The sequence below is a fragment of the Pecten maximus genome, chromosome 4, assembly GCF_902652985.1.
Source record: "Pecten maximus chromosome 4, xPecMax1.1, whole genome shotgun sequence".
Classification (NCBI taxonomy): Eukaryota; Metazoa; Mollusca; class Bivalvia; order Pectinida; family Pectinidae; genus Pecten; species Pecten maximus.
In genome coordinates, this window is record NC_047018.1 from 20,743,556 (window position 1) to 20,815,644 (window position 72,089).

The window sequence follows — 72,089 nt, forward strand, 5'->3', positions numbered from 1 at the left end:
ATGAAGCGGGCAGACATATGACACGAGAATCACTGTTTATGTCAGCGTTTCTTTACTTCCATCCACCATTCAGTTATCGTGGTATATTGAATACCGTATAATTGTATAATGCGTGGAAATTAATGCAAATATTATGATCCAAATGCGGTGTACAATCCATATTGACATGCTATTTAGGAAATTTAAGTACTTGATTATTAGAATAGACCAGACGTCACTGTGACCTATTTTTTGTGTTTTTTTTACCTATATTTTCAACAGAATACATATTTTGCAGTAAGTAAAAAAACCCTCCTCCTCTTTCCCCACATTTTCTATGAGGCCCAGACATCTAAAGTTTTCAATAAATTTCTGTGTCCAAATGACCGGGGCATCACAAAATGTGCCCACCTGGCATCGCTCCTTTACCATGTAACAAAATTGGCGTACTATATATTGTTCCCTTATAAATATATTTATTTTTCTCAAAAATAAAATAGTAATAGTTTTAATATAAGTGTAAAATAGACAAAAATAGACACTCAGTTGTAAATATTACCGATGCTATAAGATATTTCAATGACGGGTTTCAAGTACGGAGCCTCATTCCACCGAACACACTATGCCTTTCAATATTCAATGTTTTTGTGAACACATTATCTAAGTCTACTTACAGTCAGGTGTCAGCTGATATCCATCGAGATTCGGATTTCCAATGCCAGGAGGACAACCGGCTCTTCCCACACTGTTCATGATCAACAATCCAAGTAGCAGGCATGTTATCTGCGTTCTAGTCAACACGAATACTGCATGTTTTGCGAAATAGTATTAATTCAACAATTCTAGAAGCATGTAACTTGCTTGTTATTTCTACTTTTACATTATGAGTATTATGGAAGGTTTCTTAATAACAAAAATAAAATGAAATTAAATATTTTCCTCAACATCGTTTTGCACATAGAAAAAGAATGGGTAACTCAATCTTTCCTTAACTAGTTTGATATCGGGAATTTATAACTGAGTAAACAAATGTGTTATTTTTAGCTTGTTGCATGCGTTTTTGTTTGAAAGTCTCATTTCCAGTGATTTTGGGTTTTGCATGATTAACAGTATATCAAAATCTTTTTCATTCCATAATAAAAAAAAACAAAACTTTAAACCTGCTGCTTTGTGTCAAAAAGAATGATTTATATATTTCACAACGTAGGCACAACTACCGACTTTTGCCTAGACCTCTTATTGTAGTATTGCCGAAAATATTTGTCCATTTGACAATCATCTCGTACACATCTTACCTCTATTCACATTTAATAAATATGTTTCTATAATTAATTCCAATGTATAGTAACGACTTAGATGGACTACGTTTGATGCCCAGTTCTATTGAAAGGAGTTGGTATAAAAAGGAGACAAAAACAATGTATTCTATAATATTGATAACATTCTCTCTATCAGTGAAATAATTTACTGCAGCTTAGAGTGGTATGGTTTCGATTTCCTCCTACAGGACGATCCATCCCGCAGTTCCATCCGGGCAAACCAGAGCGATTATTAAAAATTGATATATGTGTTTCGCAAATGTTGTAAAATTAATAGCTTGATTACTGTAGTTACTCCTATTTCATATTATATATGAGTGATTGTTTATTACATTATTAACCGCCCTGTCGTATATTTTGTACAACCATTTTGCTTACATTATTTTTTCTTGATCTGATAATTTTATTCTTTTTCGAAAAATTCGTATGCTATTTTTTTGTACGATACAAGTAGGGTTTTATCAACTGCCCTGCATACAAATCATCGGCATACATCTACATAACCCCTGATTGAATTTATTGTCATTTTTACAAAAGAAAAAAGAAAGAAAAAAGTAAAATAAGGAAAATAATTTGAATTGTTCCGAAATATAGGTTGAAATATCCCAAATATTTGCTACAAAGGTTTCTGAATATTTGATACATAACCTACCTCCCTGCGTATGTGGCACTTAAGTTCATATACACGGACCTCTTATAAATCTAAATTGACTATACATATATCCCTAAAGGAAACATGAAGGTCGGACTTTCATCATTGATATCGGATACAGAGAGTCATATTTTGCATGCAAACATTTTTGCATAGCCGTAAGCGTTTCCATGAAAGATGATAGATGTTTTTTCGTAATCCGTTAATGTTGGAGTGGCAAGGATGATTTATGAACGATGTCGGATAAATTTGTAATGCAAGCATAGGCATCAACCCTTACATAATATCAAAATATGTGTAAATCCTTGAAATTTAAAATAAGCACCGATGTAAATGTAAGTGACATTGTCCTGTCTATACTGTCGTCGTCGTAAATTACCCGCGTGTAACTTTCAACAATCTGATGTGGACAGACACATTTTGCAACTGGTAAAACAATGGATTTTATCTGTCTTATATAGGAAGTCACCTTTTAAAACAATGGATTTTATCTGTCTGATGTCAGCAGACGAATTTTCACCTGGTAAAACAATGGATATTATCTATCTGAGGTTGGCAGTCCCCAACTAAACAATGGATAGTATCTATCTGAGGATGGCAGTCCCCAACTAAACAATGGATATTATCTCTCTGAGGTTGGCAGTGTCCAACTAAACAATGGATATTATCTCTCTGAGGTTGGCAGTCCCCAACTAAACAATGGATAATATCTATCTGAGGTGGCAGTCCCCAACTAAACAATGGATATTATCTCTCTGAGGTGGCAGTCCCCAACTAAACAATGGATAGTATCTATCTGAGGATGGCAGTCCCCAACTAAACAATGGATAGTATCTATCTGAGGATGGCAGTCCCCAACTAAACAATGGATATTATCTCTCTGAGGTTGGCAGTCCCCAACTAAACAATGGATATTATCTCTCTGAGGTTGGCAGTCCCCAACTAAACAATGGATAGTATCTATCTGAGGATGGCAGTCCCCAACTAAACAATGGATATTATCTATCTGAGGTGGCAGTCCCCAACTAAACAATGAATATTATCTCTCTGAGGTTGGCAGTCCCCAACTAAACAATGGATAGTATCTATCTGAGGATGGCAGTCCCCAACTAAACAATGGATATTATCTCTCTGAGGTTGGCAGTCCCCAACTAAACAATGGATAGTATCTATCTGAGGTTGGCAGTCCCCAACTAAACAATGGATATTATCTATCTGAGGTTGGCAGTCCCCAACTAAACAATGGATATTATCTATCTGAGGTTGGCAGTCCCCAACTAAACAATGGATATTATCTATCTGAGGTTGGCAGTCCCCAACTAAACAATGGATATTATCTATCTGAGGTGGCAGTCACCAACTAAACAATGGATATTATCTGAGGTTGGCAGTCCCCAACTAAACAATGGATATTATCTCTCTGAGGTTGGCAGTCCCCAACTAAACAATGGATATTATCTGAGGTTGGCAGTCCCCAACTAAACAATGGATATTATCTCTCTGAGGATGGCAGTCCCCAACTAAAAAATGGATATTATGTGAGGCTGCAGTCACTTGGTAAAACAATGGATATTATCTGAGGTTGGCAGTCCCCAACTAAAAAATGGATATTAAGTGAGGTTGCCGTCACTTGGTAAAACAATGGATATTATCTGAGGTTGGCAGTCCCCAACTAAACAATTGATAGTATCTCTCTGAGGTTGGCAGTCCCCAACTAAACAATGGATATTATCTATCTGAGGTGGCAGTCACCTGGTAAAACAATGGATATTATCTATCTGAGGTGGCAGTCCCCAACTAAACAATGAATATTATCTCTCTGACGTTGGCAGTCCCCAACTAAACAATGGATAGTATCTATCTGAGGTTGGCAGTCCCCAACTAAACAATGGATATTATCTGAGGTTGCAGTCACTTGGTAAAACAAAGGATATTATCTCTCTGAGGTTGGCAGTCTCAAACTAAACAATGGATATTATCTATCTGAGGTTGGCAGTCCCCAACTAAACAATGGATATTATCTATCTGAAGTTGGCAGTCCCCAACTAAACAATGGATATTATCTATCTGAGGTGGCAGTCACCAACTAAACAATAGATATTATCTGAGGTTGGCAGTCCCCAACTAAACAATGGATATTATCTCTCTGAGGTTGGCAGTCCCCAACTAAACAATGGATATTATCTGAGGTTGGCAGTCCCCAACTAAACAATGGATATTATCTCTCTGAGGATGGCAGTCCCCAACTAAAAAATGGATATTATGTGAGGTTGCAGTCACTTGGTAAAACAATGGATATTATCTGAGGTTGGCAGTCCCCAACTAAAAAATGGATATTAAGTGAGGTTGCAGTCACTTGGTAAAACAATGGATATTATCTGAGGTTGGCAGTCCCAAACTAAACAATTGATAGTATCTCTCTGAGGTTGGCAGTCCCCAACTAAACAATGGATATTATCTATCTGAGGTGGCAGTCACCTGGTAAAACAATGGATATTATCTATCTGAGGTGGCAGTCCCCAACTAAACAATGAATATTATCTCTCTGAGGTTGGCAGTCCCCAACTAAACAATGGATAGTATCTATCTGAGGTTGGCAGTCCCCAACTAAACAATGGATATTATCTGAGGTTGCAGTCACTTGGTAAAACAAAGGATATTATCTCTCTGAGGTTGGCAGTCTCCAACTAAACAATGGATATTATCTGAGGTTGGCAGTCCCCAACTAAACAATGGATATTATCTCTCTGAGGTTGGCAGTCCCCAACTAAACAATGGATATTATCTGAGGTTGCAGTCACTCGGTAAAACAAAGGATATTATCTCTCTGAGGTTGGCAGTCTCCAACTAAACAATGGATATTATCTGAGGTTGGCAGTCCCCAACTGAACAATGGATATTATCTCTCTGAGGTTGGCAGTCCCCAACTAAGCCATGGATATTATCTGAGGTGGCAGTCACTTGGTAAAACAATGGATATTATCTGAGGTTGGCAGTCCCCAACTAAACAATGGATATTATCTATGTGAGGTGGCAGTCCCCAACTAAACAATGGATATTATCTCTCTGAAGTTGGCAGTCCCCAACTAAACAATGGATAGTATCTATCTGAGGTGGCAGTCACCTGGTAAAGCAATGGATATTATCTATCTGAGGTGGCAGTCCCCAACTAAACAATGAATATCATCTCTCTGAGGTTGGAAGTCCCCAACTAAACAATGGATATTATCTCTCTGAGGTTGGCAGTCCCCAACTAAACAATGGATATTATCTCTCTGAGGTTGGCAGTCCCCAACTAAACAATGGATAGTATCTATCTGAGGTTGGCAGTCCCCAACTAAACAATGGATATTATCTCTCTGAGGTTGGAAGTCCCCAACTAAACAATGGATATTATCTCTCTGAGGTTGGCAGTCCCCAACTAAACAATGGATAGTATCTATCTGAGGTGGCAGTCACCTGGTAAAACAATGGATATTATCTATCTGAGGTGGCAGTCCCCAACTAAACAATGAATATTATCTCTCTGAGGTTGACAGTTCCCAACTAAACAATGGATATTATCTGAGGTGGCAGTCAATTGGAAAAACAATGGATATTATCTGAGGTTGGCAGTCCCCAGCTAAACAATGGATATTATCTATCTGAGGTTGGCAGTCCCCAACTAAACAATGGATATTATCTGAGGTTGGCAGTCCCCAGCTAAATAATGAATAGTATCTGAGGTGGCGGTCACTTGGTAAAACAATGGATATTATCTGAGGTTGGCAGTCCCCAACTAAACAATGGATAGTATCTCTCTGAGGTTGGCAGTCCCCAACTAAACAATGGATATTATCTGAGGTGGCAGTCCCCAACTAAACAATGGATATTATCTCTCTGAGGTTGGCAGTCCCAACTAACAATGGATATTATCTCTCTGAGGTGGCAAGTCCCCAACTAAATAATGGATAGTATCTCTCTGAGGTTGGCAGTCCCCAACTAAACAATGGATATTATCTCTCTGAGGTTGGCAGTCCCCAACTAAACAATGGATATTATCTCTCTGAGGTTGGCAGTCCCCAACTAAACAATGGATAGTATCTATCTGAGGATGGCAGTCCCCAACTAAATAATGGATAGTATCTGAGGTGGCGGTCACTTGGTAAAACAATGGATATTATCTGAGGTTGGCAGTCCCCAGCTAAACAATGGATAGTATCTCTCTGAGGTTGGCAGTCCCCAACTAAACAATGGATATTATCTGAGGTTGGCAGTCCCCAACTAAACAATGGATATTATCTGAGGTGGCAGTCCCCAACTAAACAATGGATATTATCTGAGGTTGGCAGTCCCCAACTAAACAATGGATAGTATCTCTCTGAGGTTGGCAGTCCCCAACTAAGCAATGGATATTATCTCTCTGAGGTTGGCAGTCCCCAACTAAACAATGGATATTATCTCTCTGAGGTTGGCAGTCCCCAACTAAATAATGGATATTATTTGAGGTGGCAGTCACCTGGTAAAACAATGGATATTATCTGTCTGAAGTGGGCAATCAATTGATTAAACAATAGATAGTATATTTTTGATATTGAAGAAGTAGTACGTGTAAATAACAAATGTAGGATGATTTAATATCATACATTGATTTTTTTTTCTAATAAAATGTACTCTTAACACGCGTTGAGGTTTTTTTTGTATATATGAATGGCCGGATTGACAATATTTGTGAACTTTTAACTTTTCACTGTTTGATTGTTTCTTATGTAAGACAAATAAAACATCAGGAAAGGCTCGTGCCGTCATCTGTTACATTGTGACCTCAGTCCAGCAGTCTCAGAGGTGTTACAAGGTAGAGTTGGCGCCATGTGGCCAGTATCCCTCAAGGTGTATGCTCATCAAGCAGTGTACAGTAAAAAATGCCTAATTCTGAAAAATATGGCACATGTTTTAGATATGTGAACATTGCCAGTTAACCCTACATATTACCTCTAATAAAGTACATATATTTGTAATCTTTACAACATTTGCAAGTTTAATAACGACTCTAAAGGATAAGTACACTTATTTTTTTGTGATTTTTAGAGCTGTGAATACCACGGTAACAGCTTAAAAAGTGCTCAAAAATTGCAAAATATTATGATATTTGACCCAAAATGACACAATTCTCTACACAATGTTTTTCTGAAACCTATTTGAAATTAAATATCTCTATCCCAAAGACAGAATTAATCTTGTTTTGACATATGTTGTGAATTAAGTTTTCCTTACCTTTTCTGTGGGCTTCCATTTTTCGCTGTAGGCAAAACTAAATTTTCTGTGTAAACACACTTTCAGAAAATCCGGAAATTTAAAATCCGGAACCAATTCATCAGTTTTTGTTTTAACAAATGTGAAAGCCTGTATGTACTACTTCATACTAAATCTATCAATAATAGTGTACATTTATTTTTCTATTTGTTATGCATATCATAATACAAGAGTTATTTGCTTAACAAAAAAAATCGCCATGGCCAGGCTGTCCTACTGTAGTGTGCTACCCAAGGTGTTAACCGTCGTATATAAAATTAGATTAAAAGAATATATAAGCGATAAAATCACATCAGCAATGGAATAAGATGACTAAGCAGACAGAATGGCAAACGTTTGTACCCCGTTGACGACACAGGCGGCTACTAAATGCTGAAAACCAGATGGCTAACGATGAAATATTGTTGAGGAACATGGATAAACGATTCAAGAGTCTCTACGTCAAAACAAGTGGTTGAAGGGTATCCCAGTAAATTCAAAAAGTGGATAAAGGAAATTGATAAATAGTCTAAACTCGTAGGGCTAGACAATAACTCCATCCCTAAAATAGTCTTCCGAACTAATGTTTGGCCGTAGGGGATTTTATAAAGATATATAAAGAATCAATTGAGGGAGATCTTTATTAGAATGATCTTAAGAAACTTATGAAGCCGATATTTGCGGAGATAAAGGTCCTCTAACAGGCAATGGCCTGAAAGGTTGCTACAAGTAGCCGAAGACGCTTACCGAGACCACAAGACTCTGATAGGTCTCTAATACAACAGCATTTAGTCCATGCGTAACAGTGTGAACATTTGGCAATTTATTGGTTTTTATCATGTTTGATATATTTTAGCCTAGGTACGCGCCGCTCGCTGTTTTCGTCAACGTTTTCGCGGTGCGCGTACGATTGTGTTGTTAACCTGTGTACGTTACCTGTCTCGTCTCGTTTTGGGTTTTGGCGGTCAATTTGGTGTCTTTGTCTTGTATAGTTTTATCAGACATAGAGCCGCCGAGGTGAAAGGATGTGCGTTTGAGTTTGTCCGTTAAAGGTTAGTTCTTTTAAACTCTAGAAGTCATTTGGTTATTTGGTATTTATTGGACGCGGTCGATTTCGTTTTGGTGGTCATTATCTAATATATTATTAATTTGAGACATTATTATTTGTTCTAGCAGAATACCGACCGGCACTGGCCGAGAGTTTTCTCTTGAAATATCTGACACCCAAAACCCATTGTTCGGGTACGTATGTACATGTATTATGTAAAATTTATAGATATGTATCATCGATGGAACTATATTTACCATAGATATATTAGAGAATATTTTATTTGTGTAAATTATTCTATAAGCTAAGTACATGCACGCCAACTGGCGGGAAAACTTAAATAATTAAAGTTTATAAGTTTCACCGTGTAGCATGTCCGATAATGGCGATAATATATATACATTGTTTTACTATTTCTATTGTAGGGTTATTTTATATGAATAATAAAAGCATGGAAATTTCAACTCGGCTTGGATGATTTTGTTCGGATTTACAAAGGCGCCCACGTTTCCCGGATTTCAGACTCCGAATATGTGTGTGCGGCTCTTCATATGTGTAACTAAAATATTTGTGCATATTGCTGTGATATCGTATGTGATATAAGTGCAATTTTTTTTCCAATATGGGATTTACTGGAAGTTTTCATTGGGAATGACAAAGGAACAAAATCTACAGAGGTATGAACTATTCTTTTCTTATCCTGTCTCAGTAACATTACAATTTGTGATCAGTGATCATGAACTATTCGTATTAGCGATGTCACGCGTTCGGTCATGCGTGGAGTCATCGTCGCTGGCGAACCAACAGTATCGACCAACCCAGGTAAATCTGATGATTGAACTGTAATTTTCTACTTGATTGAACTGAACGATATATTCTGTGCTGCTGCTGAATTGACTTTATAAAATTAGATTTATATTTGTAATTAAGTTTAAGAGTATAGACTTCATCGTTTCTTTTCAGGTTAATCGCATTGCGTATTTTGATGTGTGTAGTATTATATTCGGGGCCGTCCAGACGCTTGTAATGCAAACATGTGTGTGGTGATGTAACTTTCGGTGTAAACTAGTACTGTACACATCCGGTCACGTGCGACCTAGTTGGATAATTCTGCTTTTTTTTCACACTCTGATTTTTCAGATTATTACAAAAAAAATTTTCCATTAGAGATAGGAGATTGTAATACGTATTCATTTTCATTTCATACAGATTTATGTAATGTACTTTGGCCATTTGTGGAATCTTGTGTTTGTAGGAAGCTGTATTGTTTTCTTAATAACTAGTGGCATTTGATAATATTATTGGTCGGAATTTGTTCTTGTTGTACAATTTTACCATGGATAGAGATCATAAAGTGCAACTCATCAAGGTGCTGGATGAGATGGGACTTGCACCCAAGTGTAAGGATCCTGGGGAATTCAAGGAGTGGATGTCATCATACCTACAAGAGCAAGGAGTTAGTGCTGATGTTAAGCCCAGGACAGAATCCAAATAACACCATATTGTTACTCAATAAGCTCGACTTCGGCCATTCAGTGGTGATCCATCTGCGAAGCAGGAGCCCTCATATGACTTGTGGCGATAGGAAGTGGAGCGCTTAGGTCGTGATTCTACAGTCACCGAGGAGATGTTGGCTCAGATCATACATAGATCACTGCAGTTGGACAGCAATTATGGTGTGGTAGAGAATCAGGCGGCTTTAATGGGTAAGTTTTATAATGCCAGGCAAGGAGATTCTGAAGATGTTACCTCCTGTGGTCGAAATTAGAAGATATGTTAGTGAAAGCCACGAGGGCTGAATCACTGCCAATGACAAAGCGGGACAATATGCTGCACAGCAGGATATGGAAGGGATTAAGACCTGCACTAAAGGAAAGATCTGCAGCAAAGTTTGAGTTATGTCCATGATATGAGGATATTAAGGTGGAGTTGCGCAAGATGGAATCAGAGATGGCTATTGAACAGAAGTCAACTACTAAGACAGCTACATCTAAGCTGGCATGCAGTGATACCTCTAATGAAGATCCAAGGTATGATAAATTGGAAGGGATGATCAAGCAGCTGACAGCAGAAGTGAGGAACATGAAGTCAAGAGACGGCAAAGTGAAAAATTCTGGTTTTGGCAACCAACACATCACCAAACGACAATATGATGGTGGGAGACAAGAGTATGAGGATTATCAGGGACATACATGTTATCGCTGTGGACAGGTTGGTCATTTTCAGATCATTTACGTCACTTGGAGATTCAACCACTGGATTGCTTACTTAATATTGAGTGCGCAGACGGGGAGTCTCTGCCATATTTTGGTTACATTGAGGCTGACATGGAGATGATAGGGTTGGCTTCTGGACAACAGACACATGGATCATTTTACTAGTTGATCCGGACAGTCATTACAATAGTAAAGTGCCATTTTTGATTGGAACTAATATCTTAGCTGTACTTATGGAGGATTGCAAGGAGACTCATGGAGTAAGGTTTTTACAAGCAGCAAACTTACACACTCCTTGGCTTTTATCATTTAGATGTCTATCGCTTAGAGAGAAGGAACTTGCTAAGTGTAAGAATAGACTAGGAATTGTGAAGTGTGCTGAGTGTAGTAACATTACACTGCAGCCAAACAGTCTGGTGACCGTAGCAGCATACTTCGACAAGCAGTTACCATATCATAGAACATGTACCATACTACAACCGACAGGAGAGGCCGTAACAGCTTGTGATGACCTTGACCTGACACCAGGGATAATCAACTATACTTATGGTGAGAAGATGCAGCTGAAAGTACAAGTTACCAATGTATGAAAACGATGGTTATTCGTCCAAGAGCAATTCTTGCAGAAATTCAGCCTGTGACTCTTGAGGATAAGCATTCTTCTTTTGAGGAGGAGGATATGCTTGATCAGTTCACAGCCTTACTAGAGAAGATTGACATAGACACAGATGGTCCGTCGGAAGAGGAAGTCAAGCAAGGGCAAGATTAAACAAAGCAGTTTGACGATATTTTCTCAAAAGGCTATGATGATATAGGATTTTCTGCAGCTGTACGTCACCAGATACAGTTATCCAAACAGGAACCGTTGAAGCAAAGGCACAGGAGAGTTCCACCATCTATGTATAAGGAAGTACAGGATCATTTGCATCAACTACTTAACACTGGAATCATCAGACCATCGCATAGTCCATGGGCATCGCCCATTGTACTGGTTAGGAAGAAAGACGGCTCGTTACGGATGTGCATCGATAAGAAGACTATTAAGGATTCCTATGCCCTTCCTAGAATAGAGGAGATATTAGATTGTTTGTCCAGTTCTAAATTCTTTACAGTATTATATATGAAGTCTGGTTATCATCAGGTTGGAATAGAAGAGGATCACAAGGCAAGAACAGTGTTTACTGTAGGCCCACTTGGGTTTTACGAGTTTAATCGAATGCCGTTTGGTCTTTCGAATGCGCCCGCAACTTATCAGAGATTGATGGAGGAATGTCAGGCCATTTAATGACTTACTGCCAGCCTGTGCAAAGAAGAAGGTGAAGCGAACGTCGGGGGTAAAGCAACAATGGAGTTGGGGAGAAAAAGAAGAGAAAGATTTTCATCACCTGAAGAATATTCTTTCTACACCACCAGTTTTAGCTTATGCTAGATACAACGAACCATTTGAGCTGCACATCGACGCCTGTGGATATGGCCTCGGTGCTGTGTTGTATCAACGTCAGGATTGAGAACTACGGCCTATCAGTTATGCCAGTAGAGGACTTAGCAAATCGGAACGTAACTACCCAGCACACAATCTGGAGTTTTTAGCTCTCAAATGGGCAATTACGGAAAAGTTTCAAGATTACTTGTACATGAATAGGTTCGCCGTGTTGTCGGATAATAATCCTTTAACGTACGTTCTTACTTCGGCAAAACTGGACGAAACTTGTCATCGCTGGGTCTCAGCTTTAGCAGCATTCGACTTTGAGATCTTATACAGACCTGGGAAGCAGAATAAGAATGCAGATGCCTTGTCAAGATTACCACAGGAGAAGATCATTGATCAGCGTCAAAGCAGTTTGTCAGTAGCTAGCTGACCCTGGCTATGTTAGTTGTTTATCCATGTCGACTACAGCTGTGGATGTATTACTGGACCCAGAGGGCGGTAACTTGGATGGTATATCTAAAAGACATTGGAGGAGAGAGCAATCTCAAGATCCAGTTCTGAAACCTTGGATGGATGCTGCTGTGGAACATAAGCGACCAAGACGCCAGAGTTTACCCATGACACGTTACAATACTATGTACTACCGCAACTTTGACAGCTTAAGGCTGAAGAGAGGTGTGTTATATCGAGATGCCATTATAGATGGGAAACCACGGGAGCAATTGGTGTTGCCAGCTCGGTATATTAAAGATGTATTACAAGGACAACATGATGACCTAGGCCATCCTGGCCGTTATAAAGTTTTGTCTCTGTGCAAGGACAGATTTTATTGGGCGAGCGTCACAACTGATGTGGATGATTGGATAAAGAAATGTCCAAGATGTCTTAGAGCGAAGACCCTAGCCAACATAAGAGCTCCACTAGTGAGTATACACACGAGTCAACCGATGGAATTGCTGTGCCTTGACTATCTGTCGTTGGAACCATCCAAGGGAGGAATTTGTAACATATTGGTTATAACAGATCATTTTACCAACTACGCACAAGCCATCCCTACCAGAAATCAGACAGCAAAGACAACGACAGAAGCACGTTTTAACCATTTCATAGTTCACTACGGAATACCAGATCAGGGTGCAAATTTTGAGAGTGACCTCATGAAGGAGTTGTGCAAAGTGCTAGGAGTGTCAAGATCTAGGACTACGCATTATCATCCGATGGGAAATGGCACCACGGAACGCTTTAACAGAACGTTGCTCAATATGCTCAGAACACTGGAGGAAGGTGAGAAACGTGACTGGTCTCACCATATTGCACCATTGGTCCATGCCTATAATTGCACGCGTCACGACAACACGGGATTTTCCCCTTTCCAGTTGATGTTTGGGAGAGAACCACGGTTATCTATTGACATTGCGTTTGGCATTGAGCAGAACAGTGAATCTACACCACTTCCAGAATATGTGGATAGCCTAAAACAACGTTTGAAGGATTCATATCAGTTAGCATCATCATTACCTAAAAAGGCCAAGAACCGACAAAATATACAATATGACAAGAAGCAGATAGGAGCTACGGTACAAGTTAACGATAGCGTACTTGTCATTTGAGGATATTCCGGGTATTCCCGTTTTCGTAGTCCAGCTGGAGTCCGGAAGTGGAAAGAAGCGGAAATTGCATAGGAACAACCTCCTTCCCATAGGAACACTACTGTCGGAGACGGAGAAGCCTGTTCCAGCAAAACGCACATGCAAACCGACAGTACGCGTGGTATCGGAACACACTCCTGTAGACACATGCGATGAGAACGATGAAGAAGACGATGTATATCATGTTATCGACAGTGGGAATTCACATGATTCGGAGGGCAGATTACCTTCCGATGTACATGTTGAAGGCGCGACGTCTCAGGACCCGGATGACGATTTTGGTGTACCTGAGGATGTCGATCATGTTGTTCTTCTTGGTGACGACCATATCTCCGGAGGAGAAGATTCTTCAGGAGGGGGAGAACAACAGCGAGAGCCGGAGATAGAGGAGGCTGGAAGTGGTCCAAGAAGGAGCGCTAGAACCAGAAGGCAGCCTCAGTGGCAGAGATCAAACGATTATTTATGTAGTCGGATATCGTCGTCGAAAAGTCATGGAACTTCCGGATTGGGTTGCTGGAGATACTTGCAAAGAAGGGTGTTTTATCAGGATCAGCTCCGGATGTTGGACACATACTCATCACGAGCATTTTGCAGTCAGGATATGGATGATTTGTTCCGTATATTATCTTTTTTTACGTATTTCAAAATGTGTAGCTATATATTAACTAGCAAGTCTGCACGGTATTGTTCGGGTACGTATGTACATGTATTATCGATGGAACTTTATTTACCACAGATATATTGGAGAATATTTTATATGTGTAAATTATTCTATAAGCTAAGTACATGCACGCCAAATGGCGGGAAAAGTTAAATAATTAAAGTTTATAAGTTTCACCGTGTAACATGTCCATAATACCTATAATGGTGATAATATATATATTGTTTTACTATTTGTATTGTAGGGTTATTTTATATGAATAATAAAAGCATGGAAATTTCAACTCGGCTTGGATGATTTTGTTCGGATTTACACAAGCATTATGTGACTCGTTAGGCTATGACTACAAAAAATAAAAGTTTTAAGGGAAGGCCCTAAAACATTTGATGGTGCTGTTAGGGATGCAATGCAGGGACAGAATTGAAGATAGAAATTCAATCTAAAGAAATACAACATAGGCGATATCTAGAGATATGTTATCGATGTAAAAAAAAAAAAAAAAAGCTTACCATGCAAGACCCCACTCAGGCTTCCAAGACAACAGACGGTTGAGAAGTAGTGTTCGACAGCCTTCTCAAAATCGACGCCAAGGTCCCGATACTCAGACAAGCATAGATATATTGTTCACACTCAGAACAGACAACAAGATATACAACAAAACTTTTCAAGAAATACACATCCTAGGACTCCGCAATGGATCTGCTTGCTTTGCAATAAGGAGTGTCACGTGAGAAACAAATGTCCCAACTCGGTGGAAGTCGATACAGAAATAACCAGTTAAACGAAAGCCCTCTCTCCAACCGGAAACCGATGAAGGGAGAAAACATAGATATACGAAAAAATGAAAAAAAAAAATGGTAGAAATGTTCCCATATCTTATCTTTTTGTCATATCAAGGATATTGCATACGTTTACAAATGAATTATGTGTCGAGACCTTTGATGACCAGTATTAATTGATAATCGTGATTGAATCAAATTGTTGTTCTTCTGTGATTTCTGATATGAACTGTCTCACACACTTGTTAGATTTCATCTTTGCTCTGCCTTTTTGTAAGTTTCTTTTCCTTTTTCTTGGCTTGTTTCAAATGTTTGCGTGATTTAAAACAAAGGACTAAAACAATGATGTTTTTCCAGTGCAATCTTATGTATGTCTTCATCCGCATAGCGCCGTCTTGGTTTCAAGATGTTCTCTAAGGTGAGGTGATAAGCTGGCAACGCAAGTTAAAAAAGGCTTTCGTTTTGAAATAAAAAAACAATGATATGTTTTGAAATGGTTTGGAGATTTCCATGTGAAAAACTAAATATCGTCCGGTCACTGATTTAAGGAAGTGACAGACATTTTAGTTGAAGTCTGCTTTGATAAGAAGCTGGGGATCTGTGGCTGTAAAAGTGCGCATGCAGGTGATACATATTAATGTCAGTGCAACGCGACATATTGCTACACTATAAAAAAAATATACAAAGCACAGACTTGTCTTTTTGTTTCCCTTTGAATAGCAGAGACCATTGACACGGACTTTGAAGAGGTAAATATAATAAATAGGTGTAGATATTATCAAGAAAAAATCAAAAAAAAATCACTGACACATTATATATACTCGATGAATAGTGTAACCAAGTGCACAAGGTTTACTTTGCCATTTCTGTTTTTGTTTTTAGTTGTTTTTGTGTACTTTTTTGTTTATTTGTTCTTTTCCTTTTGTTCTTATTCCACTGACATAATGCCTTTTATGCCTTTCTATGGAGACGCACATGGAAAAAGGTTGCTTCATCACATTTAAAAGAATGCAAACCTTACCTTGGTTTATACAGGGATGGAATAAATTCTTGTGTTATAGATTATTACATTTCCAGTCAATTCCAGTAGTAACACGCAACATTATACATATATCTTGCACGTGCATTTCTGCCATGTAGTATTACATGCGAGTATATGACATTCGTAATAAATCACTCAGTTTCACTTGAGATAATGGAGATAGGTCTATAAGTCTGGACTCTGGCAGCTCAAAAACTCTTGAGCCCTTAACATTGCAAATTGTGGCACTGTGAGGCTTTAATACACGTTTCTGAGATGTTCTTAGTATCGAGGAAATGTCCACATTTTCCTCTAAATATATATACGTTTATTTCTACCAATACGCATACAGACGCATATAGAATACATTTCTATTGAGGACATCAACAGCGTAGATTAAAAGGGAAAAAATTAAATAAATAAAACAAGTAAATGTCGTTTTCACAAAATTCCAAGGGGTGTGCACCAGCAGTTCGTAACTCCACATTTTCTTTTCTGATACGTGGTCGTTTGCTTACGTCTTAAACAGTCTACTTCTGATAAGGGAAACCTCTTCTCCATACCTCTTTGTTTACTTATTTTGTAGTAGTGCTTGGGATTCCTGATATCACCAATTTTTCTTATATCTATGTTTTCTCCCTTCATCGGTTTCCCGTTGGAGAGAAGGCTTTCGTTTAACTGGTTATTTCTGTATCGACATCCACCGAGTTGGGGCATTTATTTCTTACGTGACACTTCTTATTGCAAAGCAAACAGATCCAAAATTTCATATGTAGGTTCCTCTTGGTCACTAGTTATGCATATTGCATTTTGGGACCAGTTGGAAATCAACATGGCCGACAGGAGTCCTAGGTTGTGTGTTTCTTGAAAAGATTTTTTGTATATCTTGTTGTCTGTTCTGAGTGTGATCAATATATCTATGCTTGTCTAAGTATCGGGACCTTGGGGTCGATTTTGAGAAGGTTGCCCAACACTTCGCCTCAGCTGTCTCTAAATATCGCCTATGTTGTATTTCTTTAGATTGAATTTCTATCTTCAATTCTGTCCCTGCATTGCATCACTAACAGCACCATCAAATGTTTTAGGGCCTTCCCTTAAAAGTTTTATTTTCTAGTAGTCATAGCCTAACGAGTCACATAATGCATGGACTAAATGCTGTTGTATTAGGGGCCTATCAGAGTCTTGTGCGTCTCGGTAAGCGTCTTCGGCTACTTGTAGCAACCTTTCAGGCCATTGCCTGTTAGAGGACCTTTATCTCCGCAAATATCGGCTTCATAAGTTTTTTAAGATCATCCTAATAAAGATCTCCCTCCATTGATTCTATATGTCCCTTTATAAAATCCCCTACGGCCAAACATTAGTTTGGTAGACTATTTTAGGGATGGGGTTATTGTCTAGCCCTACGAGTTTGGACTATTTATCAATTTCCTTCATCCACTTATTTACTGGGATCCCCTTCAACCACTTGTTTTGACGTAGAGAATCTTGAATCGTTTAGCCATGTTCCTCAGTAATATTTCATTGCTAGCCATCCGGTTTTCAGCATTAAGTGACCGCCTGTGTCATGGACGGGTACTAAAGTAATTCCATCTCTGATGCCATTGTATCGCTTATAATTGTTTTAATGTAATTTGATATATAACGGTTAACACCTTGATGATCATATACCTTGAGGGATCCTGGTCACATGGCGCCAACTCTACCTTGTTACCCCTGTGGGACTGCTGTAACCAATGGATGCGTTTTTATCTTTATTGAAGATAAGATTAACATTAAGGATAACCGTGATGAATATATAATGTAGCATGCAGCATGCACGTGTGTGCATATGTATGAAAGGCGAGTTGGTGAACTGATCAAGCCTTCTAATTGTTAGAATATACAGTGTATGATAGTGTATGAATGATTATTAAATGTGTCTAATATATTTTTCTTTGACCGGAAATATGTCTAAAGATGTGAGAATTGAATATGTACTTTCCTTAGAAGCAGAAGTTAAGAAATATGCAGTGTTTTGCATGATACCTTCACTTTCATATTGTCTTTTTCGAAGAAAGAGAGTTTGTTACCAAATGCAGGTTATCGAAACCAGATATTGATTGATATGCGTATAAATATATTACAGGAATATATAGGCTATTGCTCTATGCAGGGATAATTAGTTTTGGGATCAGGAAGGTTATTCTCCCCCCCCCCCCCCCCCCCCCCCCCCCCCCTTTTTTTTGTGTTTATTAGTCATGATAGTTTTCCATCTTTACATTCGACATAGATTGGATTAAAACTGACAATGTGACTGAATCTGCTGAGTCTTTACAACCTTAAAAGCTTAAAAACGGATACAAGAGTTTTCATCAGTTTCAGCCATTTTGTAGGTCTTTTATTTTGGTTACACACTGTTGGTGCAAGAGAGTCTGGAATTAAATCCAAAATTGGAAATTTTTTGACAGCCCTGGTCAAGTTGAATGAGTCATCAAATTTGAGAGTCACGTAGGATTGATCTATATATACGGGCCGCCGAAAACAACCGTCAGTGAAGGCAGAGCTAGGGTACCACTCAGGACGTTTGATCTGACATCGTCTTAATAAAGAAAATAGAGTAAAATAAAACATCGAGAAAGGCGCAAGTCTTTGACTGTTACCTTATGACCACAGTCAATAACTGCCTGATGGGTTAATAAACTTAATTAAAAAAAATCATTAATTAAGTTGGAAGACATTGTTCCTAATCCTTTTGTCATTTCCAAGGCAATAAAAATATGTTTAAACAAACAAATATCATAGTCAAGTTACTATTCATTTGTGTTTTAACAATACTTGGAATTGCTGAGTAGAATGCTCTGACGGTAGTTTGGTGTCCCCGCGCTGGAAGGTACGTAATAAGTAACGCCTCTTCTATATTTAAACATTTATGTCCATTTTGATTTGCTTAGATCTCCTTCTAGATTTGTATATCTTGGTGCCTAGTGCCACTAACGAGTTTCTGTAAAGAAAATGTATTATTCATACACAGTATTTTGTGGCGAAAGGTTTACGGCTGATAGTGTTTACTTGATAAACCGCTTCCTTACTTCCTTGTGGGACTTTGAAATAGTGATCCATCAAATTAACATATCGCCCCTAGATCGTTACACGATCGGTAACTACGTACAAACCACGAAAGAATTATCAATAAATCATTATATATACACAACCTTACAGTGTACCACGTCTTCCGATTTTCAGGACAAATCCATTCGTATTAAAGATTTCTTAGTACATTGTATTACAGAATAACGACTTCCCATTGGCTACACTCGTAGGTTCTATGAGGCGATAGTGCCCGCCTCCTCCGTATACTATCTTTGGCGCGGGAATGAATGTTAATCTAGATTGACGTTCCAACGTCCTTTGTTGCTGTTATGCTAGACGACAAAATAGCTGACACTGTAAGGTTCTCCGATGGTGGTGCATCCAGCTGAATATTGAAGTAATCAAAGTATAACATATAAGAGAACAACCAACCAATTGAGTATTTCATTCAAATTCTTGAATTCGATATGACAATTATGGTTTATAACAAAAGTTTAGGGTCTGATATAACACCTAATCACCAAAAAAAAAGTTGGGTCCTTCAGCTCAAATTTTCTCCAGGGTAGCCATTTTGAAAATGGGTGAATTTCGCAGTAAAAATTCTCAAAAATCTTAAATGTTTACCTGTTAATTATTATTACCTGAACTTTTGGGGAAAAAATCAATCAGATTTACGAAATTTATATCAACATTTCTTATTGATAGTTACCTATCCGGCTACATATCTATTTTCTCGCTACATAACATACTGGCCAATCAGTGGCTGCCAGACCTTTTATCCTTGGCTCAACTTTCTATACACAGGGGCTGTTTCAAAAATATATTTTTTCAATTGGTTGGTTGTTCCCTATAAAATGTGATGTACTAAACCTATTACAGCCTTGTTGAGGGGACACCATTGTCTTATAGTATTGCCGAGATATATCATCAAAGAAATCAGTAATTATGACGCCATATCTTCCAAACTCAGTGTTTAAAGGTTGGATAATTGAAAGAAAGTACACAATGAATTTGAAAACAAAATCTACAAGTTTAGAAAGAAGGGTATACAATTCAGAATCTAAAATCGGTATAATAAATTCAAGAGACGTTCATATTTAAACGATTTTGACAATTTATTCTAATATTTTTGTCCGTGTATTGTAAAATATTGTGTGATTTATTACTGGAGGATGTCATCATCTTCGACAAAACCTGGTATAAAATGCCACGCCCTGGTCCTTCGTTTTTTATTCTCTTTTTATAGCTACGTAACCCGATAGCCATGACGTTCTTGTTCTGTTAATAAATGCGAGTTATAAATTCTAGCTAGCCTGCTGTAATGATTTATGTAGGCTTGTTTAATATCCACTCCATTTGACTGTAACATATTACTCAAATATTTGTTCAATGTTTGATGGTGGTTGGGATGTACATGATGATGTATGTTAGACATTGCAATGTGCCAATTCCTTACGTGCGCTGTCTTTGTCCCTGTCACACGACATATCGAAATATCTCCTTCACCTAGAGTTGTTACTTTGTAGAATATCAGGTTGCCCCCTCACATTCCGCCTCCATGTAGTGTTGTGGTTCATCAAGTGGCGGTTTGACCGAGAATATTCGTACACGACATTGCTATTTTTTGTGAATACTGTATTTAAGTTATTTGCAACTTGTTCAAGCGGCCCTCTATTTCCCCTGACGTCGCCTTTTGTTCGTTTTTACACATACTAATAACAAATGTTTAATGAGTATGTCTTAAAACTGAGAAATACTGATGCAAAGTGAAGCAATCTTCCTTGCAAGTGCATTTAAGTATTTGTGACACTTAACCGATGTCAGTTATAATCAAAACATATCAGCACAACTAGAAGTAATCCATGCATATTTTAGCAGTAAATTACAAACAATGTTTTTTTTTTTTATTAAATTGGACTTGGCACAATATAAGCACCACGCATCCACCCATCATCATACTGCATCAAAACAAATCATAATAATATTTGAAAAAAAAGGAAAAGAAAATGTAGGATTGTTCGTTACAAGTTTTGCTTATATTTTAATTGGATCATTTTCAGCACAAGAAAGTATTACGTAACAAACTTTTATTCCAGAAAGAGCTAAACCAACACCCTTATTAAATTAAAATATCCTAGTAACGTGTATGACAATCTCGTGTTTGCGTGATGTCGCTTGGGCGCCAAACCGATATATAATAGATACATATGTATGTAGAGTGTACTGCAATATTAACAATTGTTTCTTAAAAATACATTGTCATATGAAGACAGACATTATACGACTACATGCAGTATTTCTCTATCCATTGCTTTATGCAGTGGAACATGTTACCTCCCCTAATTTTGGAGTTATCCCCCTTTGCATATAATATCCGGTAGACATTATTTTTGGAAAAGCTACTGAGAAAGCAAATCCTATCATTGAAATCGGATTCCATCCAAAGAGTTAGAGCCGTCATTTATCATCATCGTGCTGCGGATTGGTTAAAAGTGACGTGTTTGTTGGTTTTTGCCGAGGAGTTATGACACGTTGATTCGGTGAAAACAAAACAATCTTGCAATTGTTTATTACAGTAGACATGTGCTTTTACATCTTCCTGATCTTTGTTTGAGATTGGCTTAAATCAATTTGTAGTTTCATTTCATTTGCCAATCGAGTCGTTATTTCAGTATATTGACGCTCGTACTATTTTGAGAGTTATTATACATTTCGTAAGGATTTGAAAGGGGCAGTGCATCAGTGCTTTACAATAAGCATTTTCGCATTGGTGTAAAGTTATAGAGATTCAATCAAATAATTCAAGGTAATAGTAGCATAGGTTGTTTATTTATATTTTTGTCAATGTTGATGCTGTACGATGATAATTTTCTACGTTGCATTTGTATATGTTCCATCACGAGAGGGAGTGTGGTGAAGCATTCCGAGAGAGATTCCACTAGCCCATATGCAGTACCAGAAGCTCACCAGACACATCGTAATTCCAATGGGGATCAAGGGACCAATCAGGGACTAACAGCATCACTATTGTAGGAGGCTGTGATAAAGGAGGCAGCTAGGGTAACCCCAGGCATTGTGGAAGCTGTACAGCAGGCCATAGTGCCAGTTGAAGGAACTGAACCGGAAGGTAGTGTGTTGAGCCATGTAAGTAATTCTTCCCCAACCATGAATTATCCCTCACAGGTGGTTGGTTCTGACCAGAAGGACAACAGACAGTTTCAGGTTTAATTTACCTCGGGCACACCCCAATTAATCCTGTGGTACTGGACAGACCGCCAGATAGATTACTAGTTAAGAAGTTAGTTTCTGGTTTTAAAACATGTTTCTCATTGCACTATCAAGGCCCAAGGAACCATACTATTTGTAGGAACATGCTTTCTATTTAAGGGCTGGGAAATTGCTTAAGAAATAGATGCAGGTAGGTTGGCGGGACCCTTTGATTATCTTCCCTTTACCTAGTCTTAAACTGTCACCTATTGGATTGGTTCCAAAGAAAGATGGATCTTTCTGACTCGTTCATCATTTTTCTTTCCCTAAGGATAACATTGTTAACACATTTATAGAATAAAAATTATGCAGGGTATTGTACACAAAATATTTGACCACATTATTGATATAGTACAATGCTTAGGACCTAATACTTTGACGAGTAAAATTGACATTAAGTCGGCTTTCCGCTTACTACCCATATGCAGAAGATTTTGAATTGTTGGGGTTTAAGCTGGAGGGGGGGGGGGGGGGGGGGGGGGGGGGGGGGTCATATATTTGTTGACAAATGCTTATGCAAAGGTTGCGCCATCTCTTGTTCATTTTCCTTGTTCTTTTTCGCTTGAATGGATTGTTCGAAACATGGCAACGTTAGGTTTCGAGGATAAAATATCTGATTTTTCGCGGGAATATACAATATTCGGTATAATCAGAACAATGAACCCCAATCTATTATACAGAGAACAGTTACACTTTTAGGCAGGAACCTAAAATGGCTACCAGCCTCTCAATCTTACGTCACTGATATCCAATAAATATAGTAGAATGATGTATAGAGTTTAATAAAGTTGATAAATATACATATGGAATATTTCACCGATTGCCACCAGCGTCTATGTCTTTATAGCAATACATGTCATTGGATCGTATTAGCTGTTACGATTGACCAAGTATACTCTGGACTGTATAGTTGGAGTTTGACATTGCATTACCTTCAGTTTGACGTAAGCGATAGTTTCATTCCTTTTTGGCGATACACGGTAAAACATCAAATTGATAAATAAAATGTAAAAAAAAGAGAACTATTATTTCAGTTTAGGAGATAAAGAAATTATAATTTCGGTTGTCCATTGAGAAGGAACACACATTCTGCATCTCTCAATCAGTAAATGGTTTTATTGAATGTCAATATTAATGTTTAAATGATAAATAACCAAAGGTAACAATGACGTCCGATAAAAAAACCATGATGTCCGATTGATAACCATGACGTCCGATAGATAGCCATGACGTCCGATAGATAGTCATGACATGGGATAGATAATCACGATGTCCGATAGATAGCCAGGATGTCTCATTGATTACCATGACGTCCGATAGATAGCCATGATGTCCGATTGATAATCCTGATGTCCGATGGATAGTCATGATGTCCGATAGATAGCCATGATGTCCGATAGATAGCCATGATGTCCGATAGATAGCCAGGATGTCTCATTGATTACCATGACGTCCGATAGATAGCCATGATGTCCGATAGATAGCCAGGATGTCTCATTGATTACCATGACGTCCGATAGATAGCCATGATGTCCGATTGATAATCCTGATGTCCGATGGATAGTCATGATGTCCGATAGATAGTCATGACGTCCGATAGATAGCCATGATGTCCGATAGATAGCCATGATGTCCGATAGATAGCCAGGATGTCTCATTGATTACCATGACGTCCGATAGATAGCCAGGATGTCTCATTGATTACCATGACGTCCGATAGATAGCCATGATGTCCGATAGATAGTCATGACGTCCGATAGATAGCCATGATGTCCGATAGATAGTCATGACGTCCGATTGATAATCATGATTTCCAATAGATAATCATTATGTCGTATTGATAACCATGACGTTGGATAGATAATCACGATGTCCAATTGATAGTCATGATGTCCGCTTGATTACCATGACGTCCGATTGATAACCATGACGTCCGATTGATAACCATGACGTCCGATTGATAACCATGATGTCCGATTGATAACCATGACGTCCGATTGATAACCATGATTTATCCCATAACCACGCTTGTTTCACAACTGATATGGCACGTGATAAAATTCGTAGCAGTGTGTTATTGTTTTTGTTTACACACCGCGGTGTGTAACCACTTTCTAAGCCTCCGATTGGTCATTTGTGACCTCCAACAAATCTGATTGGCTAACCTCTGGCCTTTGACCACGGACTATTTTTACTACTCTCACTTATCTTCTCTTTTTTTTTTGCCGTCTGTCTTCAAAAGATCAGCATGGACACGTTTTGATGATTTTTTGGTGCTCAACATTAGAGCAAGGGTACGTAATTTCGCACAGTACGTAAATTCGCACACCTGACGATTTTTTTTATATTTTTTTGCGTTTTTCCTCCAAGTGGTCGAGGACTGTGTTTTTTTGTTTATATGTCGACTAATACCAATCTTTAGTGGAACATTTGCCGTCTTAAGTACATCTTTTCAGATTAAGTTCGTTTTGAAAACATACTTTAACTGATACGACTCTCTTCCGATAAAATTGATACCGGATGATTAAATATTTTATTTAAAATAATCCCAGTTGTTGATTGGCATGTGAATTTGCAAATATTTAAGGAAAACATAATTTGATCAGATTATAAACAAAACTTAATACAAATCCACCAAGTATAACTAATAACAGCGCTGACCTGTAGACACCCCGTCATTTTCACTGCCTTGTTTACATTACCTTCGTAGGGAGCAGTCATTATTTAAAGCAAAAAATAGCGGTAAATTGACACTTTCCAATTTTACATTATTTTGTTTTTTAAGATTTTTTTAATCATGGCATTGGGCTTTATCTTAGTTTAGGATGTTGTTTGTCTATAAAATGGCTGAAAACTATTTTTACCAAAAAAATTAAAGAAGTTAGTTGGGTGTGCGAAATTACGTTCCCGATCGTCTTCAAACCCAGCAATAAACACAAGTTAACAACAGCTCCCATGCGCAGTGATACGTGTGCGCATATCAGGTTGCACACTTGTATGTTACGAAGCATTTGCACATCTAACAATGTGAGGTATTCTTTCTTGATTTGAAATTAATTTGATGGAAATGTATTAAGATACATACCGAAAGTGTGCGAAATTACGTACCCCCACTCTAGCATATTAAACTGGGTGAGAGGGGTCCCCGGGTGTCCTCATGGAAATGTCGATTAATCTGGGGTTTGAGTCGTACGAAATATAATTTGATGGTAAAATAGACGACGGATGGAGTGCTCAACACTCCAGCTCGGTTTCCGAAATATTTGTTGAAATGCACGATGTCTTGAATGAATAAATCTCAGAATGAACATTTAACATCACAATAACCAGTAATAGCATACCTACGAAATCCAGGAAAGGACCGATAATTGAATCTGACAATGATTAGTCTTATATTCAGCGGTGACGTTCAACTTCGCGATGATGGTGTCGTCTTCGAATATTTCGAGCGGAGTTATTTAAACAAGTTACCTATTAATAAATTACACAGATACAAGGACTTTCAAACTTATATTTCGTTTAGTGAAATAATATCATTTACAAATATAGTACAGAAGATATGAGTCGTGCATCTAAAATAGATGATAAGCTTTCGTTCATAACGACCTATATTTTGTCCCGTAGTGATTTGGTTCACGGAATTTAGTTGCTACGTTGGGAGAATTTGAACTTGACATGCTTACATTTGTAAGTAAAGAAGTTATGGGATAAACAAGTTCCCCTACTTGTGACGATTGTTTATCATTTTTATCCAACTCTCGTTAGTTAATTTTCTAATTTTGAAAAGACACTCGCTAAAGCTCGTGTCTTTTCAAAATTAGAAAATTAACTAACTCGAGTTGGATAAAAATGATAAACAATCTCCACTCGTCGGGGAACCTCTATGTCCGATTGATAACCATGACGTCCGATAGTTAGCCGTATAAATCTGACCACGACGGAGAGAAAAGCAGACAAAAATAACAAAATAAAAACACACACACACACACAGACACATGCCTACAGACACACATACAGACGCATGCCTACAGACACACATACAGACACAAGCCTACAGACACACATACAGACACATGCCTACAGACACACATACAGACACAAGCCTACAGACACACATACAGACACAAGCCTACAGACACACATACAGACACATGCCTACAGACACACACACAGAGACACATGCCTACAGACACACATACAGACACAAGCCTACAGACACACATACAGACACATGCCTACAGACACACATACAGACACATGCCTACAGACACACAGACACAAGCCATATGATGAAAGACATCGCAGCTCACAAGGAAAGCAGAATAAACCTTAACTTAACTAACAATAATGTGTCCAGCATGTTCTGTTATACGGGCGATGTCATGTGGTGACGCTTACCAATTCCTATTTCTTCATTTTATCGATTTCTTGGGTCCCATTAAACCTCATTTGTATCAGTTATATCAATTCATAAAAAATAGATGTAAGACCTCACGATGTATATTAAGATTATTTTAGCAGTGAATTGCTTTCAGTTGACACTTATGGGCTGATAATGCCAACAGGACAAACAAATTTAATGAAGAGGGCTAATGTTTTTACCTTTGTCCAGTTGGGGTTATAAGCCCATCACTGCAAAACTGAAAGCAGTTCAATGCTTGTATTTACCACTTGCGATTAAAAAAAAAATCCCCGCACTTCTCGACTGTGAGCCTGTGTTAACAGTTCTATTATGTTGTTCCGTGTAAAAGAATATAATGCGTAAGATCAATGTAATACACATATTTAATGTGAAAATACAAAATATAATCTATGCGTCTAGTTTTTCAAAAAGCAAATGTGTAGTTAATATGTTCTCCGCAACTGCGGTGTGCTTCACCTGGCACACTATTAAAGTTCGGCATGACGTGTGCAAATTCACTTGCTTCTAGTTTAAGCATACGATGGCTGATTCCATCCGGCCATGTTGCCTTATTTGCATTTAATGCATCTATTTGCATGTTTAATATGCTGAGGACGTTTAGCATCGACCAATCAGTCGTGAGGGCTATCAAGTTTCGTCAGTGAGCACAGGAATGAGTGTAACGAGTTCGAATCCCGTAGGAATATTTTTTTTCGCATAATAACGTCGTTTTGTGGGTGTGCTGTTTACATGTGCAGTTTATGTTTGCAGATACTTGTTTTCGTTTTCATTCCTTTTCCCCTTCTCTTTCAATTATTGTTTTAAATCAATCATAATTACTCTTTGTCGGCGCTTTAGCACATTTACACTATTAAATGAAATGCTTGTGTTGAAACTGCGACATATTTCTTTTCTGTTTTCATTTCAAAGCGTAGGGACATTGCGTATAGTAATAAATTGTCATAGCAATTAACATTTGGGACTAATCCACAAGAGATTGACAAACTCCGTAACAATTCTAAACATAACGACATGTGGACTACAAAGATATGTGCATAATCAAACGGGACAAGTCGACGAGAAATTGACTCTTCATCGCTTCCAATTCCAAACACAATGCTATATTCATTTGTACTATAAATGTATTATCATAGTGATTAACATACGAGACTATTCCATGAGATGTTGTCAGACTCCATCGCTTCCAATTAAAAACACAACACTAAACAAGTATTACTGCAATATTTAATATCACGTTTTTCATACAATGTGATCAAATGGACTAATCGTTTCTCCTCTACAAACCAGAGTATGTTAGTACACTGTTCTGAAACAAAAGATCAATGCAAACTTAAGTACGTTAATAATATATAAAATTTTAATTTATCAAACAAATGTTACGTCAGAGTGATCAACAAACATTGTTTATCACACTAAGACATGAACTCATTGTTGACAATCTGAACTATACTGAGAGCAACCTGATACTGATAAATGTTTTGCAAAAAAAAAAAGCTTTAATATTCCAATTAAAATGATAAAATCGACGCCGAAATCGATCAAACGAGGAGAAATATGACTGATATACAGGGAGACCCTTCACAGTAGAATCTCCATCAACTCGACAAATCTAGATACATTGTCAATTGCAAATAACGTAATAAAAAATCACCGACGAAGATTCTCTGTATTTACAAAAAAATATAATAAAATGGTGTACCTGTCTTCGTTTGCAGAGACCACTAGCACTCTGTACACAGGGAAAGGTAGTAACGAAGTTACCCCGCGCGACCCCACAGTCACCCGGACCAGGACCAAAAACGTTACCATCTCCATCGATGAAAGGTAGATAATTGGGTGTATCATTGACGATATCGTTGACGAAGTTCCCCTCCTGAATGTGATCGTTGAAGCCAACGAAGGTTGGGATGGCATCTATGTATTCGTTATTTTACAGGTATTAATAAAAACATGTTAAAAAACACACATTGCATATTTACACTAGTAATAAACCGTTCTCATACGTTCACACATATTTACACTGGTTTATCCATATACACATGCTTTACACAGATATCAACGCATTTCTGTTCACAAATAAATTAACACATTTGTTATAATAGGACGTGATTCGGCAGCAAGAGAATCACACAGTGTTGTTATATGGTGGTAACGATGTAGGACATCACCAGGCAGTAATAGTAATGTGTTGTGTTATGCTGGTAATATAGATCATGTGTTGTTAGATTGGTAATAAATGTAGGACGTGACCAGGCAGTAATAGTAAATAATGTGTTGTTTTAGGCTGGTAATAAATGTAGGACGTGACCAGGCAGTAACAGTAGATAATGTGTGTTATGGGCTAGTAATAAATGTAGAACGTGACCAGGCAGTAACAGTGAATAATGTGTTATAGGCTGGTTGTAAATGTAGAACGTGACCAGGCCTAAATAGTAGAGCATGTGTTATAGGCTGGTAATAAATGTAGACGTGACCAGGCAGTAACAGTAGATAATATGTGTTATAGGCTGGTACTAAATGTAGAACGTGACCAGGCAGTAACAGTAGATAATGTGTTATTTTAGGCTGGTAATAAATGTAGAACGTGACCAGAAAGTAACAATAGATAAGTTGTGTTATAGGCTGGTAATAAATATAGAACGTGACCAGGCCTTAATAGTAGATCATGTGTTTTAGGCTGGTAATAAAAGGAGAACGTGACCAGGCAGTAATAGTAGATAATATGTGTTATAGGCTGGTAATAAATGTAGGACGTGACCAGGCAGTAACAGTAGATAATGTGTGATAGGCTGGTAATAAATGTAGAACGTGACCAGGCAGTAATAGTAGATCATGTGTTATAGGCTGGTAATAAACGTAGAACGTGACCAGGCAGTAATAGTAGATAATATGTGTTATAGGCTGGTTATAAATGTAGAACGTGACCAGGCCTTAATAGTAGATCATGTGTTATAGGCTGGTAATAAATGTAGAACGTGACCAGGCAGTAATAGTAGATAATGTGTTGTTTTAGGCTGGTAATAAATGTAGGACGTGACCAGGCAGTAACAGTAGATAATGTGTGATAGGCTGTAATCAATGTCGAAACGTGACCAGGCAGTAACAAGAGATAATGTGTTGTTATAGGTGGTAAATAAATGTAGGAGGTGACCAGGCAGTAACAGTAGATAATATGTGTTATGGGCTGGTAATAAAATGTAGAACGTGACCATGCAGTAACAGTAGATAATGTGTTGTTTTAGGCTGGTAATAAATGTAGGAGGTGACCAGGCAGTAATAGTTGATCATGTGTTATAGTCTGGTATAAATGTAGAACGTGACCAGGCAGTAATAGCAGATAATATTTAGTTTTAGGCTAGTAAAAAATGTAAGGAAGTGACCAGGCAGTAACCGAAGATAATATGTGAGGCCGGGTAATAAATGTAGACGTGACCAGGCAGTAACAGTATATAATGTGTTGTTTTAGGCTGTAATAAATGTAGGACGTCAGCAGGCAGTAATAGTAGATAATATGTTGTTTCAGGCTGGTAACAAATGTAGGACGTGACCCGACCGTAATAGTAAATAATATGTTGTTTTAGGCTGGTAATAAATGTAAAACGTGACCAGGCAGTAATAGTAAATACTGTGTTGTTTTAGGCTGGTAATAAGGTAGAACGTGACCAGGCAATAATCGTAGATATGTGTTGTGTTTAGGCTGGTAATAAATGTAAACGTGACCAGGCAGGAACAATAGATAATGTGTAGTTTTAGGCTGGTAATAATGTAGAACGTGACCAGGCAGTAATAGTAGATAATATATGTTATAGGCTGGTACTAAATGTAGAAAGTGACCAGGCAGTAATAGTAAATAATGTGTTATAGGCTGGTAATAAATGTAGAACGTGACCAGGCAGTAACAGTAGATAATATGTTATAGGCTGGTAATAAATGTAGGACGTGACCAGGCAGTAACAGTATATAATGTGTCGTTTTAGGCTGGTAATAAATGTAGGACGTGACCAGGCAGTAATAGTAGATAATGTGTTGTTTAGGCTAGTAACAAATGTAGGACGTGACCAGGCCGTAATAATAGAGTAATATGTTATTTTAGGCTGGTAATAAATGTTGAACTTGGCAAGGCAGTTATAGTAGATAATGTGTTGTTTTAGGCTGGTAATAAATGTAGAACGTGACCAGGCAATAATAGAAGATAATGTGTTGTTTTAGGCTGGTAATGAATGTAGAACGTGACCAGGCAGTAACAGTAGATAATGTGTGTTATGGGCTAGTAATAAATGTAGAACGTGACCAGGCAGTAACAGTGAATAATGTGTTATAGGCTGGTTGTAAATGTAGAACGTGACCAGGCCTAAATAGTAGAGCATGTGTTATAGGCTGGTAATAAATGTAGACGTGACCAGGCAGTAACAGTAGATAATATGTGTTATAGGCTGGTACTAAATGTAGAACGTGACCAGGCAGTAACAGTAGATAATGTGTTATTTTAGGCTGGTAATAAATATAGAACGTGACCAGGCCTTAATAGTAGATCATGTGTTTTAGGCTGGTAATAAAAGGAGAACGTGACCAGGCAGTAATAGTAGATAATATGTGTTATAGGCTGGTAATAAATGTAGGACGTGACCAGGCAGTAACAGTAGATAATGTGTGATAGGCTGGTAATAAATGTAGAACGTGACCAGGCAGTAATAGTAGATCATGTGTTATAGGCTGGTAATAAACGTAGAACGTGACCAGGCAGTAATAGTAGATAATATGTGTTATAGGCTGGTTATAAATGTAGAACGTGACCAGGCCTTAATAGTAGATCATGTGTTATAGGCTGGTAATAAATGTAGAACGTGACCAGGCAGTAATAGTAGATAATGTGTTGTTTTAGGCTGGTAATAAATGTAGGACGTGACCAGGCAGTAACAGTAGATAATGTGTGATAGGCTGGTAATAAATGTCGAACGTGACCAGGCAGTAACAAGAGATAATGTGTTGTTTTAGACTGGTAATAAATGTAGGACGTGACCAGGCAGTAACAATAGATAATATGTGTTATGGGCTGGTAATAAATGTAGAACGTGACCAGGCAGTAACAGTAGATAATGTGTTATAGGCTGAAAATAAATGTAGAACGTGACCAGGCAGTAATAGTAGATCATGTGTTATAGGCTGGTAATAAACGTAGAACGTGACCAGGCAGTAATAGTAGATAATATGTGTTATAGGCTGGTTATAAATGTAGAACGTGACCAGGCCTTAATAGTAGATCATGTGTTATAGGCTTGTAATAAATGTAGAACGTGACCAGGCAGTAATAGTAGATAACGTGTTGTTTTAGGCTGGTAATAAATGTAGGACGTGACCAGGCAGTAACAGTAGATAATGTGTGTTAGGCTGGTAATCAATGTAGAACGTGACCAGGCAGTAACAAGAGATAATGTGTTGTTTTAGGCTGGTAATAAATGTAGGAGGTGACCAGGCAGTAACAGTAGATAATATGTGTTATGGGCTGGTAATAAATGTAGAACGTGACCAGGCAGTAACAGTAGATAATGTGTTGTTTTAGGCTGGTAATAAATGTAGGAGGTGACCAGGCAGTAATAGTTGATCATGTGTTATAGTCTGGTAATAAATGTAGAACGTGACCAGGCAGTAATAGCAGATAATATTTAGTTTTAGGCTAGTAAAAAATGTAGGAAGTGACCAGGCAGTAACCGAAGATAATATGTTAGGCCGGTAATAAATGTAGGACGTGACTAGGCAGTAACAGTATATAATGTGTTGTTTTAGGCTGGTAATAAATGTAGGACGTCAGCAGGCAGTAATAGTAGATAATATGTTGTTTCAGGCTGGTAACAAATGTAGGACGTGACCAGACAGTAATAGTAAATAATATGTTGTTTTAGGCTGGTAATAAATGTAAAACGTGACCAGGCAGTAATAGTAAATAATGTGTTGTTTTAGGCTGGTAATAAATGTAGAACGTGACCAGGCAATAATAGTAGATAATGTGTTGTTTTAGGCTGGTAATAAATGTAGAACGTGACCAGGCAGGAACAATAGATAATGTGTAGTTTTAGGCTGGTAATAAATGTAGAACGTGACCAGGCAGTAATAGTAGATAATATATGTTATAGGCTGGTACTAAATGTAGAAAGTGACCAGGCAGTAATAGTATATCATGTGTTATAGGCTGGTAATAAATGTAGAACGTGACCAGGCAGTAACAGTAGATAATGTGTGTTATAGGCTGGTAATAAATGTAGAACGGGACCAGGCAGTAATAGTTGATAATATGTTGTTTTAGGCTGGTAATAAATGTAGGACGTGACCAGGCAGTAACAGTATATAATGTGTTGTTTTAGGCTGGTAATAAATGTAGGACGTGACCAGGCAGTAATAGTAGATAATGTGTTGTTTAGGCTAGTAACAAATGTAGGACGTGACCAGGCAGTAATAATAGATAATATGTTATTTTAGGCTGGTAATAAATGTTGAACTTGGCAAGGCAGTTATAGTAGATAATGTGTTGTTTTAGGCTGGTAATAAATGTAGAACGTGACCAGGCAATAATAGTAGATAATGTGTTGTTTTAGGCTGGTAATGAATGTAGAACGTGACCAGGCAGGAACAATAGATAATGTGTTGTTATAGGCTGGTTGTAAATGTAGAACGTGACCAGGCCTTCATAGTAGAGCATGTGTTATAGGCTGGTAATAAATGTAGAACGTGACCAGGCAGTAACAGTAGATAATGTGTTATAGGCTGGTTGTAAATGTAGAACGTGACCAGGCCTAAATAGTAGAGCATGTGTTATGGGCTGGTAATAAATGTAGAACGTGACCAGGCAGTAACAGTAGATAATATGTGTTATAGGCTGGTACTAAATGTAGAACGTGACCAGGCAGTAACAGTAGATAATGTGTTGTTTTAGGCTGGTAATAAATGTAGAACGTGAACAGAAAGTAACAATAGATAATGTGTTATAGGCTGGTAATAAATGTAGAACGTGACCAGGCCTTAATAGTAGATCATGTGTTATAGGCTGGTAATAAATGAAGAACGTGACCAGGCAGTAATAGTAGATAATATGTGTTATAGTCTGGTAATAAATGTAGAACGTGACCAGGCAGTAATAGTAGATAATATGTGTTATAGGCTGGTAATAAATGTAGGACGTGACCAGGCAGTAACAGTAGATAATGTGTGATAGGCTGGTAATAAATGTAGAACGTGACCAGGCAGTAATAGTAGATCATGTGTTATAGGCTGGTAATAAACGTAGAACGTGACCAGGCAGTAATAGTAGATAATATGTGTTATAGACTGGTTATAAATGTAGAACGTGACCAGGCTTTAATAGTAGATAATGTGTTATAGGCTGGTTGTAAATGTAGAACGTGACCAGGCCTTAATAGTAGAGCATGTGTTCTAGGCTGGTAATAAATGTAGAACGTGACCAGGCAGTAATAGTAGATAATATGTGTTATAGGCGGGTACTAAATGTAGAACGTGACCAGGCAGTAATAGTAGATAATATGTGTTATAGGCTGGAAATAAATGTAGAATGTGACCAGGCAGTAACAATAGATAAGTTGTGTTATAGGCTGGTAATAAATGTAGAACGTGACCAGGCAGATATTGTTGCAGACCTTTGTTCAATCTTTGATATATTTTCAAAAATGCATTTTAAATTTTATAAACAACACACTTCACTGTCAATGTTTGACCAATATTTCCTAAACATATAATTGTGTTTATCATTATTATTAATATGAAAATGGAGTCATTTTTAAGGATCGTCTACTTACTCCTGCTTTGTAAGACGGTGTCCCTCAAATTGTTAAATTCAGCTTCATCTTCAAAATTAGCTAGATATCCTCCCATTGTCAGGCATGTATTCTGAGTAAAATAATATCAAAATTTATAATCAAGCAATCTCTAAATATAAAAAGATGTAGTTTCCGCTATCACAAAATATCAACTTTTTCACGTTTTATGATATCTAACAACCAATCATGTACATTTCAATTAGTTTAATGGCAAAACATGTGTATTGTTTGATTTTTTTTGCGTTTAACCTACTTAAAAAACAGGCTTGATGAACTCGCGCTACCTGGACGCCATCACGCTTGTAACAGAAAGCAGTGTACAGAAACTATGATTAAATAAATCATCATTTTATAGTCATGCTTCGAGGGCGAATATCGTAAAAATAGCATTCCCGCTAAAACAGCTACCTTAACAGAACTGATATGACACAGTAACATAAATGACGAAGGAAGACAATTTTATAACTCCTGCCCTGACCGTGCCTGGAACTCACGATCTGGGGCATCTAATCGCTAATCTAAGTGGCTCAGATAAAAGAATGTATTTCTGTATGAAGTTCTTAAAGCACTATCGTATAGATTATTTTACTAGAATTAATGAAATGACAATAATAGATTAATTAAAAATAAATAAAAAATCTTATTTTCAAAGCACTATGACTTACTATATATTTCACTATTAATAATGACAATACCAGATTAAAATATTAAATAAAAATAAATAGAAACCAGAAATAATTTTTCTAAATTCCAAGCACTAATGATATATATTACTATTAATAATGACAATATTAGCTTAATATGTATATATTTAATGTAATACTATCATTACATGGCTTGTATTACTTAAGTATGCTAAAAAATATCTATCTAATTTACACACTATTATAAATATTGATATATAGATATCACTATAAGTTGCAAGACAGCACTAATGAGAAGAAAAATGCTTTCAGAATGCAGTGAGGAGTTTAACCAAAATGCAGGAGCTCGGAGGCTGATAGTTCTGAAATACATTGTAACTGATTTATATAGCGCCATACGAGTATAATAACAAACATGAAAAAACACACTACATCATATGTATAGCTATTAAAAATAAGTTAAAATATAAACAAAAACTAATACAACTTAATAAACCTAAACAGAGTCTTTTAAAGAAGATTACAATAATTGTTCAATAATGTAATTTTCTACAAATCTTTATTTTTTTTAAGTTAATCAATTTGAAACAAGAGGCCCATGGGCCTTAACGGTCATCTGACAAACACTTACAGCAGGGACGCATCCCTCAATCAAGCATCATTATAATGATATAATAATTACCATAAATTGTCTATACGCAGCATTTTATGTTTCAGATCAAATTTGGTTTTGATCCATTTTGGCTTAAAGGAAGTCAGCATCTTAATGCAAAATTTCAGCCTTGATTCCATTTGGTTTAAACAGTATTTTATTGTTCAAATATTTACATAGAATATTACACAAACATAGAATAGTAAAGAATTCGGAAAGAAGTACTTTCGTACTTATATAAATCCGTCTTCTCTTTGGGACAGGCAGATAACATAATAAGCAGATATCATGGTGAGCTACAGACATACAACTTGTACGTATGTAGATCGGCATGACTCTGACCCGTACGCATATAAATAAAGTAATCTCAGCAGAGAATTTGCAATACTGTCGAAATTAACATACAATGGTAATAAACAGTAATTACATTAATACATAGGTTAAGAAATTATCTCATTAATACTAATCTATTTGAGTAGTGGGGGAGCGGAGGGGATGGGGATGGGGAGGGGGTAGGTGATGGTGGTAGAAGAATAGGAATGTTAGTGCAACATTTTTCCGTGAGTCCTCATAAATAAGTGACAACGAGGGACATGGGTTTCAGTTTTTGACATACATTATATTCTTAGAATAATATATATGTTTAGATATCTTATAGTGAAAGGAATATCATACAGACTCAAAGCGTTTACTTTTAATAATAAAAGATTGGACAGAATTAAAAATATTAATATTTTCTGCTTCTGTACGCAGTGAATCACCGTAAAGAAGCAAGTCTAGCGACAAGTTGTTAATAGGTTAGATGTATTGATGGCGTATCATGTTGTACATATTACATTCCAGGAGATGGTGATTTGTTGTTTCAATTTGACCGCAGGTAAAATACGGATTTTCAATAAGATTTTTATGAAATAGATGATCTCGGAGAGAGCTACATTTTAAACGAAGTCTGGCATGATAAACTTGCCCTATTCGTTTTCCAGACAAATAAAATGTGGGAATATTCAATTTTCCAGAGTTGAGATACAATTTTAGGTGAAAATTGGAATGATTTTCTTTTATATTCGGAAGTAAATTATTCCATAGGGTAATAGTAGAGGGAAAAAACGAGCTGTTATAGAAAGAGGTTCTAGCTTTCGGAATGGTGATATTTTGAGATTAGCGAGTATTATGATTGTGCAATTCGTGTATTCTATTTGGTAATATATCTGTTAAATAACTAGGTGTCTGCCCATGGGTAATTTTATGAAGCTGTATAATTCTATGCTTACGTCTTCTTTCAGATAACGGCTCTATACCAGTTTCCCGGTAAAGGGAATCTTGACTAGTCAATTTAGTTGCACCACATATTATCCGAATAGCTTCGATTTGGATACTCTCTAGTTTTTTTTGCATATTCAATTGTTAGATTGTCCCATACGACATCAGCGTATTCTAGCAGGGGACGGATAAAGGACAAGTACATTTGTTGAAGGCTTCGTCTGTCAACTCTAAATTTTAATTTCCTGAAAATGTTGATACGAAATGACGCTTTAGTAATAATAGGATCGATGTGCTGTTTCCAATCGGCATTGTTTGAAATAGAAACACCAAGATGTGTGTGAGAAGTCACTTCAGAAATAGGAGTATTATTTAGATTTAGGACCGGATGAGGATGTTTGATAACTTTTTTACTTACTACCAGACTCTCCGTTTTATTGGGATTAAAGTCAACCAACCATTTATAAGACCATTCTTGTACTAACATTAAATCACTTTGTAATATATGGGAGGCGTTTGGAGGTGAATCTACTATAACATATAAAGTAGTATCATCAGCAAACAACTTGATTTTGCTTGAATGTTGTTGTTTCCATTTGTGGGCCATGCCCCTCTGTCCCGAAGACTCATTTATATCAATAAGTATTACCCTTCCCCAATGCTGTTTCCTACTAAATATGGTTCTAATCAGTTAAGGTATTAGGAGGAGTAGTGTTTTAAAGCATTATTAAACCTAGGTGCTCCATATTTGGTTTAAACTGTATTTTATTTGGTTATAGCAATGGTGCATACAAATAATACAAATATAAGGATACAGAAACAAGTACTTAGTACTTCTATTAACCGTCTCCTGATGTAGATATAGGCTATGGACCGATATTGACAAAATTAATAATGCATAGGTCATATATATTGATTTATATATATATATATATATAATGTGCGGGGAAGAGAGAGGGGAATGGGTGCAGGGGTCGGGCTGGGGATTACTGGGTGGCATCGGGGTTGGCATCAAAAATGCAAGAATGGAACAAACACTGGTTGTTTACCATCCGAGTTCATAATAAAAATGTACTTACACTATATGATATAAGTATTGGGACTGTACATGTATTTTCTGTAAATATTTACTATTAGTATATCGTAAAACAATACAAACACAAAATCTTAACGAAATCTGCGCCATACAAAGTGTATATAAGTATCGCGACAATAAATAGCATTTTTCACATAAAGGCGATGGTAATTTCAGAAACGTTTAGATTGAATGATGAAATTTTGAACATAATCAAAAATAACTGAACAGGGAATTCTGGACTACCATGGAGTAAAACGTTAACATTATAGTTAGGAGGAAGGCGATTAAAACATTGAAGTCTAAGCTGCCGGTAATTGGCACAATGGAGGAGGAAGTGTTCAGTAGTTTCAGTAGATAGATTACACGAACACATTAGGTTATAAACTAAGTTTCGAGCGAACAGATGAGTATTCAATGAGCTGCAACTCGTTATTATACGTGCATGAGGGATCTGGCCGTGCCTGCTTCTGCAGTGGTAATAGTGCTGAGGGACAGAGTGAGCAGAAAGACTGTTGGAGTTAAGAATGTTTTTAAAGTTAATTATGAACGGATTGGATTTGCTATTTTCAGGAGGTGTGTTCCATAAATCAACAGAAGAGAGTATTAAAGAATCTTAAATGATATTTAAAAACTAATTTGGATGTAATCTACTCAAGGTTTAAGGAGTAGGATTTTAAAGCAAAATTTCACCAAAGTTCCAAGTCTGTCCCAAGGGGTCACCTAGCCTCATTTCTCCACATTGGTGTTTCACACCAAATTTGGATGTAATCCACCTATGGGTTAAAGGAGGAGGATTTTAAAGCAAAATTTCGGCAAAGTTCCCCTTTTTTGCCCCCGCCCTTTTGTCCCTAGGGGTCGAACCAGCATCAGTTATATAAAATATGATCGCCCTCCCCTAATAATGGCTCAAACCAAATTTGGATGAAACCCACCGAAGGGTAAAGGAGGAGTATGATTTTAAAGCAAAGTTTCAGTTAAGTTCACCTTTTTGGGACCCGCCCCTCTGTCCCTAGGGGTCGGACCAGCATCATTTTTATATAAAAATATGATTGCCCTTGCCCAATGATGCTTCAAACCAAATTTAAAACTAATCCGCCCAAAGGTTAAGGAGGAATAGCGTTCTGGAATAAAAAGTATTGCGCACGGCGGACGACGACGGACGCAACACGGTGGCTATAGGTCATCGTGACCTTTTGGGTCAGGTGACCTGAAAATGCAAAGTCAAACTAGTAACCAGTTGCATTACAGTGAAAATGTATGAATTTAAGATTAAGTGATTATGCAAATTTGAATACCAATTTAAATGTTGATAGTGAGATATATGTTTACACCATAAATGATACAAGGCTGAAATAATATAAAAGAATGCAAATTGAACAATCGCATTAAAGTATTTAAAGTAGTACAGTGTATTTACACTAAATCTGAAAACAAGCACAAATTAAATCAGAAAAAAAACATAGTTTATACAACTAATCAACGTTTTAAATGTAACTTAACTACAATACAACAACGCAAATTGCACTTTGCAATTGAAGTACATGCATACATACACGTATAAATATAATGCATTTGCATTGGTAATAACACTATATCTGCTTTAATATATTGAGAAAACAAAAGGATCACGAAGTCTTCACTTACCCTTGTAGTCAAATAATTCCTTGGCGAAGGTGTCACTACATAACAGAAGCCATTGTACAAGTGCCAGTTGGCTGGACAGCCGTTGGCTTCATTTGCTAATGTAGAGGTCCTGGTCGGTGCTGGGAATAGAAATGTCAATGTTAAATTAATGTGATATTCCAGTTTTCTAGAGAAAATATCAAAATATTATCAGCACTTGTTTATAGTGTGATATTTTAAATTTTAGAACACAGTTCACAATTCAATTCCTTCTTTCTCAACTATATACAAATCTCAACTTATGTTAAAAGGAGCTAATGTGTTATGTCCTTTGAACAATCCTCTTGTAAGTAAGATTGATAAATATGACCTGAAAAGTGCCACTGCCAATGCTTAATCTGAATCTGAACAATAATTTGTCAAAGTTGCAAGAATTTCCCCGTCATAAGGTTATTTGTTGCAATTCGTGTATTCTATTTGGTAATATATCTGTTAAATAACTAGGTGTCTGCCCATGGGTAATTTTATGAAGCTGTATAATTCTATGCTTACGTCTTCTTTCAGATAACGGCTCTATACCAGTTTCCCGGTAAAGGGAATCTTGACTAGTCAATTTAGTTGCACCACATATTATCCGAATAGCTTCGATTTGGATACTCTCTAGTTTTTTTTGCATATTCAATTGTTAGATTGTCCCATACGACATCAGCGTATTCTAGCAGGGGACGGATAAAGGACAAGTACATTTGTTGAAGGCTTCGTCTGTCAACTCTAAATTTTAATTTCCTGAAAATGTTGATACGAAATGACGCTTTAGTAATAATAGGATCGATGTGCTGTTTCCAATCGGCATTGTTTGAAATAGAAACACCAAGATGTGTGTGAGAAGTCACTTCAGAAATAGGAGTATTATTTAGATTTAGGACCGGATGAGGATGTTTGATAACTTTTTTACTTACTACCAGACTCTCCGTTTTATTGGGATTAAAGTCAACCAACCATTTATAAGACCATTCTTGTACTAACATTAAATCACTTTGTAATATATGGGAGGCGTTTGGAGGTGAATCTACTATAACATATAAAGTAGTATCATCAGCAAACAACTTGATTTTGCTTGAATGTTGTTGTTTCCATTTGTGGGCCATGCCCCTCTGTCCCGAAGACTCATTTATATCAATAAGTATTACCCTTCCCCAATGCTGTTTCCTACTAAATATGGTTCTAATCAGTTAAGGTATTAGGAGGAGTAGTGTTTTAAAGCATTATTAAACCTAGGTGCTCCATATTTGGTTTAAACTGTATTTTATTTGGTTATAGCAATGGTGCATACAAATAATACAAATATAAGGATACAGAAACAAGTACTTAGTACTTCTATTAACCGTCTCCTGATGTAGATATAGGCTATGGACCGATATTGACAAAATTAATAATGCATAGGTCATATATATTGATTTATATATATATATATATATAATGTGCGGGGAAGAGAGAGGGGAATGGGTGCAGGGGTCGGGCTGGGGATTACTGGGTGGCATCGGGGTTGGCATCAAAAATGCAAGAATGGAACAAACACTGGTTGTTTACCATCCGAGTTCATAATAAAAATGTACTTACACTATATGATATAAGTATTGGGACTGTACATGTATTTTCTGTAAATATTTACTATTAGTATATCGTAAAACAATACAAACACAAAATCTTAACGAAATCTGCGCCATACAAAGTGTATATAAGTATCGCGACAATAAATAGCATTTTTCACATAAAGGCGATGGTAATTTCAGAAACGTTTAGATTGAATGATGAAATTTTGAACATAATCAAAAATAACTGAACAGGGAATTCTGGACTACCATGGAGTAAAACGTTAACATTATAGTTAGGAGGAAGGCGATTAAAACATTGAAGTCTAAGCTGCCGGTAATTGGCACAATGGAGGAGGAAGTGTTCAGTAGTTTCAGTAGATAGATTACACGAACACATTAGGTTATAAACTAAGTTTCGAGCGAACAGATGAGTATTCAATGAGCTGCAACTCGTTATTATACGTGCATGAGGGATCTGGCCGTGCCTGCTTCTGCAGTGGTAATAGTGCTGAGGGACAGAGTGAGCAGAAAGACTGTTGGAGTTAAGAATGTTTTTAAAGTTAATTATGAACGGATTGGATTTGCTATTTTCAGGAGGTGTGTTCCATAAATCAACAGAAGAGAGTATTAAAGAATCTTAAATGATATTTAAAAACTAATTTGGATGTAATCTACTCAAGGTTTAAGGAGTAGGATTTTAAAGCAAAATTTCACCAAAGTTCCAAGTCTGTCCCAAGGGGTCACCTAGCCTCATTTCTCCACATTGGTGTTTCACACCAAATTTGGATGTAATCCACCTATGGGTTAAAGGAGGAGGATTTTAAAGCAAAATTTCGGCAAAGTTCCCCTTTTTTGCCCCCGCCCTTTTGTCCCTAGGGGTCGAACCAGCATCAGTTATATAAAATATGATCGCCCTCCCCTAATAATGGCTCAAACCAAATTTGGATGAAACCCACCGAAGGGTAAAGGAGGAGTATGATTTTAAAGCAAAGTTTCAGTTAAGTTCACCTTTTTGGGACCCGCCCCTCTGTCCCTAGGGGTCGGACCAGCATCATTTTTATATAAAAATATGATTGCCCTTGCCCAATGATGCTTCAAACCAAATTTAAAACTAATCCGCCCAAAGGTTAAGGAGGAATAGCGTTCTGGAATAAAAAGTATTGCGCACGGCGGACGACGACGGACGCAACACGGTGGCTATAGGTCATCGTGACCTTTTGGGTCAGGTGACCTGAAAATGCAAAGTCAAACTAGTAACCAGTTGCATTACAGTGAAAATGTATGAATTTAAGATTAAGTGATTATGCAAATTTGAATACCAATTTAAATGTTGATAGTGAGATATATGTTTACACCATAAATGATACAAGGCTGAAATAATATAAAAGAATGCAAATTGAACAATCGCATTAAAGTATTTAAAGTAGTACAGTGTATTTACACTAAATCTGAAAACAAGCACAAATTAAATCAGAAAAAAAACATAGTTTATACAACTAATCAACGTTTTAAATGTAACTTAACTACAATACAACAACGCAAATTGCACTTTGCAATTGAAGTACATGCATACATACACGTATAAATATAATGCATTTGCATTGGTAATAACACTATATCTGCTTTAATATATTGAGAAAACAAAAGGATCACGAAGTCTTCACTTACCCTTGTAGTCAAATAATTCCTTGGCGAAGGTGTCACTACATAACAGAAGCCATTGTACAAGTGCCAGTTGGCTGGACAGCCGTTGGCTTCATTTGCTAATGTAGAGGTCCTGGTCGGTGCTGGGAATAGAAATGTCAATGTTAAATTAATGTGATATTCCAGTTTTCTAGAGAAAATATCAAAATATTATCAGCACTTGTTTATAGTGTGATATTTTAAATTTTAGAACACAGTTCACAATTCAATTCCTTCTTTCTCAACTATATACAAATCTCAACTTATGTTAAAAGGAGCTAATGTGTTATGTCCTTTGAACAATCCTCTTGTAAGTAAGATTGATAAATATGACCTGAAAAGTGCCACTGCCAATGCTTAATCTGAATCTGAACAATAATTTGTCAAAGTTGCAAGAATTTCCCCGTCATAAGGTTTATTTTAGAATAAAAATAAATAGTCACAAAGAATAACGGCCGGCAGGCTGGAAGTAAGAATCACCTATGACATGACTTATAGTCTTAGACAGATTCACGAGAGTATAATGATTGGTAATCGGGAAAACAATTATGGTCGTTATCATGGACTCGTTGGAAAATGCTTTCCCTATACAGTCAATGTTCACCTTAAAGTTTGATATTGCTACTGCCATGGTTATTGCTTTGAAAGCGTGATATAATTTGATTCAATGTTAAGATTCTTCCCGAAAATCTTCTCTTATTGCATATATTTCGCAATCTCATTTTATGAATTTAGGTATGTCATCTGAACGTTAAAGAATTTGATTTACGTTTTTCTTCTCCTGTAAAAATGTGATTTCGGGTGGTCCGTCTTCGAGAAAAAAAAAATGCTTTTTACTTTTAACATTTTTGTAAAACAGCGGAATTTTAACCATCGCAAAAATAATAGCATCTAAAGTATTTCATACTAAAGGCACCATCGTCATAATTAATTTCTCAGTGGCATGACGAATATTTCCTGAAAGACAGACATCTAAGGTCTGAATATAAATACAGGATACTTACGGGACTGGAGTGTATTGATGTCGGTGTCAATTTGATTTTGTGCCACCAGTGCACCGATAACGGACGCGAAAGCTGTCGTGATATCGAAATTGAACGGCCCTGGAAATGTAATATAATAGTTATATAAATATAAATGTTTTTGATTACAATATAACAATGCCAAAACGAAACGTATCATTTCGATGGAGTAAAATTAATCTTGAAAATAACAAATATGAGTGTTACGTTTATATTTATAAACGTGTTGGTGTTGTTGCAGACCTTTGTTCAATGCTTTGCAAAATTATACATTTTCATTTTTTTCAATGGTATTAGTTGTCAACAAAAGACGTGTTTGCTGTGTGTATTGCCCTTTCGGAAGACACGGCTATTTTTAAACGTGTCCCCTTGTAGATGTCGGTACCTACGTTACTAGTCAGCATACGGGAGGTCCATCGCGTCATATCCAGATATGTAGAGACACAAATATACAGCACTAGATTGTCTATGGTTTCAGCTACCCGAGAAACGAAACCGCCTTGGGTAGGGATCCAATCACACACATTGGAGTTGCACTTGAGGTAACTTCAGATGTACACAAAAACAAAATGTTTCAACGAAACCATCTTAAGGGTATGTGACCCGACATAGGTGGGATGGGGGAGTGTATGTGACCCCTCAAGGGGGTATGTGACCCCTCATTGGGGGTATGCAACCTTAAATTGGTGGGACGGGGGGGGGGGGGGGGGGGGGGGGGGGGGGGGGGGGGGGGACCCTATCTCTGTTTACTTCCAATCAGTAAATAGAGCACGATAAAACGACATCCGATGACCAAAGTATATTGACAAACAATTCTGTCACAAACAACTGTCTGCTTTGCTTTTCGAAGTGAAAAATTAACAAGCATTCGTATTTCATCACCTGCAGTCGGTGCTCCTATTTGTCCTTTTACCAAGGTTACACAGCCGATCCAAATACACGCCAACAGCAGTAGCTTGGTCGCCATTCTCCCCTGCTAAATAAAACAGAGTACTGAAAGTTTGCTTAGACATAAAGTAAACGTTTGCAGGCTATGTTCACTCCCTTTTTAACGAGGCTTTGGCTTGTTTATGTTTTGTTTTGAAGGTCAAGTATTATGATTCGACAATAACGTTATTTTTGTTATAAGATATATTTTTGATTCCGATGACAATTGCTTGTCGGTCGGTCAGGATATAACCTAAAAAGGTCTGATTGGTCAAAAACAAGTAAAAATATCAAAACAGTTATTTCAATACCATTTCTTTTATCATAAAAGATATCTGCAAACAAATGTAATACATAAACAAAGGATATTACCTGCAGTACTGAGTAAAACAGATAACGTTGTTCGAGTTGATATTTATGGCAAATTGAAAATGTAACTGACACGCAGACATGGTGCTTGACTGAGAGATACTTTGTTTGAGCCCTTGTGTGGCGAACAAACAAAGGATAAAATCTTAAATAGCGTATAACAGATAAATATGGATACAACTAAATGAAAGGCTTTGGCTCTCGTGTTGCCTACCTGTAAAATAACCAATGCAATGTAATCATAAACGTATCACAGTACATTATTTGATAGGCAACAACATAACTACTGTGTAGAAATAAAGGTTACAACTATACCGTTTTTCTAATATGGACTTAATTGTTTTGGCGAGTGGCATGGTACTCATCATATTTTTTTATAAAGCGCAAGTACTAAATGTAGTAAAACTCATGAACTTATATCATTTGTATGTACGGGTATAGACACCCTTCTAAGTTCTGTTAAATATACACAATATACTCAGAAGAAACACTGGATAAACTTTCAGTACCTATTATGAATAAACATGGAAAATTATAAAGTACTTGAAGTACTGAAACGCAAAGCCTAATCAAAATGCTATATGGTAATCTTTAGGTTACAACTTCATCAGTTTTTATTTAGTTGTGACTTCAACACTGTTCTCCTGTCGAGGATACCTGTTTAACATCACCATCATCATAAATGGAAACAAACCAAGAAAACTGAAATTCAGATACTGTGTCAGTCTCTGTCAACTATGCCAGAACCAAAAATGTTTAGTATATGATCAAGTTGTATAATAATTGGAGATCTGATAAAAAGGTAGGTATGTGTCGTTGACGGGTATAAGGTGGATATGTATCGTACATGGTAAAAGGTAGATAATATCTGACACTGGTAAAAGGTAGATATGTGTCTAATAGAGATAAAAGGTATCTAACACTGGTAAAAGGTTGAAACTATATAACACCAGTAAAAGGGGATATATAACTAACACTGGTATAAGTAGATATGTGTCTAATACTGGTAAAAGGTAGATATGTATCTTACACAGGTAAAAGGTTGATATGCATGGAACACTAGTAAAAGGTTGATATATAACTAACACTTGTAAAAGTTAGATATTATCTATAACTGGTAGAAAGTAGATATGTATCTAACACTTGTAAAGGTTAGATATTATCAAACACTGGTAAAAGGTAGAAATATATCTAACACATGTAAAAGTTAGATATTATCTATAACTGGTAGAAGGTAGATATGTATCTTACACAGGTAAAAGGTAGATATGTATGTAACATACGCAAAAGGTATATATGTGTCTAACATTGGCAAATGATAGATATGTATCTAACATAGTAAAAAGGAGACATGTATCTAACATGGTAAAAGGGAGATATGTTTCTAACATAGTAAAAGGGAGACATGTATCTAACATGGTAAAAGAGAGATATGTATCTAACATGGTAAAAGGGAGATACATTGTATGTATATGACATGGTAAAAGGGAGATAGGTATCTAACATAGTAAAAGGGAGTCATGTATCTAACATGGTAAAAGAGAGATATGTATCTAACATGGTAAAAGAGAGATATGTATATAACATGGTAAAAGGGAGATACATTGTATGTATATGACATCGTAACAGGGAGACATGTATCTAACATGGTAAAAGAGAGATATGTATCTAACATGGTAAAAGGTAGACATGTATCTAACATGGTAAAAGGGAGATATGTATCTAACATGGTAAAAGAGAGATATGTATCTAACATGGTAAAAGGTAGACATGTATCTAACATGGTAAAAGGGAGATATGTATCTAACATGGTAAAAAGGAGATATGTATCTAACATGGTAAAAAGGAGATACATTGTATGTATATGACATGGTAAAAGGGAGATATGTATCTAACATGGTAAAAGGGAGATACATTGTATGTATCTAACATGGTAAAAGAGAGATATGTATGAAACATGGTAAAAGAGAGATACATTGTATGTATCTAACATGGTAAAAGGGAGATATGTATCTAACATGGTAAAAGAGAGATATGTATCTAACATGGTAAAAGAGAGACATGTATCTAACATGGTAAAAGGTAGACATGTATCTAACATGGTAAAAGTGAGATATGTATCTAACATGGTAAAAGGTAGACATGTATCTAACATGGTAAAAGGTAGACATGTATCTAACATGGTAAAAGAGAGATATGTATCTAATATGGTAAAAGGGAGATATGTATCTAACATGGTAAAAGGGAGACATGTATCTAACATGGTAAAAGGGAGACATGTATCTAACATGGTAAAAGAGAGATATGTATCTAACATGGTAAAAGAGAGATATGTATCTAATATGGTAAAAGGGAGATATGTATCTAACATGGTAAAAGGGAGACATGTATCTAACATGGTAAAAGGGAGATATGTATCTAACATGGTAAAAAGGAGATACATTGTATGTATATGACATGGTAAAAGGGAGACATGTATCTAACATGGTAAAAGAGAGATATGTATCTAACATGGTAAAAGGTAGACATGTATCTAACATGGTAAAAGGGAGATATGTATCTAACATGGTAAAAGAGAGGTATGTATATAACATGGTAAAAGGGAGATATGTATCTAACATGGTAAAAAGGAGACATGTATCTAACATGGTAAAAGGGAGATATGTATCTAACATGGTAAAAGGGAGATACATTGTATGTATCTAACATGGTAAAAGAGAGATATGTATCTAACATGGTAAAAGGGAGATACATGTATATATCTAACATGGTAAAAGAGAGATATCTATGAAACATGGTAAAAGAGAGATACATTGTAATGTATCTAACATGGTAAAAGGGAGATATGTATCTAACATGGTAAAAGAGAGATATGTAGCTAACATGGTAAAAGTAGACATTTATCTAACATGGTAAAAGGGAGATATGTATCTAACATGGTAAAAGGAAAAGGTAGAGATGTATCTAACATGGTAAAAGAGAGAATATGGTATCTAACATGGTAAAAAGGAGAATACATTGTATGTATAGTGACATGGTAAAAGGGAGATATATGTTATCGTAAACATGGTAAAAGGGGAGATGACAATTGTATATATCTAACATGGTAAAAAGAGAGATATCCTATGAAACATGGTAAAAGAGAGATACATTGTATGTATCTAACATGGTAAAAGTGAGATATGTATCTAACATGGTAAAAGAAGAGATATGTATCTAACATGGTAAGAAGGTAGACCATGTAATCTAACATGGTAAAAGGGAGATATGTATCTAACATGGTAAAAGGGGAGATATGTATCTAACATGGTAAAGAGAGATATGTATCGAACATGTTAAAAGGGAGATAATGTATGAAACATGGTAAAAGGGAGATATGTATGAAACATGGTAAAAGGGAGATATGTATGAAACATGGTAAAAGGGAGATGTGTATCAAACATGGTAAAAGGGAGATATGTATGAAACATGGTAAAAGGGAGATATGTATCTTACATGGTAAAAGGGAGATATGTATCTAACAAGGTAAAAGGGAGATATATATCTAACACAAGTAAAAGGTAGATATGTGTATGTGATTGTAAAAGGGAGATATGTATCTAAGATTGTAAAATGGAGATACGTATCTAACATGGTGAACGGTAGATACATTGTATGTATCTAACACTGGTAAATGATAGATATGTTTCTCAAACTGATTATAAATCAAAGTACTGAAAGTACTGAAGACACAAACGAAAACAAATTATTTTAACTGCTTTTGTTTAGTGGGGACATGGTCAACTTTGTATGGAACATCACCAATACCTGATTAGGACTAGGACAAAATATTGGCAAGAAAAGAAATTCATATCTACTTTTGATTGCAAGTGCGTCTTGGCAGCTAATTTTCAGAATAGGTACTCGGGTAATCTTATTTGACATCTTCAATGGGTTAATGTATACGTAGTTGTAGATGTAATATGAAGGTCCTAGATTACCTGTAAAATTAATGAGGCCTTTCTTTTCAAACTTTTGAGGATCCCATGCCTATAAGCGCTTCACAAATTATCATTATCATTAGCATTTGAAAAAATATTTATACATTTGATGTAGCGCCCCATCTAGCTACCAGCTTTTAGATAAGAGAGAGCTCAGGTTAAAAACATTTGTGTGATTGTTTTAGGATTTTATCGTGTGTGCGAGCCCTGGTTTGAATGATGTTATGTCAAGGTTTTGAATGATATTTTGTGGCAGATTGTTCTATCCCTTCAGTGCCTTCTGTAAAATAGCGATAACAAACTTCAATTGTCAAAATACAATATGGCTGCCTGTCGGCCATGTTGTTTTCCGATTAGTCTCAAAATGCAATATCCATAACTAGGCACCGAGGGGAACCTACATATAAAATTTGAGAAAGATCCCTTCAGCACTTTCTGAGAAATAGTGATAACAAACTTCAATTGTCCAAATCCAAGATGGCTGCCTGTCGGCCATATTGTTTTCCGATTGGTCTCAAAATGCAATATGCATAATTAATGTAAGCACCAAGAGGAATCTACATATGAAATTTGAGAAAGATCAATTCAGTGCTTTCTGAGAAATAGCAATAACAAACTTCAATTGTCAAAACCTAAGATGGCTGCCTGTCGGCCATATTGTTTTCCGATTGGTCTCAAAATGCATTATGCATAACCACCCACCAAGGGAAACCTACATATCAAATTTTAGAAAGATCCCTTCAGCACTTTTTGAGAAATTGCGATAACAAACTTCAATTGTCCAAATCCAAGATGGCTGCCTGTCGGCCATGTTGTTTCCGATTAGTCTCAAAACGCAATATGCATAACTAGGCACCGAGGGGAACCTACTATGAAATTTGAAAAAGATCCCGTCAACACTTTCTGAGAAATAGTGATATTGGTCTCAAAATGCAATATGCATAACTAGAACCAAGAGAAACCTATGAAATTTTAGAAGATCCCTTCAGTACTTTGAGAAATAGCGATAAACAAGAATTGTTTTACGGATGGAGGACGGGACGGACCACTGACGCAGGGCGATTTGAATAGCCCACCATCTGATGATGGTGGGTTAAAAACACCTGGGTCTGATAAACAGACTCTGGAAGCGTAGAATGCGTATGTAGACAGGGCAGGGTATACCATCACGACGGGCACATTAAACTAAGCACTATATTCAAAACTTAGAATTACATGCTCATATCAGCTCAGACTTGAGACAGTTTCTTAAGAGTGAACATGATTTTCATATAGCACTCTACGTTATATGTTTACACTCCATACTGTGTAGCTACAAATCATCTATACAACAAAACACATTCATTCACATGTACAGTTCAAATCAATTTGAAGTGGAATTTAGTTTTTCACTTATGTACATTGCATCAAATATTCTCCGCAATAGTATATGTACCATATACATAACTGTAACTGCATGATACATATATATATGTATGTATGGTATATATATTATGTTAATTCATGTTAGTGAGATGTGAATGTAGCTATATGTATTGATATCATCGATTTCAAAATCAGAGGTTTTTTTTTAATCTGCAGCATCTGTCAGATGAAAATGTAGTTCGAATGCCCAAACTGGATGAACTGTACATGTAGTAGCATTCTTCAAAGTCCATTATGAATGCTTTTCATACAAATGTATTTCTTTCAATTGTTCATGTGTTTAAATTATTAGAACACTGAAGTAATTTTTATTTTCATAAAAATGGAAGTACTGCTTATCTTTAAAACTAAATTGGATATTGATAAGATAAATTTGCCAAAATGTTAAAAATCAAACCTTATTAAGTAGAATCTAAACAGTTGTAAATGGCTAAGCCCACTATTCTTAACAACAAAATTACTTATTTTGATTCTCTGTCAAATATAATCAGGTTACTTGAAGACTTTGTCAGAAAAGTTAACACATATATACATTATTAATAGTTGCTTTAATTAAATTAATCTGAATTTGAACATTAAACCGACTTAACAATTTAAATGAAAAAAATGTGTTTTCACCATTTACCATAATTGACAAGAAGAAAATAATTATTTAACTCAACCTATGATATAGTATGTAACAGTCATCAAGACAATACTATTATCTTTAGTCATGCCAAGTTATTTCACAATAGGATATATGCACAACACAAAAAAGTTTTACAATTTTTGTTGTTTAGAAGAATAATGAACTTAGTAATTTTGCTGTTCTTCTCAAATAATATGTACTAGTGTTGTAAAGAAAAAAAGATTAAATAATAATAATAAATCTAAGTGATAATAAATTATTTGCATTGATTTATCAATACTTAACTGTGCATTAGTTTAAAGGTTAATTTAATTCAGAAGCTGAAATGATTTAAGACAGAAAAAACAGCAGATGTAGGAATATAACATTTCCACTGCCTTTAAATATCTCTGGTTAAATTTAGCAATCAGTACATTTCCATGAAAAATGGTGTTTTCTAAAGAGTTACTGCCCTTTAACCGTCCCTGAAGCGTTCAAAACTCCACCAAACATAATAAAGGTCTATGTAGATGTACATCGTAGACCCCTTTCTTTTTATAAATATGCTTCGACTGTTATGTAATATTTCAAATGATAATGATAGATCATTTTCTATTTTTTTTAAACCATCACGAATATTAGAAAAAAGAATCAGTCGCTATAATTAGAGATGAAATTTTCAGTGACGTCTACATCTGCATGCAGACAGCCACGTTAATGCGGTACGCGTTCTGTAAACGAAAAACTTCATGTGCATTACGTAGGATATAATCAATAGATCCGAAGTCAATATTAATATTCACAAGTTCCATTTGACATTTCGAAACCCTATTCAGTGAGAATTTATTTAACTTTTATTTGCAAACATGCGTATGGTACTCGACTGCCGTTGTTGTGATATTGTCATGATGAATAGACAACTTTTTTTCTTTCGTAAAAAAAACATCTATATAATCTAACCATCTGCAGACTACATCAATCACATGCAAGTTAATATTTCAGTGAGAAAATGACATTCAAAGTTGGGTTTGATCACCTACTCTTTCTTTTATTATTGTTTACATTACTGAAGATGGCGGACAAAATCGGATGCTGGATGAGTGATTTTTCAATGTACAAAATAACAACGATATTCCGACGAAACTTTATCAATATTATAACCCATTCAGTAACATGCCACCAAAGAAAAAAAAACACATAGATGTCGATGATGAAAATTCAGCGTGATGTTAGTAGATTTTTCTTCCGGGTCACAGGTAAGCAGCAATATGGCGCCAGCGAAAAGTCGATTGTATCATTCCGCGTGAAATCTAATGCGTTCAACGCGGAAAAATATTCTTACGTATCATCGACAGAACATACTTAAATTAAATACTTTGAAAACTATCTATTTGTGAGGTTCTGTTGTTTTGTCATATATCTAACGAAACTGCAGTGTTGCATTTGACTCCGTAAGTCACGGGACTATTTTTTTTTTTGCGATAGAATATGATTGTGAAGTGGCAGTGGAAGTTGTGTCAGAGCGAACGAAAATGCCAAAAAAAACCACATTGTCCTGTCAGCTTTTAAAATACAACAAAACAAAAGGTGATTTTTTTTAATAGCTGAACTTCACTGTATGTCATTTTGTATCGTGAAGTTAAACAAATATTTACTGCATAACATTACGGAGTTACTGTAAAGCAACGTTTAGATTGGCCAACAGCAGTATCCGCCAGAGCCCTCAAAAGCGCTGACATAGACTCAAACTTACGTTTGTGTCTACGTTTGTGTCAACAAAACAAAAGGTAATTTTTTTATAGCTGAACTTTACTATGTCATTTTTTATCGTGAATATTTACGATATTTACAAATATTTACTGCATAGCATTACGGAGTTACTGTAAAGCAACGGTTAGATTGGCCAAGGCAGTATCCGCCAGAGGGCATCGTAGATTTTGTCAGCTACACCTCAAAAGCGCTGACATAGACTCAAACTTACGTTTGTGTCAAAAATATTTGTATTTAACATGGTAAAAGGTAAATATTACCTAATACTGATAACAGATGAAAAGGTAGATATGAAAGTAAAAAGTTTGAATGTTGGATATGCCACTGGTAAAACAATCAGTTAAGAAAGTCAACGTGACACAACCCTGACAAGATGTTTTAATTGATAATTAGTTTTTATACCTCTTGGGAAACAGAAAAATGTGATTTCAGTAATATTTCTGCAAATGTTTTTAATAATACATTTAACATTTTGGAATTCTGAACCTCTGAAAAGAAAATGACAAAACATTCCGAAGGGAGTAGTTAAGATAAACTAGCATGGCTATGATGTTACAATGTCAACACTAATTGATAGAAGTTAGCAATAACCCAATGGCGTATGATTCGGTGGTGGCGAGATTAGTGCAGAAGATAGCAATGGGATAATTAATTAAAAACAAACTCGCAAACAGCAAAGTATGCGGTATGGAAGGAATTATAAATGATTACTTTAAAACTAATTTTGATACATGTCTACCTCTATATCAGAACTTTTTGATGTTGTACTTGATACAGGCAAAGTGACGGATACCTTGATGACAGAAATTAAACTACCTATTTTCGAGATTAAAGGTGAATTTTATTGGTCAATAATCCTGGTATCAAGCCTAGGTAACGTTTTTACGTCAATTTAAAACAGCCACTTGGCCAAATTATCAGATGAACAAAAGATAATATTTCTTTTCTTCATTTCTTGACTACAACTTTATTTACCACTTCGAAAAATTTGTGTTGTTCGTTCATAGACTTTCGCAAAGTATAATATTTACGAAAAGAAAAAGCAGAGTGCAGTTGACTTTTTTTATTTGGAGGAGTAGAACTTGAAATAGAAGATAGTTTTACGAACCTTAGACTGGGCTTTAACTACAATTCCAATATTTGATCAAGGCAAAAGAACGACCAATTCAGTAGCATTATTTGCAGGACATGGTAAGATTAGAAACTTTTCTTTACCAAGTGATATCCAGTTTGAATTATTTGACTCGATATTGCTGCCAATTGTATATGGTGCGGTGATTCATCTACAGTTTTGTAAGAGATTGTTAAATCTTAGGAGTACTGCCCAATATATGGTGTATGGAAAAACAGGCACATATCCAATTTAGATTAAAATTAAGTGTAAAATTATAATGTCTAATTTATAATTTAATCATTTGTCATGGTTAATTATCTGGTACAATTTACAAATATATGTACATGCTTCACGAAAACACTTCTATTGAATTTTAGTGGTTACAAATATTAAATGAAACACTTGATAACTCCGGGATGAATTACTTATGGATCTTGCATGCATTGTAAGCAAAACGTTACTGAAAAATTCACTTAAATCAGCGTTACACAATCAATGTATCCGAAGGATTCTATTCATTTGTAATATCAGTCAGATTATTACGCCGAGGAAAAAATATACATGTTTATCAACTGTAACCTACCGACCTCCTTGAAAATGAAAGGAATGTTACAATTTGCGATGCTGCTCTCCTAAAAAATGTTAGATTGATAGAAAAGACATTAAAATTATTGAGTATGGTGTTAACTCTATAACCATTCAAAGTATGTAAAGATCATATAGAAGAAAAACGTTTTTGATAGACATGTGTACATGGTATTTTTGATAGTGAACATTGTGTATTTTTATGTATAACATTACTCTCTGATGTTCATTGTAATTGGTTTACTGTACATACGAAAGCATGTATCTTGTTACATTGTAAGACTCGTTTTTTTGTCAAATCTAATCGAAATATGTTTTGTGCAATTTCAATGTTAACGAATATGTCAAAAATAACGTTTTAAAATATCTGCATCATTACATTGTATAAATGTGACACAAGTCTTGTTGAAATGTGGTTCAAAAGAAAAGGAGGATCCTGATCTGATAACACGGTCAAAATTGTTCTTATCGGGCTACCGTCACATTAGGTGTGTGAATCAGTAGGCGTGCACTAAATATTTGCAACTGCTACATGTGTACGAGAACTCAGTTTTACTGTTTTGTGGATACTTTGTGAAAATATTATACGTTTGTAACGGAAATCTTTTTGCTTCAGTTACAAAAAGCAAACTTGTTTTCAAACTTTTTCAGAAGAAATAGTTATGACCTAGTTATGTCCAATCCGTTCAGAGGTTGTTGCACATTGAAAACTAACCATCACAAAAGTATGACAAGCCATCTATTACTGGGCCCACTTGTTCAAAACATGATTAGTGTAAATCTCATTTCTCTCCTTTACTTCAAAATCCGCGTGCAAGTGTGTGTTACGTATAAATGACAGGCAGTAAGAGATTGACGGGTGATATAGCTTCGTAACATTTTGTCTAGCGTAACTACAAGTGGTCATTACATTAAAACAAGCTCAATCCTTCACTGCAAAGGTCATCGGCGACTTCGAATTTGTAATCTTGGTGCCAAAAGTGACCTCAATTGAATAAGTTTAGATGTCCAACAGTTAAATTGACTTTTCCAACACGCAATTGTCATAACAATATACCTAGATTACCTACATACCTGATTTAGTAGGTATTTTAAAAGTTTACCCTCAAAAACATTCAGGTGAATATTGGTGCAAAAAGGACTTTCCAAAAACATACCTCAAAAAATTTAAAGCAAGTTTTGGTGCAAACATTCAGCAATATATTATAATCATTAATAACATATATTAAATATTAAGCGTGATTTAAGCATTTTGTTATCTCAAGATGTATGCACGATTTCTAATAAAGAAGTATTAATGGCAATTATCAAACATGTTAATTACGGATATTGAAAATATACAACAGAAGGAGTGATCAATGGGTAGTGGATTTAGAGGATCTATTGGAAACATTGGAAATGGAAGCATGTGTTGTAACCGGGGGCCAATGCATGGTCAAAGACAGGGAATGGGAGAACAAAATCAGGGAGTGCGCCAGGGAAACTTTGTGAGGGGGCGGGTCGTAGGAAGAGCTGTTATTGCTGTTATACATGCAGGGGGGGGGGGGGGGGGGGGGGGGGGGGGGGTACACGCAGTCGGCAGGAGGCTTGAGGACAACGCGATGATTGGTTAGGCCATGTTTTATGATAACTAATCGGGATATTATCGTAAAAGAAATATATTAGTTTATTTGTTTCGATTAAGCAGATAGTCTACCATTGATATCAAACACTGTATATAGCCATTTATGTATCCTATTGTGTCAGTAATTGTCTTAAATCCCTGTTTCATTATATACATCTTTTGAATTTCGACAGGAATCCATAATCATGTAAAGAAATTAGAAAAAAAGGATTATAGATTATGGAATGGATATACAGACGCCCTTTTATGAACTCATTAGCAACACTTTCATATAATAACATTAAATATTAATAACAATACTGTTATTTCAATACTGTAGTAGACCCAACACAAAATACCATATTTCATAAAAAAAAGTAGTTGACAAATGACAAATTTTACACACACACAAAACTATGACAAACCAATAATAATTATTTGATTATAATATCTAACACCTTACCTTTACCGCGCCGCGTTTCTCGAGTAACCAGGCAGTGATATCAGAGGCGTCCCTCTGATAACAGGTTAGAGTCATTCATCATATATGCTTGGAGCGTTCGAGTCTATCAAGGTGGGTCAAATTTACATAGATCTCAACGCAAGCAACAAATACTAGTAGACTTATATCAGCATGAATCCGTTTGAACCTTTAGATCATGTCTCGTGGAACATCAATTTCATACATTTGATTTTTTTTAAAGATTTAGACAGAATTCCCACATTGTCTTCATGGTGTGGCAATAATAATCCTCTCAAAATACGATTAACAATGTCATATTAAAACTGAAGAACGTTATGACACTGGAAATGTGTATTGTGACCTATGTATCAAATTGAAGTTGTGAAGTTTGCTGTTGTGATGACTTGCCTGCTTTCATCATTGTATGGAAATCAATACATTTTATCAGTATTGTATCACTGTGAACTTCATAATTTGAAGTCTTCAAAATTTCACCAATCTAAAACATTCCTGTTTAAAACAGGGGCATACTTTAGATCACAAAATCCTGTATATATAACGTATGGCTACTAAGGGTTCTAACCACCCCCCTGACTAGTCAGAGTTCTAACCATCCTCTGGCTAGTTAGAACGATGACCGATATCAGCCGTCAAGCTACTCGCATTTATGTGCTGCGAGTAACCTGACATAGCCAAAATCACATGATGGGTTTCTCTAATGTGATGCGAGTAACCCGACATAGTAAAAATCACTTGACGGGTTACTCTCATGTGATGCGAGTAACCGGACATAGTAAAACTCACATGAGGTTACTCTCATAGTACGGGTAGTTGTTCGCAACATATTGAAGTAAGTGACAATACACACACAAATATACATGTCCTTTTGTGAACATACAAACAACAAAAAATATACAAATAACTAAGACACAGACTACAGCTAAACAATCAGCACTTACAAATGTAAAATCAATTAACATTCCAGGGTTAACACGTGTTTCACATCAACATAGCAAATTAAAACCTTATCTTTGATTATCTATGTTGCATACAAAATCTCTTGTTCAATGTCACTCAAGAGTATAATATTGGGCTTCAAATTTGGTCAATTAAGCAATTTCTCTTATTTCTTGAATCCTTTTGGTGAATAAAATCATTTCCCCCAATAAAGATTTCCGAGGGAACTTTTTCTACCATATAAATATACCAATCTACATGAAAACTCAAAAAGCAAATAAGTTGCAATTAGTCTGTGGTCAAATCGTGAATTGACTAGACTACACGAGCTTTATTGTATATATGCATACCACACCTTGGCTTATAAAATCGGTTTAGTAAGGAAAAAACAAAATTGCGTATATTATTCGACAGTCGCCATGATAGCCTCTTTTGAAAGGTCTAGTAAAACTATACTCTGGAAAGTTAATTGTTTTGTAAGTAAACAGTCATCTCTTTCGTGACTGTGAACAGTTACTCGTATTACATGCTAGTAACCTGTCAAGTGATTTAAGCCTATGTCAGGTTACTCGCAATACATGAGAGTAACATGTCAAGTGATTTTTACTATGTCAGGTTATTATAAGAGAGTAAACTGTCAAGTGACTTTAGCCTATGCCAGGTTACTGGCATCACATAAATGCGAGTAACGTGACGGCTGATATCGGCCATCGTAAGTTAGAATTCTAACCATCCCCTGGCTAGTTAGAGTTCTAACCACCCTCTAGCCAGAGACCAACCCACGTTGACAGAATGATGAAAGGATACCACAAACCTAAGAATATACATCTATTTGTTAATCATACTTTCAGAAAACTGTAGAAACGAGGGGACACGAAAGCGACCGTAATGTATCAAAGTTAATTCAAGTAGTACTTCATTAATTTAAAGAAATAAACGTCATTCATTATTGAGAATTTCACGTCATTTTAATCAATGGACCTAAACGCTCATCTGTTCTCAGTACCAATGCACTGCTACTGAGTATGTATGCACCACCAGTAGCAGTACAGTCATTCCTTGTAGGTTTCATAGGTTTTCTTTACGAAAACTATGATTGCGCAGTCATGTTATAAAATGGTGGCTGTAACATGAATGTGCAATTTCGACCAGTTTGGAAAATACCAACACTTGATCACAACTATATCAGTATCATTACTTAACTAAATATCACTGGTTGAACTGAAGAATTTTTAGAAAAGTGATTTTGAAAATGGCACTTATGTCGGTCATTTTGGATTTTAGACCGACCAAACAAAAATTAACAACACTTGGTCATGACCGTTTTAGGATCGTTCTAGGCGGGTTTGGGCTGAATCCGACAGGTGGAACTTCAGAAGAGGTTTGAAAAATAGTTGTTGTTCGGGAAAACCACGATTACATATATTCTATATTCATGTTACAAATTTGCCGTCGTGGACGTTACGACGATACTACCCAAAACATCGAAAATTAACACAACGCTTTGATAGTGTTTATTGCCTGGACTTACGATCGTACCGCGGATGTTAACCACGTGTGAAGGGACGTAACTCCAACAGGATATTTTATGCGAGGAGTCTGGGGGCCGCTAAGGCATTTTTAATAATTTTTTTATAAAAAAATGCTCCTCCTCCGAAGGGGGGGGGGGGGGGGGGGGGGGGGGACACCAAGGACACCCCCCCCCCCCCCCCCCAATGGATTGTGCATAGTTTTTAATACAAATTATCATTATGATTTTGTTGTTTTTTAAATTTAATTTCATATAATGTACATGTATATATTGTAAATATTGAAATTGCCATGGACGTCATGCCGAAATTTTGACAAGGCCGATAAATAACAACACTTCCTTGATATTCCCACAGCTTCAGCTAAATGGCACCAATGAGACTGGAGAGGATGGTGGGTTTTTTTTTTTTTGGGGGGGGGGGGTGTTTAGTTTTGCGACCATTTGTTGCACAAACTCCTGGCTCTTGGTTGAACTGAATCTCACTGATGGAATTTAAGAAGTTTGAAATTTGAACGATAACCGACGAAACACGATGCCTATTTGTCCTCCTACATGTTAATGTTCGTCGGTGACGTATTCGTCAAAGCATGATTCAGAGAGGGTGAGGGAGATTGGAAATTAGCCTAACCATTTATTCAATTTTTAATCACTAGGGATTCTTCCAGACAAATATAAATGATATCCAGTGGATAGTTCTAGAAAAGTCGTGTATAGGAACAAAGCGAAATTTCCCCTTTTTGCCCCAGCCCCTGGTAATCAAACAATTTGTTCCATTTTGAATCCCAAAGACCTAGAGATGCTTCCAATCAAATTAAGTTAAATTCCAATTATTGGTCAAGAAGTAAGAAGTCGTTTGAAGAAAATGTTGACGGACGGACGACGAACGCTGCGGTTCCACCTTGGAACAGGCGAGCTAAACGGATATTGCATAAATGCAAGAAGCATGCAAATGAACTATTTGTCATTGCGTGATCACTATAAAATATTGATAACGTAACACTTTTGTACATGAAGTCATGTTATTGTCGAAAGGAGCAGCATTACATTTGTAAATGTGTTTCCATTGTTATTTTTTTACCGTAATATGATAATCAGAATCCAACATCCATGTTATTATACTAATCAATAGCATGCCATCCTGTGTAAGCTGATCCAATTACAGGTAATTAATTAATCTTTGTATTATGAAAATTTTTATACATCATCATACATTTATACTATATTTTCTAAATTTTCGTAATAAAATATCCTATCCTTTACTGTATGGGTAAAAGATGATTCAAGACAACTAATATTTACGATTAGTAAATGGGCGTAAATATCGCATTGTATCGCACGCAAGCAAATATACACGCATTCGAATATGGTTCGTCACTTTCCAAAGGACGTTTGGTACACTAACAAGATTGTAGCGTATTGAGCGGTACTCATGGTATGTGATTTGCTTCAGTATTGAGTATGTCACTTATTGTGGTAACAAGTTATCCATGGTGGGCCTAGGACAGTCACTTGCCCATCAGTGTGAGTTACCACTGGTGGAACTGAAGATGAAGTTTAAATTGTGTATTAAGCGTTGAAACAAATATTGCTATCGCATTCTGAGAGTATATGAAAATGATGTTATTTCTATCCCTCCCGTTGTTGATATTATCACTAGCTAATATACTGTTATCTATTATCGCACACTTGCATTCACATTCATGTAAACAAGAGGCCCAGAGGGCCTGTATCGCTCACCTGGTTTCATGAGATATGAAACAAGAATGATGCTTAAGTATATTTGTTGCTGGTATTGCTATGTCAATATATATCATAAGCATTTTATATGGGTACATGTACATTGGTTTTATTTTAATACTACAAATGCCAAAAAGTGCATTAATCCATGACTTTTGGCGCGAACCTATATGAATGCTACCACACAAATGTGAGTGATATTCATTGCTTAGTTTCAGAGAAGAACTTGTTTAGACCAATTGACCCCTTTTGACCCTGCCTCCTGCCCCCTTGGGGGTCAGCTCCTTCCTTTATGCAATTTTGAATCCCTACCCCAATAGGATACTACCAGTGAGACCATTGCTAAGTTTCAGAGAATAAGTTGTTTAAATCAATTTAGCCAAATTGACCCCTTTTGGCCCCACCCCTCAGCCCCCTGGCGGCCCGGGTCAACCCCAACATTTTTACAAATTTGAATCCCCACCCCATAACCATGCTACCATACAAATGTGAGTAATATCCATTGCTTAGTTTCAGAGAAGTTGTTTAAACAAATTTACCAATTTTGGCCCGCCCCTCAGGCTCCTGGGGAGGTCAGCCCCACCATTTGTACAATTTTGAATCCCCACCCCATAGGGATGCTATCAGTAAAATATGAGCGATACACATTGCTTAGTTTCAGAGGAGAAGTCGTTTATATCAATTCTGCAAACTGACCCCTTTTGGCCCCGCTCCTCAGCCCCCAGGGGGGTCGGCCCTGTCATTTGTACAATTTCAAATTCCTACCCCAAGGTGATGCTACCAGTAAAATATGAGAGATATCCATTGCTTGGTTCAGGAGAAGAAGTCAATTATATGAATATAGCCCGATTGACCACATTTGGCCCCCACCCCTCAGGCCCCTGGGGGGGCCAGCCCCATCATTTGTAAAATTTTGAATCCCCATCCCAAAGTGATGCTACCAGACAAATATGAGCGACAGCCATTGCTCTGTTTCAGAGAAGAAGTCGTTTATATCAATATAGCCGGATTGACCACATTCGGCCCCGCCCCTCAGGCCCCTGGGGGGTCAGCCCCATCATTTGTACAATTTTGAATCCCCACCCCATAATGATGCTACCAGGCAAATATGAGCAATAGCCATTGCTTGGTTTCAGAGAAGAAGTCGTTTATATGAATATAGCCGGATTGACCACATTGGCCCCGCCCCTCAGGCCCCTAGGGGGTCCGCCCCATCATTTGTACAATTTTGAATCCCCACCCCATAATGATGCTACCAGGCAAATATGAGCGATAGCCATTGCTTGGTTTCAGAGAAGAAGTCGTTTATATGAATATAGCCGGATTGACCACATTCGGCCCCGCCCCTCAGGCCCCTGGGGGGTCAGCCCCATCATTTGTACAATTATGAATCCCCACCCCATAGGGATGCTATCAGTAAAATATGAGCGATATCCATTGCTTAGTTTCAGAGGAGAAGTCGTTTATATCAATTCTGCAAACTGACCCCTTTTGGCCCGGCCCCTCAGCCCCCAGGGGGGTCGGCCCTGTCATTTGTACAATTTCAAATTCCTACCCCAAGGTGATGCTACCAGTAAAATATGAGAGATATCCATTGCTTGGTTCAGGAGAAGAAGTCAATTATATGAATATAGCCCGATTGACCACATTTGGCCCCGCCCCTCAGGCCCCTGGGGGGGTCAGCCCCATCATTTGTAAAATTTTGAATCCCCACCCCAAAGTGATGCTACCAGACAAATATGAGCGATAGCCATTGCTCTGTTTCAGAGAAGAAGTCATTTATATCAATATAGCCGGATTGACCACATTCGGCCCTGCCCCTCAGGCTCCTGGGGGGTCAGCCCCATCATTTGTACACTTTCGAATCCCCACCCAATAATGTTGCTACCAGGCAAATATGAGCGATAGCCATTGCTTGGTCTCAGAGAAGAAGTTGTTTATATCAATAGCACCAAATTGACCCCTTTTGGCCCCGCCCCAGAGGCCCCTAGGGGGTTAGCCCCATCATTTGTACAATTTTGAATCCCCACCCCATAGTGATGCTACCAGGCAAATATGAGAGACAGCCATTGCTCAGTTTCAGAGAAGAAGTCGTTTATATCAATATAGCAAAATTGACCCCTTTTGGCCCCGCCCCTCAGGCCCCTGGGGGGCCAGCCACATCATTTGTACAATTTTGAGTCCCCTTCCCATAGGGATGCTTCTGACCAAATTTGATCAAATTCTGATCAGCGGTTATGAAGAAGAAGTCAATTGTTGACAGACGGACGGACGACAGACGACGGACGCCATGGTATGGCATAAGCTCACCTTGGTCCTTCGGACCAGGTGAGCTAATAAAAAGTCCACCATAATAAACAACTATTCATAGTTAGTATTAAACTTAAGTTACAATTCCTATGATTAAACCTTGATATACACATATCACAAAATATCTTACTTACTTTGGAAAGTTTCAGCATTACAGTACTTTCAGTACTTTGATATTTATTGTGCAATCATGTTACAAAATAGCCCGAGTTTCCTCTGGCCCCGACACCATGTGTGGTGTCGGGGCCAGAGGAAACTCGGGCTAGTTACAAAATGGCCACCGTGCATTTGATGATGCCGAAAAATAACAAAACTTTGTTGGCTTACTTTCTATAACAGCTCCGCCAATTATTGCTCAATAGCAACACTCAAGCTCGAGAAATTTAAAATGTGTTTATCAAGATGGAGGCCATCTTGAATTTCAGGTCAGGACCATCTCTGGATTCAATTGCCACTAGTGGAACTTGAGCAGAGCTTAAAATCGTGTTAGAAATTTAGTATTTCCTGAAGCCTTCCACCCTCCCACCCCATCCCACTCCATCCCCACCCCTCAACCAAATATACAATAACAAGTCAATCTTGCAATAATAACAACTTGTAAAGTTATATAAAATAGAATTTATTTCATTATTCTTTGATATTTCAGTTGAATACACTTTCGGAATACACAACCAACAATTGTCTATGTGTCTATGTTTGATAAAATGACACATTTTGCTTTAGTCTTCTCTACCATTTCTGAGACAATGATGCGTCTTTTTTTTTAAATGAATGATATCGGTTAATAGGTGGCGACAGATGAAAAGAAAGTACATAAAGATATAAGTAATAGTGAGAATAAGGACAAGATAACTGTCAAATATTGATAAATTGACTGAAAACTTATAAAATTGCATAAACAATATATACCTATCAAATTTTGAATTTTGCAATTTTTGAGACTCAATGGTCCTGTATCTCTCATCTGCTACTTACGCAATTATAAAGTTGATCTATGTCATTTATGTAGCTATAAGCTCAATACCTCTTCATTTCAATATGAGAGTAGGCTACATGATGTCCACATGTAAATGATTTCATTTGAACAAACTTTAAAGCCCTTGAACTCGACATACTGCTGGCTGATATTATGAACCTAGCTCTCTTATTTATTTAGAATAATTTTTTTTTTTTTTTTAATATTTCATAGCCAAGACCTTAATAAGGTACATGTATGCCAAAGTCATCTATTCAACAAACTTGTTAGCCATTCATTCCAACATGCTACAGGTCCCATACATGAATCGGGTCTCGGTATTAAAAAAAAGTATACACATTTTAAAAAATTTATACATTTGATCCCTGTGACCTACATGCTACAGGACCAATATCAGGTCTCAGGTCCTCTTGTAATTGGTTACTGAGAAGTTGTGCTATGGGAAAAGTTGATACCAAACAATGCACATATACCACAGCATAAACACGCCCTTATTGGCAAGTGAGCTAAATATACTGCTCAGAGCTATATGAAACAATATACTTTTTAGATTATCAAATGTATTCAGTACTTATCACATAGTAGTATCTGTCCATGTTTCATTTCACAAAGATTTTATTGAAATCAATTCAATGGGTATTGGGCAACAGGCAAAAGCCTATTTAAGCCCTCTCCCTTTGGTGGTATTATGGACAGCATACATAAATAGTATAATAGCATCAATAATATTGTAATGATAATAATAGTAATGAAGCTAAACAAAATAGGATGCAACCAACACTGCAGCACAGACCAACAGGTATAATGTTTGGTTACCTCCCTTTACATGACATTCATGTTATAACACTATTGTAATTTCAGAAATTAAATCTTGTATAGTATTCATATATATACATGTACGTATTATAACATCAATTATACAGCATGATTGCTCTTTGTTTTAATTTTAACATTTTAAAATGTGATGCAAATTTTTAAAACTGGAATTAAAAGTTGATGTTATTATAGAACTTTATTCTGTTTACTTCCTGTAGTTGACAGCCTTTCTTGTCAAATTGGAATCAGCTGTTTTGCTATATTGCATCACTGTTCTGCTATTTCGTCAGTGTGTATGTCCGATGAATGACAAATATTGATTTTTTTAATTACTCTAGTTTTAAAACAAGGGCCCAATGGGCCTGAATCGCTCACCTGCCATCCAGTGATCCTTTCTATACAATAAACATAATTAAGAACAAGAGTATCAGAGACAAGATATAAAATCTCAGCTAGGGTCTCATAGTTATTTGAAAAGATGTCTTATTATCAAATATTCTGGCCAATTTAACTCCTTCAAACTTAAATCATGATCAAGGTCATTCACTCAGTCATGATACATGTCAAATATCAGGTCTGTGGACCTTTTGGTTATTAGGAAGAAGTCATGGAAATAGTTTAGACTTTTTGACTCCTGTGACCTTGAATGAGGGTAAAGGCCATTTATTTGAGCACACTTGGTAGCCCTTTACCTCACCAAGCTACAGACCCAATATCTGGTCTCTGCCACCACTTGGTTATTGAGAAGAAGTCAGTTAAAGATCTGGCCTTTTCAACTCCTGTGACATAGAATGTCGGTCAAGGTCATTCATTTGAACAAACTTTGTAGTTCATCAACTCAGCATGCTACAGGCCTAATATCAGGTCTCTGGGCCTCTTGGTTATTGAGAGGAAGTTTTTTTTAACATTTTAGCCTATTTTACCTTATGACATTGAATAAAGGCTAATGTCACTTATTTGACAAACTTGGTAGCCCATCATCCTAGCATGTTACAAACCTAATATAAGGTCTCAGATTGGCTTATTTGTTATTGAGAAGTCAAATATTTTAACCTATTTGACCCCTGTGACTGAATGTAGATCAATGTCATTGATTTGATTTGAACAACATGTTACCATTCACCCCAGAATGCTACAGACTCAATATCAGGTCTCTGGGTCTTTTTGTTATTGAGAAGAAGTCAAAGATTTTTGTCTCCTGTGACCTGGAATGTAGATAAACTTCATTCATATGAACAAACTTGGTAGCCTTTTATCCCAGTTACAAACCCAATAACAAGTCTCTAGGCTTCTAGGTTATTGAGAAGATGCTGTCTGAAGTTTTTTTAACTATTTGATCCATGTAACTTTGAATGTAGGTCAAAGTTATTTATTTGAACAAAATTGAAAGCCCTTAATCCCAGCATGCTACATGCCCAAGATTAGGTCTCTGAGTATCGTGGTTATTGGGAAGTTGATGTTTAAATGGAAATGTTATGCCACATCATGGCATAAGCTCACTTGCCCTTCCGTCAGGTGAGCTGAAAATTTGAAATGTAAATATATGCATAAGAAAAAATAAAAAAAAATAAAAATCTGTAGAAATTAACGCAGTTTAAACACCAGTTAGTAACATGCATTGAAAAAGAAATTAGACATGATCGAAGGACTTAGTAATGCTGCTCAACTTCTCTTTTCATACCCTCCTCCATTTCCCTTTTTCTGCCAATTTTTAGAAGCCTTTCAATATGTTCAAAACACCTGGTGTGTTGTTCATTTTCTAAAAACCTATTGTAGTGCAATCCTTGTAGCACAGAAAGCTCAAGTGGACATTTTCTTGACTCATTTATACCAGGGTCCACCCACACAGGAACAATTCTCCACAATTTATCAGAAGTTCTCAGGTGTTCAATCAAGCCATTTTCTGCCAAAAATGTTTTCACTTTATCTTTACAGAAGTCTTCCGTCATTAGAACAAAAGTGTATATTGAGGATTTCAATCCCTCTTCAAAGGCTTTGAAGATTGTCATCCCAGTTCCGACATCATCCATCAGAAAAACCTTTACATCCCGAGTATTTACATGTTGGTATATGTTTTGTTGAAATATTTCAGCCTTTTCCAAAATCATCCTCGCAGTACAGGACATAAATGTCTATTTTCTTGCTGTCTGACTCCCAAGCCTTTATACTTTGATCATGGATATCTGCTTCAATGTGGTCAATGACAGTATCTCTTAGAACCTGCAGCAAATCTTCCGCTTTTTGATTTAGTCCTAAGCCTACATCCTGAAGTACAGCTGTCACAACCTCCAGGTAATTTACTGGGGCTAAAATATGGTTATTCCTCAACTCGGTCAGAACATCAGTCAGTGTTACTAGATCAGAAGTGTCCTCTTCACTGACCATCCATTTAGCTACAAGGCTACGTGTAATTTTCTGTACGTCATTAACACCTAGACACAATGCATTGTTTACCCCCTTGAAACACTGAATTTCAGCTAAATGAATTTTATCACCTGTTCCTTTACAAACCTTGTCCATACGTTTATCTCTCCTTTGCAGTCTGACAGGTTTAACTTTCTGTTTTTTGAAACTAAAACTTGGTTTTGATATAGATGAGCCCTTGGTAAATATCTTATAACCAATGTACGTTAAACCAAGTCCAAGAATTCCCATACTAACAGCTGTAGTTATTTCCTTTGACATGGTTGGTCAATGAGTATATGACCTAGCTGGTTAGTTCCCTTCACAGGTTTTGGTCTGTGCGCTGGCTTCCTTTACATTCTTTGCTCAGAACCTTGTTCTATTTATGTTTTGATCTGCAAGTTATTTTGCCAAAACACCAATCAAATCATTCCCTTGATAGACAAAGCTATTCTATCCAATCCACAGGAGAAATATACCTGGAAAATGTGAAAGAAACTATATCAACATTCAAATGAACTTGATATTTAATTGATATTAATATTATACCAATACATACTTTGGTCGAGGGCAACCTATGGTTTTACAGACCTGACCTGAACAATATAGTTCAGGGCAGGTCCTTCAAACCATGAATTGTCCAAAACTAAAGTCTGCGTTTACTTGATCATATGATTTATATTAATCTAAAATCAAAAACAAAACAACAGGCCCATGGGGCATGTATCGCTCACCTGATTGGATTTGATCAAATGTCAAAATAATGTTCATATTCAATTTGTTTTATTTGTCAATCTCAAAAAAATATATGGTTATAGTGTGCAGATCCCAAATGCTTTAGAGAAATAATGAAGTCCAGACTCTTGAAGGGTCTGAAAGACCTCAAAATTGTTTTTACAACATGCATTCATGACTAGTAGCGATTTAAAGAAATTACCTTTATTTCCCCTATGGGACCCTGCCCCTTTGGCTGCTTGGGGTCAGATTCAGCAATTATGCAATATCTGTTCCCCTTCCCCCAAGGATGTTTCTGACCACAATGGGTTTAAATTAGTGTTGGGAATCGGTTGATTTTTTGTGATCGATCATCAATTGTGTGTAACCAATCAATAATCGATTAAAATCGATTAATTTCCAAATGTATTTTTTGTATTTATGTCTCAATATTTTGTGAAATGCTTTCAACAACAATTTCAGTAACTAATAAACTGTTATACCTATGTATTTTTATACCTACATGTATACTATCTTCCTGTGTGTTTATTTGTTTATTACACAGATAAAAATGAACCATTTGAACCAAAATGAAAATTTCCCCTATTGAGTCCCACCTCTTTGGCCCCTTGGGGGTCAGAGTCACCATTAATGCAAAATTTGTTCCCCTTCTCTCAAGGATGTTTCTGACCAATTTAAAGGAATTGCCTCAATTTCCCCTATTGTGCCCTGCCCCTTTTGCCCCTTGGGGGTCAGAGTCACCATTTATGCAAAATCTGATCCACTTCCTCCAAGAATGTTTCTGACCAAATTTGGTTCAAATCCATTCATAACTTTATGACTAGTAGCGATTTAAAGGAATTGCCTCAATTTTCCCTATTGTGCCACGCCCCTTGGGGGTCAGAGTCACCATTTATGCAAAATCTGTTCCTCTTTCCCAAGAATGTTTCTGACCACATTGGGTTCAAATCAATTCATAACTTTATGACTAGTAGAGATTTAAAGGAATTGTCTCAATTTCCCGTATTGGGCCCTGCCCCTTTTGCCCCTTGGGGGTCAGAGTCAGCATTTATGCAAAATCTGATCCCCTTTTGCCAAGGATGTTTCTGAACAAATTTGGGCAAAATCCAATAAGAACTTTTTGACTAGTAGCAATTTGAAGCAAATGTTGACAGACGGACGACGGACGAAAGACGCTGCGCCATGACATAAACTCAACGGACCTTCAGTCTAGGTGAGCTAAAAAAGAAAGAAAATATATTATAACACTGAAACTCAAACAATTTTATGGACCTTTATAAGTTAAAACAACAAGCAGCTGGTTATTGCTAAAACAATACATGTCCCTTAGGCCTACCGGCCACTGCTAAAAGTAGTAACAGTGATCATGATATTGAATCAATGTTATTGACAAAACAAGAGATCCCAGAGGGATCTTGGCGCCCACCATTGAATGATCTTCATAAGTTCCATGTCAGATTGATCTTTTCTCTACTTTTCCCTTCATTTTACTAATCTGTGCAAATTGAGACATCCCTCCAGTACTTTTCAAACAAGGGAATCCTAGCTATATAAGAAATTTGAGATTTAACGATAATGGCTGTTTGTTTGCCAGGTTGTTTTCAGGACAGACTGGTCCAAAAATGCAATACAAGGGACCAGGGGGAACCTACTTATGAAATTTGAGCAAGATCCATTCAGTACTTTGAGAAATAGAGATAACAAACTTCAATTGTCAAAATCCAAGATGGCGGTCTGTCGGCCATATTGTTTTCCAATTGATCTCAAAATGCAATAAGCATAAAGAGGCACCAAGGGGAACCTCCATATGAAATTTGAGAAAGATCCCTTCAGTACTTTCTCAGAAATAGCGATAACAAACTTCAATTGTCAAAATCCAAGATGGCTGCCTGTCGGCCATGTTATTTTCAGATTGATCTCAAAATGCAATAAGCATAAAGAGGCACCAAGGGGAACCTCCATATGAAATTTGAGAAAGATCCCTTCAGTACTTTCTCAGAAATAGCGATAACAAACTTCAATTGTCAAAATCCAAGATGGCTGCCTGTCGGCCATGTTATTTTCAGATTGGTCTCAAAACGCAATATGCATAACTAGGCCCCAAGGGAAACTTACATATGAAATTTCAGAAAGATCCATTCAGTACTTTCTCAGAAATAGTGATAACAAACTTCAATTGTCAAAATCCAAGATGGCTGCCTGTCGGCCATGTTGTTTTCTGATTGGTCTCAAAACGCAAAATGCATAACTAGGCACCAAGGGAAACCTACATATGAAATTTGAGAAAGATCCATTCAGTACTTTCTTAGAAATAGTGATAACAAACTTCAATTGTCAAAATCAAAGATGGCTGCCTGTCGGCCATGTTGTTTTCCAATTGGTATCAAATCGCAATATGCATAACTAGGCACCAAGGGGAACCTACATATGAAATTTGAGCAAGATTCCTTCAGTACTTTCTCAGAAATAGCGATAACAAACTTCAATTGTCAAAATCCAAGATGGCAGCCTGTCGGCCATGTTGTTTTCCGATTGGTCTCAAAACGCAATATGCATAACTAGGCACCAAGGGGAACCTACATATGAAATTTGAGAAAGATCCCTTCAGTACTTTCTGAGAAATAGCGATAACAAGAATTGTTTACGGACGGAGGGACGGACGGAGGGACGGACGGACCACAGACCACGGACGCAGGGCGATTTGAATAGCCCACCATCTGATGATGGTGGGCTAAAAATCTGAAGTCTGATCATTACCAAGATAATATGATCCTCATTGTGTTAAGTTTGATAAAAATTGCAATGAAAATTGATAACACATACCGATCAGGCATCGTTTTGTATTGTTTACTACATATGTTCATCAAGGTCATCATTTATTCTTGTGCATTCATCCGCACGCTTGGTTATGTAATTCCACCCTTACATGTAAAATGCTTGAATGACTCAGATGGTCATAATCTGAGAGTATAAAAGCAGGGTCTGACAGACGACATCCAGATCTTGTAAAGATATAGTAACAAACACATTTGTAAATGTCACAAAATCCCTCAAGGAATGAAGCCGCCACAGTACTGACAAACTTTGGGATTACATGCATACAAAGTAACATATGAGACAGATGGAGAGGAAAATTTAATCCCCTCAATATTAACCGTAGGGAACTTCCAAGAAATGATAATACAGTTAGTTGAATGAGAAGAAATTTTTATGAAGTACAAATTAAATGTATAATTTCAATACTGTATACACCGACATATGATATATTAGATTCAAATTGTGTATGCATGTCTACAAATTACATTACTAGTCTATATTTTAAAAAAAACGTAAATTAAGCTGTGCATGTTCGTGGAGTGTTCGACGAGAGGAAACTCATTGACCCTATACATACATCATGTATCTCTAAGCAAAAGTGATTACAGTGTGATGACATTGACAGTTTAAGGCATTTTATTTTTCTAGATACATTTGTACATGTACATCATATTACATGCTACATTACCATCACTGTATAAACTCATAAACTACCTGAACCAACATCCAAATCAATCAAAGGTCATAAGTCAAAGATAGATTATGACATTAGGCCAACTGAGTCGGCGAATATACCAG

The 72,089-nt window shown here is 36.7% G+C and overlaps 2 protein-coding genes and 1 long non-coding RNA gene across 3 annotated transcripts in view; 1 reads left to right on the top strand and 2 right to left on the bottom strand.

Annotated features, from left to right (window-relative positions):
• The first annotated feature begins 12,369 nt into the window (after positions 1-12,369).
• Positions 12,370-22,321, top strand: LOC117326432. Its single transcript, XM_033883181.1, has 4 exons — positions 12,370-13,491; positions 13,526-14,180; positions 15,724-15,752; positions 22,127-22,321. The coding sequence occupies exons 1-4, from the start codon at positions 12,370-12,372 to the stop codon at positions 22,319-22,321; spliced, it is 2,001 nt and encodes a 666-aa protein (XP_033739072.1).
• Positions 22,322-27,990: 5,669 nt separating this feature from the next.
• On the bottom strand, positions 27,991-45,167 carry LOC117325465. Its single transcript, XM_033881681.1, has 6 exons — positions 45,049-45,167; positions 44,149-44,247; positions 43,130-43,248; positions 34,589-34,679; positions 28,483-28,697; positions 27,991-28,089 (listed from the first exon to the last, which is right to left on the bottom strand). Exons 1-6 carry the CDS (start codon positions 45,131-45,133, stop codon positions 28,060-28,062), a joined length of 639 nt encoding a protein of 212 aa, XP_033737572.1. The 5' UTR covers positions 45,134-45,167; the 3' UTR covers positions 27,991-28,059.
• An 18,980-nt stretch (positions 45,168-64,147) lies between these two features.
• The window catches only part of LOC117325466, an 8,184-nt gene continuing 242 nt past the window's right edge, over positions 64,148-72,089 (bottom strand). Inside the window, exon 2 of the long non-coding RNA XR_004532264.1 lies at positions 64,148-68,218. This is a non-coding gene — a long non-coding RNA (uncharacterized LOC117325466). The remainder of the gene's footprint in view (positions 68,219-72,089) is intronic.

What these genes read in the sequence shown, in the direction of transcription:
- LOC117326432 (XM_033883181.1), top strand. Translation starts at nt 12,370, where the DNA reads ATGTCGACTACAGCTGTGGATGTATTACTGGACCCAGAGGGCGGTAAC. An exon ending in GGATATGGATGATTTGTTCC is followed by an intron (nt 14,181 to 15,723) that starts GTATATTATCTT and finishes CCCTTTGAATAG; the next exon opens with CAGAGACCATTGACACGGAC. An exon ending in TTGACACGGACTTTGAAGAG is followed by an intron (nt 15,753 to 22,126) that starts GTAAATATAATA and finishes TCACTATTGTAG; the next exon opens with GAGGCTGTGATAAAGGAGGC.
- LOC117325465 (XM_033881681.1), bottom strand. Translation starts at nt 45,133, where the DNA reads ATGGCGACCAAGCTACTGCTGTTGGCGTGTATTTGGATCGGCTGTGTA. An exon ending in CATCAATACACTCCAGTCCC is followed by an intron (nt 43,249 to 44,148) that starts GTAAGTATCCTG and finishes TTCTATTCCCAG; the next exon opens with CACCGACCAGGACCTCTACA. An exon ending in GTCTCTGCAAACGAAGACAG is followed by an intron (nt 28,090 to 28,482) that starts GTACACCATTTT and finishes CTTTTGTTTCAG; the next exon opens with AACAGTGTACTAACATACTC.